Source organism: Callionymus lyra, chromosome 19 (assembly GCF_982586985.1).
Source record: "Callionymus lyra chromosome 19, fCalLyr1.hap1.1, whole genome shotgun sequence".
NCBI lineage: Eukaryota > Metazoa > Chordata > Actinopteri > Syngnathiformes > Callionymidae > Callionymus > Callionymus lyra.
The window spans coordinates 6,467,005-6,525,197 of record NC_141836.1 but is presented as its reverse complement, the minus strand read 5'-3'; the positions used below and the strand labels follow the sequence as shown (position 1 = coordinate 6,525,197).

At 40.4% G+C, this 58,193-nt stretch overlaps 9 protein-coding genes across 10 annotated transcripts; 7 read left to right on the top strand and 2 right to left on the bottom strand.

Moving 5' to 3' along the window:
* The first annotated feature begins 2,620 nt into the window (after positions 1-2,620).
* On the top strand, positions 2,621-10,043 carry fignl2 (fidgetin like 2). Its single transcript, XM_087781498.1, has 2 exons — positions 2,621-2,705; positions 8,391-10,043. The coding sequence occupies exon 2, from the start codon at positions 8,402-8,404 to the stop codon at positions 9,899-9,901; it is 1,500 nt and encodes a 499-aa protein (XP_087637624.1). The 5' UTR covers positions 2,621-2,705; positions 8,391-8,401; the 3' UTR covers positions 9,902-10,043.
* A 2,334-nt stretch (positions 10,044-12,377) lies between these two features.
* LOC148059178 (differentially expressed in FDCP 6 homolog) lies at positions 12,378-18,675 on the top strand. The gene is made up of 11 exons (XM_087782144.1): positions 12,378-12,507; positions 14,289-14,429; positions 14,510-14,695; positions 14,927-15,154; positions 15,223-15,369; positions 16,451-16,559; positions 16,632-16,930; positions 16,992-17,158; positions 17,977-18,175; positions 18,238-18,328; positions 18,440-18,675. Exons 1-11 carry the CDS (start codon positions 12,412-12,414, stop codon positions 18,634-18,636), a joined length of 1,860 nt encoding a protein of 619 aa, XP_087638270.1. The 5' UTR covers positions 12,378-12,411; the 3' UTR covers positions 18,637-18,675.
* A 5,553-nt stretch (positions 18,676-24,228) lies between these two features.
* Positions 24,229-30,396, top strand: ppardb (peroxisome proliferator-activated receptor delta b). Its single transcript, XM_087782145.1, has 8 exons — positions 24,229-24,585; positions 25,702-26,081; positions 26,141-26,292; positions 26,367-26,505; positions 27,295-27,497; positions 27,655-27,861; positions 28,624-28,867; positions 28,935-30,396. Exons 2-8 carry the CDS (start codon positions 25,757-25,759, stop codon positions 29,180-29,182), a joined length of 1,518 nt encoding a protein of 505 aa, XP_087638271.1. The 5' UTR covers positions 24,229-24,585; positions 25,702-25,756; the 3' UTR covers positions 29,183-30,396.
* A 92-nt stretch (positions 30,397-30,488) lies between these two features.
* mkrn4 (makorin, ring finger protein, 4) lies at positions 30,489-33,761 on the top strand. Of its 2 annotated transcripts, none has more exons than XM_087781560.1 (8): positions 30,489-30,567; positions 31,743-31,871; positions 31,934-32,145; positions 32,229-32,272; positions 32,696-32,928; positions 33,000-33,107; positions 33,233-33,332; positions 33,394-33,761. In XM_087781560.1, the coding sequence occupies exons 1-8, from the start codon at positions 30,536-30,538 to the stop codon at positions 33,517-33,519; spliced, it is 984 nt and encodes a 327-aa protein (XP_087637686.1). In that variant the 5' UTR covers positions 30,489-30,535; the 3' UTR covers positions 33,520-33,761. The 2 variants fall into 2 exon arrangements, with proteins under 2 accessions (XP_087637686.1, XP_087637685.1); XM_087781559.1 differs by having other exon boundaries at positions 32,223-32,272.
* Positions 33,762-33,904: 143 nt separating this feature from the next.
* On the top strand, positions 33,905-37,309 carry fance (FA complementation group E). The gene is made up of 10 exons (XM_087781476.1): positions 33,905-34,142; positions 34,350-34,884; positions 34,947-34,991; positions 35,170-35,226; positions 35,329-35,466; positions 35,888-36,011; positions 36,485-36,560; positions 36,628-36,694; positions 36,761-36,886; positions 36,992-37,309. Exons 1-10 carry the CDS (start codon positions 33,955-33,957, stop codon positions 37,085-37,087), a joined length of 1,452 nt encoding a protein of 483 aa, XP_087637602.1. The 5' UTR covers positions 33,905-33,954; the 3' UTR covers positions 37,088-37,309.
* Positions 37,310-37,868: 559 nt separating this feature from the next.
* Positions 37,869-40,483, top strand: rpl10a (ribosomal protein L10a). The gene is made up of 6 exons (XM_087781757.1): positions 37,869-37,933; positions 39,262-39,333; positions 39,408-39,488; positions 39,820-39,968; positions 40,030-40,202; positions 40,275-40,483. Exons 1-6 carry the CDS (start codon positions 37,929-37,931, stop codon positions 40,443-40,445), a joined length of 651 nt encoding a protein of 216 aa, XP_087637883.1. The 5' UTR covers positions 37,869-37,928; the 3' UTR covers positions 40,446-40,483.
* Positions 40,484-40,792: 309 nt separating this feature from the next.
* irag3a (inositol 1,4,5-triphosphate receptor associated 3a) lies at positions 40,793-44,644 on the top strand. The gene is given in 13 exon segments (XM_087781497.1): positions 40,793-40,804; positions 40,857-40,917; positions 40,977-41,049; positions 41,415-41,446; positions 41,449-41,645; positions 41,706-41,837; positions 41,902-42,058; positions 43,153-43,178; positions 43,250-43,300; positions 43,358-43,404; positions 43,452-43,574; positions 44,381-44,470; positions 44,536-44,644. Coding segments are annotated over 13 exon segments (1,110 nt in total).
* A 523-nt stretch (positions 44,645-45,167) lies between these two features.
* Positions 45,168-55,012, bottom strand: inavaa (innate immunity activator a). The gene is made up of 10 exons (XM_087781485.1): positions 54,965-55,012; positions 51,786-51,862; positions 50,411-50,544; positions 50,222-50,344; positions 49,938-50,154; positions 49,789-49,842; positions 48,969-49,146; positions 48,756-48,899; positions 47,255-47,798; positions 45,168-45,607 (listed from the first exon to the last, which is right to left on the bottom strand). The coding sequence occupies exons 2-10, from the start codon at positions 51,847-51,849 to the stop codon at positions 45,515-45,517; spliced, it is 1,551 nt and encodes a 516-aa protein (XP_087637611.1). The 5' UTR covers positions 51,850-51,862; positions 54,965-55,012; the 3' UTR covers positions 45,168-45,514.
* A 1,207-nt stretch (positions 55,013-56,219) lies between these two features.
* LOC148059171 (protein FAM107B) lies at positions 56,220-57,412 on the bottom strand. Its single transcript, XM_087781496.1, has 5 exons — positions 57,389-57,412; positions 56,808-56,835; positions 56,616-56,736; positions 56,402-56,546; positions 56,220-56,336 (listed from the first exon to the last, which is right to left on the bottom strand). The coding sequence occupies exons 1-5, from the start codon at positions 57,410-57,412 to the stop codon at positions 56,235-56,237; spliced, it is 420 nt and encodes a 139-aa protein (XP_087637622.1). The 3' UTR covers positions 56,220-56,234.
* Between the last annotated feature and the right edge of the window lie 781 nt (positions 57,413-58,193).

Below are 58,193 nucleotides of genomic sequence, written 5' to 3'. Positions count from 1 at the left end.
ATTTTATAAAATATTTAATTTTGAATATGTTTTTCAATTAGAATATCTAACTATATGTGTGAAATATATCTATTTTTAAAAACAAAATTCAACCTTTTCCATTTAGACTTTTTCCACTCATGGTTTCTAAATGGGTCGGAGGTCGGTCGGGCTCCTTCGGTCGCGGTCACTCCCCCCGCGATCTAGTTGGACCTCTGCGGTTCTGAAATGGGGTGTCGAGCGGATCACAAACATCGAGACAAATGGACCGGAAGTGCTGTCGCGGTGAGTTTAATGACGTTATTGAGTTTGTAAAAAAAAAAAAAAAAAAGGTGAGATGCACTTTCACTTCCTGACGGGTTCGTTTCGCTGGTCTAATGACGGATGAGGATCAGGGACTCCTAAATGTTCTGCACGTTTATTGATCATCGATCCGAGGATGTGGGTTCTGTGAGGGCGGGGTGAGGGGGTGGGGGGTCTGCAGTGCAGATCCATGAATGCAGCACCAGAGACCGCTGAGTCAGCGGGACACGCCCTCCGCCGGCTGCTCTCAGCACTGCGTCCATCTCGGCGATGATCGGTACCGGGCTCCCGGGGGGGACGTGACGCGGGGGTCATGATGAAGGGAAATCCGACTTTTCTGCTCGTGCAAGACGGAGATGTTCGACCAGCTGTCACACCGTCGCCCTCCTTCCCAACCCCCGTCCTGACAGACCTCCTCACGGCACCAAGACGTGGGCGGAACCGGGCGAGTCCATTGAAGCCAACATCCGTTTGTGTTTCCCTAAAATAAAAGCAGTTCCAAATGTTGGACCGATGTTCAAACGTTATCATGTCTTAACGTCATCTTAGCATTATCATCATCCTCATCTTCATCACCATAATCTTCATCATCATGTTCCTCATCTACACCTTCATCACCATCTTCATCAAGTTCCTCATCTTCACCTTCAACACCATCATCTTCATCATGATGTTCCTCATCGTCACCTTCATCATCATCACCTACCTTCTCATTATTATCATCATCATCATCATTACCATAACCTTCATAATCATGTTCCTCATCGTCACCTTCATCATCATCACCTACCTTCTCATTATTATCATCATCATCATCATCACCATAACCTTCATAATCATGTTCCTCATCGTCACCTTCATCACCATCATCTTCATCAAGTTCCTCATCGTCACCTTCATCACCATCATCTTCATCATCATGTTCCTCATTGTCATCATCATCTCCATCATCTTCATCATCGTGTTCATCATCGTGTTCCTCATCGTCACCTTCATCACCATCATCTTCATCATCATGTTCCTCATCGTCACCTTCATCACCATCATCTTCATCATCATGTTCCTCATCGTCACCTTCATCACCATCATCTTCATCATCATGTTCATCATTGTCATCTGTTTCCATCTGTAATTTATTTTTGTATGGATGGATATTCCATCTTCCATCATCCTCTTCATCTCAATCATCACAATCATCACCATTCATCATCAACTTTATCATCTCCATCATTGCCATCATCTTCTTCATCTCAATCATCTCAATCATCACCATCATCTTCATCAACTTTATCATCTCCATCATCACCATCATCTTCTTCATCTCAATCATCACCATCATCTTCATCAACTTTATTATCTCCATCAAAGCCATCATTTATAATTTTCCCATCATCATCTCCCACATATTTTTTATAATCATCATCACCATCATCTTCTTTGGCATCGTCTTTATCATCATCTTATTTATCTTCATCATGATCTTTATCACCTTCATCATCATTCTCGTCATCATCGCCATCATCAACTTTGTCATCTCCATCATTCATAAATTCCACCATCCTCATGTTTATTTATCATCATCATGTCCACCATCTTCTTCATCATCATCATCATCATCATCATCTCCACCATCTTCTTCATCATCATCATCATCATCATCATCTCCACCATCTTCTTCATCATCATCATCATCATCATCATCTCCACCATCTTCTTCATCATCTTCATCTTCATCATCTTCATCGTCATCATCATCTCCACCATCTTCATCATCATCTTCATCTTCAACACCATCATCTTCTTTGGCATCGTCTTTATCATCATCATATTTATCTTCATCATGATCTTTATCACCTTCATCATCATTCTCGTCATCATCACCATCATCAACTTTGTCATCTCCATCATTCATAAATTCCACCATCCTCATGTTTATTTATCATCATCATGTCCACCATCTTCTTCATCATCATCATCATCATCTCCACCATCTTCTTCATCATCATCATCATCATCTCCACCATCTTCTTCATCATCTTCATCTTCATCTTCATCTTCATCATCGTCATAGTCATCGTCATCATCATCATCATCATCATCATCATCATCATCATCATTTCCACTATCTTCATCATCATCTTCATCTTCATCTTCATCTTCATCTTCATCTTCATCTTCAACACCATCATTTTCAGACTGAACGGAAACGTGTGCATTAGAAAACGTAAAGTAAAAATCGTAAAGAGACGCAATAGCGCCACCTGCTGGTTTGTAAACACGAGCGCGAAGAGACCAAAGAGGAAGTAGATTTGTTTTAGGTCCGACGTGACGTCACGCGCAAATGTTTATTTTTGCTCCGTGATTTATGAAGACCGAGGAGTCTCTGGTGGTCCTGACTCTGTGCTGGTGTTAAGAGAAGAAAGGTCAGTAAACTTCTCACTCTTTTGTTTCTGGAACAGTTTTATTGTGAAACATCCACGAGGACGTCCGCGGCCACGTGCAGACTCCGAATAAACATGAACCCACGACATGAGGTTTTCAATTAACCCTCTCGAACACCATCACTTCATCTTCATCTTCATCTTCATCACCTCACGTCATATCTCTGCTGCCATGTGGAACACATCCTCGTGACACCTGAGGACACACACGCGCACACACACACCCCCACACACACACACACATCGTGAGATGTGTTTTAAGTTTACAATTTTTAATCATTTTTTTTTACATTTACTGAGATTGTCAAATAAACAGGAAGTGTTCAGATCCAACTCCTCTGTGACCCATCAAGAGGTTCTGGTCCACTCACCCGCCCTGCTTGGTTCTGGCCAGCCACTCCACAAAGTTCTTGGCTTTGATCTTGTCCAGGTACCGAGTGAAGTCACTGCTGAAGGTTCCGTCCGTGTGTCGCTTGAGATTCTGCATCTTGTTCTGCAACGTCTGTCGAGGACGCCACCTGGTAAGATGGGCGGGGGTCAACCCTCACGAGCCGGTTCTGATCCACACACGGGTTCACATACCTGGTCTTGATGAGAAGCAGCTCCTCGCTTTCCGGGCTAAGGAGCAGAACCAACACGCAGAGCAGGAGGATTCTCATCCTCAAGTCACTCAGTCCAAACCAATTGAGGCTATGGGTCCGACGGTGTTGGAGGTTCTGGTTCAGATTCTTTTTCAGAAGGGAAAATGCAGCTGATGAGGTGGAAGTGAAGCGAGGGATTGTTTTTATTGGGACCTCAAGTCCTGGTCTGACTCCTGGGTAAGCTCCACCAGCTGATGTCCTCCTCATTAGGCTCCTGCTCCTCTCGTGGGTCAGGGGTCCGGACCAGGTCTGTTTCTGATTGAGCGAGCAGCAGGTGTGACGGGACTTGGTTCCGGTGAAGGATGACTCCCACATACACCCTCAGAACCGCTTGTCGCCGGGTCAGAGTGAATCATCTTGGGCTTGGAAGTTTAGTCTTCAGTAAACACTCATCAGGTTCTGAGCTGCTTGTCACACCTGCAGCCGTGTTACTGGCCCAGGCCTGGTTCTGGTTTCTGGACATTGGATCAAAAACAAACCTGTGAAAACACGTTTTAGAAATAAATAAATGATAAGTTTTTTAGCAAGTTGCTTCTGACTTGAACTATTCTTTACTCAATTCCTGAGAGCGGTTGTCGTTATGGCCACTAGAGGCGCTGCAGCACAGCGAAACACCCGAGTCAAAAACGCAAACTTTGTGTTAGTGTTTAGTGTTGGAGCTAAGTTGTGTTTTTAATATAAAACTGCAAGTAACTATGGAGGTATCATCAGAATATTGCCTGTTTGAATTGTACATGTTGAATTTTTGTCATTGAAATCTGGTTTTATTATTTTTTCAATAGTTAAATTCAATAACTTGTGTATTGAACTTCCATACAAAACAAAGAGCTTTTTAATGCACAAAAGTACCTATAGTCTTGTCCACAAGGTGGCGATGTGTCATAACAATTATCTGTGACGTCATCACAACATCCTGAATAGAACATGTACATAATTAAGTTTGGTTTGTTCAAAGTTGAAGGTAAAAATGTGCAGAAAAGAAGAAAACCTAACACCACATGAGGCTGATAAAAATCTGTCCATCAGATCACGGCTGATCCAGGGGCCCGAGCGAGTGATACTGGGGCCACACTTACTGAGAGACAGACCGAGAGACTTTGGCGACATCTGTCTGCTGGAATTTGAGGAGAAAGGCGGGCAACAATGAGTCCAGACATCTGTTATGCGTGGTTGTGCTCTGACAATGGGATGGAGGGTGAGGAGGCTCGGGGGGTGCAGGGAGAGTTGGGGGTCCATGCTGGCGTTCTTTTATCCTCCTCCTATCAGGGACACTGCTGGTTTTATAAATGACTTTCCTTGCCCTTTTCATTTGCAACACATTTACTCCCCCCAAGACCCTTCAGTGTGTGTCTGTGTGAAGAAAAGTGTGTGTTACTAATCTGCAAAGTGGTCAATGTTGTGGTCAGTTAGTTTAAGGAAACAACATTAACATTAAAGCACTGTTGTGTCTTTTAGTTTTTGTTTTAGCAGCGTTAGTTGTTGTGCTAGTAGCTTTTAGTTTTTGTTTTAGCAGCGTTAGTTGTTGTGCTAGTAGCTTTTAGTTTTTGTTTATGCAGCGTTAGTTGTTGTGCTAGTAGCTTTTAGTTTTTGTTTATGCAGCGTTAGTTGTTGTGCTAGTAGCTTTTAGTTTTTGTTTATGCAGCGTTAGTTGTTGTGCTAATAGCTTTTAATTTTTGTTTTAGCAGTGTTAGTTGTTGTGCTAGTAGCTTTTAGTTTTTGTTTTAACAGCGTTAGTTGTTGTTCTAGTACTTTTAGTTTTTGTTTTAGCAGCGTTAGTTGTTGTGCTAGTAGCTTTTAGTTTTTGTTTATGCAGCGTTAGTTGTTGTGCTAATAGCTTTTAGTTTTTGTTTTAGCAGCGTTAGTTGTTGTGCTAGTAGCTTTTAGTTTTTGTTTATGCAGCGTTAGTTGTTGTGCTAATAGCTTTTAGTTTTTGTTTTAGCAGTGTTAGTTGTTGTGCTAGTAGCTTTTAGTTTTTGTTTAAACAGCGTTAGTTGTTGTTCTAGTACTTTTAGTTTTTGTTTTAGCAGCGTTAGTAGTTGTGCTAGTAGCTTTAGTTTTTGTTTTAGCAGCGTTAGTTGTTGTGCTAATAGCTTTTAGTTTTTTTTTTAGCAGCGTTAGTTGTTGTGCTAGTAGCGTTTAGTTTTTGTTTTCGCAGCGTTAGTTGTTGTGCTAGTAGCTTTGGCTTTTGTGCTAGCAGCGTTTTGGGTTTTTTATTAGTTGTAGTCCTAGCAGCATTAATTGTTGTCCTTGTAGTTTTAGCTGTTAGCTGTTACGCTAGTAGATTTAGCTGTTGTGCTAGCAGCATTGCTTCTTGTTCTAGTAGTTTAACTGCTATGATAGCAGCTAGTTGTTGCGCTAGTGGTTTCAGCTGTTGTGCTAGCTGCATTAGTTTTTGCACTAGTTGTTTTATCTGTTTTGCTATCAGCGATAGATGCTGTGCTACTACATTTAGCAGCTGTGCTAGCAGGGCTAGTTGTTGTTCTAGCAACACTAGATGTTTGCTAGCAGGGTTAGTTGTTGCGCTAGCAGCATTAGCCGTTGTGCTAGCAGCATTAGCTTTTGTGCTAGCAATTTTAGCTATTGAGCTAGCAGGGCTAGATTTTATTTTCCTAGCAGCGCTGGATGTTGTGCGAGCAGTGTTATCTGTTGTGCTAGCAGGTTTAGCTATTTTAGCAGTGTTAGCGTTTGTGCTAGTAGCCTCAGTTGTTGTGTTAGCATAGTTTGCGCTCACCTCGGGTAAAATATTTCTGGCAACACAATCACAACAGGCAGCAGGAATTTTACCCTAAACTTCATTTCTACATCATTTTGATTAAATGTAAAAATAAATCACAGTTTCGTATTTTAATGCTGAAGAACAAACAAAACTTTGTTGGAGAATGAAGGACACTTTGTCTTGTGGTCAGGTGAGTGTGGGAAAAGAGCGCCACCTTCTAAGACTACGATCGATATTGTTGCACGAGCCACGGCGTCAGCGGACCCTTGACGGGCCACATCAGCAGCACCACCTGAGTCCAGCATCAATTATTCTGCCTCTGCTGAGATGAGGCCAGTGGACTTGTTAGACTCCTGCTGGGGTGTTTTGATGGGTGTAAAGGGTCAGACCTGGACCGGGTCACATGTCCAGACTGCTGCTGCCGAGGTAGAGAATCAAACGGCTGATTATGATGAAGATGATGCTGACGGTGACGAAGAACGACTGTGGTGACGAACAAAGTGATAACAAAGTCGCACAAGGTTGTGTTTCAAAACTTGCTCAAAGGCGCAGGATACGTCCCTAACACCCAAATAGAGAGCAAGGGGGAGGGTCCGGGAGGTTGACGGGGGAGGGGAGGTCCTGCGCTCCTCACCGGGCAGTGAGGGAGTCAGTGTTTTAGTGGAAGCAGTGACACACACACACTCACACACACTCACACAAGGATCATCTCTCTATTCTGATGGAGGACGAGCAGACTTGAGCAGGTGAGTCTTGATGGATTCAGTGTCGTTTTCTTGTTGTGAGTCGCGTGAGTCACATCTGCACTCCTGGAGTCCACACATGTTTTGACCAGAGAAGAGAGAACCGTGGTGATGATGATAGTGCTGATGATGATGATTTTGATAGTGATGATGATGTGGATGATTGTGGTGACTGTGATGATTGTAATTTTGATGATGAAGATAATTGTGGTGATGATGTTGATGATTGGGTTGGTCATTGTAATGATGAAGATGATTGTAATGTTGATGATGATTGTGATGATGATGAAGATAATTCTGGTGATGATTGTGATGACGAAGATGATTGTGATGATGATGATGAAGATAATTGTGGTGATGATGTTGATGAAGATGATGAAGATGATTTTGGTGATGATTGCGATGAAGATGATGATGAAGATAATTGTGATGAAGATGATTGTGGTGATGATTCTGATGACGATGAAGATTATTCTGGTGATGATTCTGATGATGATGATGATGAAGATAATTCTGGTGATGATTGTGATGAAGATGATGAAGATGATTTTGGTGATGATTGTGATGAAGATAATTCTAGTGATGATTGCGATGAAGATGATGATGAAGATAATTGTGATGATGATGTTGATGAAGATGATTTTGGTGATGATTGTGATGAAGATGATGATGAAGATAATTGTGATGAAGATGATTGTGGTGATGATTCTGATGACGATGAAGATAATTCTGGTGATGATTCTGATGATGATGATGATGAAGATAATTCTGGTGATGATTGTGATGAAGATGATGAAGATGATTTTGGTGATGATTGTGATGAAGATAATTCTAGTGATGATTGCGATGAAGATGATGATGAAGATAATTGTGATGATACATATGATGAAACTTATTTTGAAGTAATAGTTATGATGAAAGGTAGATGATTATGAAAATAATGATGAGTGGTAATGATGATGATGGTCTGGTGTCCGAGTGGTCTCTGAGACAACAGAGTTAGAGACCTTCTTCCTGTGAGCCGTTCTGTCTTAGAGACCTTCTTCCTGTGAGCCATTCTGTCTCCCATCATCAGCTCATTGAGGCTCAGGAGGAGGTGATCCCAGAATCATACAAGATCTTTTGTGTCACAGAGATATGAGATGTCAAGGCTGACAGACCAGTACGACTCAGGGTGATCTACGTTGGTCCAAATAACGGGAATTTTGATGGGACAGATGGGGGCGGGAGGATGAACGCTGTCCTCCCTCCTCTGGACAGCTGCTCTCCATTGCCTGCAGCCACTAAATTGGGAGTTTTCCCAGGAGGGTAAAGGGGGGATACTGGAGACTTCAAGACTTGCTCTTTTTCTGGTTATGGTTCCCGCCATATACAGGAGGTTCATGTCTCTGTTCTCGGTTACGTAAACAGATCTTGTAGTGCTCTTTCATTTGGAGAAATGGAGATTACCATAGAATTGGTTAATAGAAACACCTTTCTGTCCGAGAAGATGCAGGGGTTCTCTCTGTAGGAAGAAGATCTTATCCTACAGGAACTGAATGTGTACCTCTGTGTTTGTGCCCGGCAGGTCTGTCAAAGATGCACTGGCACCCGGAACATGCCCCCAGCCTCGGGCAGCGGACCCTGGAGCAACACCTGGACGTCTCCTCCACCACCATTTCTCCAGTCCACAAGTCGGACATCTACCTGAGCGGCAGCCAGAGCTGTTACAACTACCCTTGGGCAAACGACGACATCTCCGCCCTGACGGCCTCCAACCTTCTGAGATGCTATGCTGACAAGTATTCGGGAATGTTGGACCCTCCCCACCAGGAACATGGGTCTTTAGGTGTCCTGGATGTCCAGAAGACGGAAGTTCATTCTTGGTCTATGTTGCCTAGCACGGATGCCGCATACGCCCTGATGCCACCTGAAGGCTACCATACCAAAGCGGGTGCAGCTGCAGGCAGTAGCTTGTCAGTAGTTAGCAACCACTCCGACTCAGGCTTTAGCAGCAGCAGCTCCAATGAATACCAGAGTTCCTACAACAGCACATATCTGGCCTCGGAGTACTCGGAACTCTCACAACCCCTTGTCCCTCGCTTCAGCCCAACCAAACTCATTTACAACTACCCTGGCAGGACATGCCCTCAAATCAGCTTAAGCCATACCTCCAGTGAATACCCACCTGGAGGCCAAGTTCCTCCCATCAGCTACAACGCTGAATCGCAGTCATCTCTGAAAAGGATGGCTTTAGATGGGGGTTTGGAAGACGAGGTGGGGGGCTACAAGAAATGCATTAGTAATGCCTCGAACAAGTATCCAAACTACGTGGAAAGTATTGATGCTACAAATGAGTGTGGGAGGAACAGATTTGGCAAGTCCCTGATGTCACCCCAGAGGGAGGGAGCAGGGAAAGTCACTCCTTTCTCTGATATGATGGTCCTCAAGAGTGACCCTGAACATACCTCCGCTCAACAGCATCAGTCATTGTCTGGGTCCACTGTTGAATTGCAAAGGAACCCAGGTTCGTCAATCCTGGATGCCAACATCCGGGATTTGCTGGACCTGAAACCAGCAGTGCCCTGGAGTGATTTAGTTGGACTCGCTAAAATAAAAGCTGTCCTGGAGGAAGAAGTGTTGTGGCCGACCTTGAAACCTGGTGTAATGCTGCTGCCTCCAAAAACCATCCTGCTGTTTGGACCAAGAGGGGGAGGCAAGACTACACTAACCCGGTCTCTTGCTGCACAGCTTGGAGCTTCTTTCTACCTTGTGAACGCTGCTCTGCTGGTCTCTAAGGGAAAGGCTCAAGTAAAGCAGGTTCTTGATTCACTACTACAGGTTTCAATGGGGTGGCAGCCGTCGGTCGTTCTGCTAAACCAGGTGGAGGTTTTCCAGGAGGGCCTGGGACTCTCCCTACTGAGTTCCCTGGAGAAGGCTAAGCTCAGCACAGGGATGCTAGTCTTTGTGTGTGCTACATCCAGACCAGATCTGCTCCAAGACTTCATCCATCGTAGCTTTGCCAAGCGCTACCACATTGACCTCCCTAATGGAGTGCACCAGAGGGCCGTCGACCAGAGGACCTCTGTGTCTCAGTGAGACACATCTTTGGCTAACCTCAGCATCTGGACCGGTGGCTTTTACAGAATTCTCTCACGCACTGCTACCAGATAACTGGATAGGAAACGGGGTGTACGGCAACTGAGGCGAACATCAGACGTCGCTAAGGAGACCTCACAATCCAAAGGAAGATTTGATCCAAATAACGACCCGGGACTTCAGATGATAAGAGTTTAAAATCCAGAAACTTTCTAACCAAAAAACATTGAGTCAAATCTACAATCAGCCAAAAGCAGGGGTGTCAAACTCAAACACACAAGGGGCCAAAATAAAGTAGTCCAAGTCATAGGCCAAAAAAAAATGTCTATGTACCTAACTGGACTTCGGAGTCTGGTTTTGATATTGACTTTGAGGCTCGATTCATCTCATCTCTGTGTTTGTTCTTTTTCCAAACAGATTCCAGTTTTACTATTGTTGACATTAAGTAATTCTGTCCCTTATCTTATCTTGACACTGAGCGTAACAGATTTGGAGACAACCAACCGGCGGGAAACAGAAAATGACTTTGCCATGAGTTTGACACATACTAGGGCATAAAACCTGGATCGTATCTGACTCGAAACCCCCCAAAAAAGGAAGCCCAACCATTACCATAAGAGTTCACTCGAGGCCTTCTGTCCCAGTTGTCTTACTCTGTGTGTCCTTGAACGCTCAGGAAATGTTTAAACGTGACACTTTGGTCTCCGCCATGAGACTTTGTTCTGTCTGGAAAACTTGAAACTCGTCCATGAATGTAATTCGGGTACTTCTGGGACATGTTTTTGTCGACGTGTTTCTCTTGCTTTACTGTGATGTCGGTGGACTCTTGTGAAGGCGCATTATTGGACAGACCTTTGGTGGTTAGAGAGGTGATGAAGAAGCTACCACTCTGGCGTGGGAACATACCCACATCCAGCACTGGCGACAGATCGGTTGTTGTTGGTGTGACTGGATGGAGCTAAAACAAACCCAGGGCATCTGGTCTCTAACTATTGTTCCAGAGGAGCTGGGTGATGTAACATCTGCTGCTCAGTCTCTATGGTTCCCTGGTGCGTCTCCTGAGACCAGGCCGGACCACCGGCCATGTGGCAACCCCTCCCCTCCTCCTACATTGTTTGATTGATGTTCGGCGCTCTGACATCTCAGCTGCAGCTGGTTAATCCCCCCCCCCACCTCGAACAAACTCCCACCAGCTTTCCACATCCAGGTCCAGAACTCTGACTTGGGTTTGTCCAACAAGGTTCCTCTCACAGATCTGCCTGAAACACTTCTACCTCATTTTTTTTGTCACGTGTTGTACATGAAAGTATTTATGGATTATTGGATGTAAGTTCAACCTTAGAGCTACCTCAGAAGTATTTTAACAAAGTATTATTCAAGTGAATTTGATCTTCTGTCGCCGGTGTTTGACTTGACATTAAAAGACATGGAGTGATCACATGAACCCGTTTCATTCCTCAAAAGGTCCCAGTGAAGCTGACCGTGAGCAGCGTAAATGAAGACCAGAGACCGCCTGCTCCCCCCAATTAATGTGATGACTGCAAACAATGATGGACGCTCCCTCAACGAGTCGCTGCAGGTTATGAAGTAGTTTCCTCCTTGATTAATAAACCAAAATAATTGCTTTTAGCAAAAAAAAATTTTTTTTAATAAAAAATGCTTTAATAAAAGTTAGTAAAAGAAAAAGTTGCTTCTAAAAAAAATGAATCGATTTGAGAATACATTTAAATTTTTTATTTTTTATTTATTTAAACCGTTTCCTTAATCCATTTTGTGTTTGGCCCCCATTGTTATAAGTCGGAAATTTGTGTCTAAATTATAAAATCCAAAAAATAATTAATAAAGAAAAAGTTGCTACAGTCCAAAACTATTTCTTCTGATAAAAAAAAGAGTGGCTTGTTAAAAAAAATAAATAGATAAAATCCCTCAAATTGCTTCAATTAAAAAAATATATATATATATATATATATGTATATATATATATACCATATTACAAAAAGAAAACGTTTTTTTTTCTTCTCTTAACTGACCTTTTTCGTGTTTGGGTAAAATAATCGGTGGGACATTTGTGTCTTAATTATTAAATCCCCAAAACTTTTAATTGAAGTTACTTTATAACCGAACAATAAGGAAAACAAACTACCTTGTATAGCAGGTGAGTCTACAAACATGTGTCAAACACTAAATAAAATGTCGCCTCTTGTCAAAACTTTCTGCCCACACTTTGGCGACATCTAGTGGACACATGTGTGATGTGCACGGAGGCTTCGGCATCACGAGGCAGTCAAGCGGAATGATTTGACTTTTATTATAGTTTCGTTTGTCAGGAATTTAATGCAATCCATAGAAAAAAATCGCAGTTTTTATAATATTGTGGACACTCACTTGACCGTCCGACAGAGGGCGCTGCCACACTGACGGCTGACGTCAGTGAGTGAGTGACAGAGTCAGCAGCAGAGAGGAGGAAGAAGTTGCGCAGAGCAGGAAACTCTGCGCACGCAAGTGCAAACATGGACCTGCGTTCCGAGCTTCTCAAGTCCATATGGTACGGATTCACCGCCCTGGACCTGGAGAAGAGCGGGAAGGTGTCCAAGTCTCAGCTGAAGGTGGGAGGAGAAGGATGGATGGATGGATGGATGGATGATGGATGATGGTGGTGGCCGTTAGTTCAAACTTCACTTCCTTCACTTTTTAATCCGCTCTCACTAGTTGTTTAGTAACTTTTTATTTATCTCTTTTTCACCAACTTCTTCCTCACTTTTCCTCCTCATACATGTTTACGTCACACACACACTTTTAAACTCAAAGGCGTGGAAACAGGAAACACCTTATAGGGTCGCTGTGTGCGCGCGCGCGTGCGCGAGAGTTTGATGAACTTGTGAAGATGGACGCGGCGTCTCCGGCTGACACTGCCTCGTCACGAAAATTGTGTCAACCGTGTAGCTGGTGTCAATGAAGCGCCTGTGTAGAGTTGTGTGTGTGTGTGTGTGTGTGTGTGTGTTACGTCACCGGGTCAGGAGCCCGTCCGTGGTACCAGACTGCCCCGCATGACCGGGATTATCCTCAGAGGCGAGGTTTTGTAGAAGGTGCTGGTTCCCGGTCCCATGCAGAGAAGACGAACACAGTAGAGCCCCGAGCAGCCGTTACATTATGACCACCATCCTCGGGGTCCCCGGAGCGTGAAAGCGTTCCTCCAGGATCCAATTAAAAAAGTTGTAATATATATTAAAACACTTCATATTTATTAACACGGGGTTTAATGTCAACCAGCATTAAAAATAAATCATATAGAGTTTAGAGTTTGTGTTTCACTCATTGTCACTAGTTTACAGGTTTATTTTATTTGTAAACTTGACTGAAACAAGAGTCACCAGCTAGTGTTATTACTGAGAAACTACCATCTTTGTCAAAAACACATCTCACGCAGTAATAATCAATAGAATACGAATAATATTCGGTCATAAGAAGCATCACGGGACCGGTACCGGTCCCCGGACTGGGGGTGCGGGACCACTGCTATAGAAGGTAAATGGGGTTGATGTCCTGTTAAAACTGTTAATAAGAACACAATTGAAATTAAAACTGCAATATAATGAGGATGTCGGTACAGACCACCTGAGGGGCCCACGAGGGACAACATGGTGAAAACATTAGATAAATAATGACAAAAAAAACTGTATAATAACTTTGTTAAGTTGTCACTCAGTTTGATCATTTTTTGTGTTGAAATTAAACTTCCAGTCTAAAGAAACAATGGAGATCCCGGTGATGACTGAGGATGAGAGGATACAATTATGTGTATAAAATAAAACAATTTAATATCTTATCTACAATTAACATTCAAATGTATCATTTTTGTGCTTAAATATAACTTCCAGTCTAAAGAAGCAATGGAATCCGACGAGATCCCGGCGATGACTGAGAACGAGAGGATACAATAATGTGTACAAAATAAAACAATGTTATATCTTATCTACAATTACTATTTAAATATTAACGCAGTTTGATCATTTTTGTGTTGAAATTAAACTTTCCGCCTAAAGAAACAGACCACCTGAGGCCCAACATGGTGAAAAACATTAGATAAATAATCACAAAAAAACTGTAAAATAACTCAGATTTGTTATGTTTTCAAACAAAGCTAGAGAAAGTTTTCTCTTATTTCCTCGGACGATGTGTTTGTAAAGTTTGGTTAAGCGTAAAATCAAAGATGTTTAAAGTGGTTTCTATACCCGGGGACTTTGTAGTCCGTTTAGAAAGTACTCTTCATATGGAGTCCAGGATTGATCGTGTCGAAACAATGTGTCCAGAACCGTCATCTGGGAGCATGTTTGACGAATAAAGTTTTAAAAAACATTCTATTTGTGTGTGTGTGGTGTCCCCTCAGGTGCTGTCCCACAACCTGTGCACGGTCCTGAACATCCCCCACGACCCCGTGGCCCTGGAGGAACATTTCAGGGACGACGATGACGGTCCGGTGTCCAGCCAGGGCTACATGCCGTATCTCAACAAATACATTCTAGACAAGGTCACATGAAGGTTTCTCCTGCTCCTCCCTTATCTCCCTGAGGTTCAGGGGCCCCCTTCAGTCTCTGGTGTCCCCCGCAGGTGGTGGACGGTTCCTTCGACAAGGAAAGCGTGGACGAGCTGTGCTGGACGCTGACGGCGAAGAAGAACTACCACCCGGACAGAAGCAGCAGCACCGTCCTGCCGGACAAGGACTCCTTCCGGCTCTGGTGCATATTCAACTTTCTGTCCGAGGACAAGTACCCTCTGGTCATGGTCCCGGATGAGGTAAGGTTTTTGGGAATCTACCCTCAAAATGTTCGACAAATATTTGCACACACTTTTTGTGAGCTCAAAGTTTGTCTACTCCGAGAGTTGAGAGGGTGCAGGCGCTCGTGTGGGTTTCCTGTTTTCTCCACCGCTGCTTGTGAGATCTTTATCTGAAGCCTCTACTGACACATGACTCTTATGAGATTTTAAAATGAGCCAACCAAACCCACCTCCCCCCCCCACCACTAGGTGGTCTACCTGCTGAAGAAGATCTGCACGGCCATGAGCATCGAGTTCCACTGCGCAGAGGTGGAGGACCTTCTGACGCAGGACTCGGCGCAGCAGAGCGGCACCACCGTCTGGGTGTTCCTGGACATGATGAACTCTGGGAAGACCTTGAGAGGCGTGGACAAGAGCGTCGTCAGCATGGCGGTGGAGGAAGTCTACAGAGAGATCGTGGGAGATGTTCTGAAAGAGGTGAAGTCGGGCTGGATCCGGTTCTCGTGTCTTGACCTTGACGCGAGTGTGATGTGTGTGTGTTGCAGGGATACATGTGGAAGAAAGGTCAGCTGAGGAGGAACTGGAAAGAACGCTGGTTCACGCTCAGGCCCAGTATCTTCTCGTACTACACCAGCGAGGACCGGCGCGACTGTCAGGGCAGCATCGATCTGGACGAGAACTGTTGCGTGGAGGTGAGATCCGGCTGCTGAGTGAGGTGAAAGTGGCACAAAAACACGAAGTTCCTCTTTGAAACCTTTTACTGTCACGACTTCCTGCTCAAGCACCCGCCTGAGAGCGAGGTCGCTCCCCCATCCCCCCTTTTCACCACATGCTGGAGACAACGACACGTCGTGATACTGTAGTAACAAGTATTTATTTGTGGTATTGTCGAGAACTTGGCACTGCTGCAGAATTTACACATGGCTCTTGAAGAAGTCCTTACTTCTCATATCTGTTTCAAAACAGACTGTATCCTCTCGTGCTCAGTCATCAAGATATAAAATTGTTTTATGTGGGAATCTCGTTGGATTCCATTGCTTTTTTTAGACGGAAAGTTTAATTGCAACAGAAAAATGATCACAATGCGTGAATATTTGAATGTTAATTGTAGATAAGATCTAAAACTGTTTTATTTTATACACATTATCGCATCCTCTCGTCCTCAGTCATCACCGGGATCTCGTCGCATTCCGTTGTTTCTTTAGGTGGGAAGTTTAGTTTCAACACAAAAATGATTAAACTGTGTGAATATTTAAATAGTAATTGTAGATAATATATAAAAGAAAGAAATTTTCTACACATTATCGTATCCTCTCGTCCTCAGTCGTGACCGGAATCTCCAAGGATTCCATTGCTTCTTTAGGCAGGAAGTTTTATTTAAACACAAAAATGATATATTTGAATGTTAATTGTAGATAAGATATAAAATTAGTTTATTTTATACACGTTATTGTATCCTCTCACCCTCAGTCATTGCTAGGATTTTAAAGGACTTCTATGTTTCTTTAGCTGCAAAGTTTAATTTCAACACAAAAATTACCAAACTGCATGAAAATTTGAATGGTAATTATAAATAAGATGTAAAATCGTTTTATTTTATACACATAATTGTATCCTCTCGTCCTCAGTCATCTCAAGGGATTTTAATGTTTCTTTAGCTGTGACTTTTTTCATTTGAATGGTGATAAATATTTATATTAGTTTATACACACTTTTCAAATATATCCAAAATGTTTTAATGAATAAAATGGACTAATTTTCGGTGTCGTGAAGGTCCTTCCAGACCGAGATGGGAAGAGATGCATGTTCTGTCTGAAGACCTTGTCCAAGACTTATGAGATGAGCGCCTCGGACACCAAGCAGAGACAAGAATGGACGACAGGTCAGAACCATCAGCGGACATTAGAACCCACGATGGTCTTCCTTTCATTCTCCTCCATGTTCCTCTCCTCAGCCATCCAAACCGCCATCAGACTCCACGTGGAAGGGAAGTCCTCCCTCCACAAAGACCTGAAGCTGAAGCGCCGGGAGCAGAGGGAGCAGCGCGAGAAGAGGAGGCAGGTCAAGGAGGAGGAGCTGCTGAGGCTCAGGGCTCTGCAGGAGGAGCGCGAGCACAAGCTGGCGGAGCTGGAGCTCCTGAAGGAGGCGCAGAAACAGGCCCAGGCGCTGCTGCAGCAGGACGAGCAGAGGAGGCGCGAGCAGCACGAGCATCTCCAGCGAGCTCTGGAGGTGCAGCTGCGCGAGGCCGAGGAGGTGGGTTTTCGAAAAGAATCGGGGGTCTGGAGCCTTCGTGACTTTTCTTCCCCGGTGCCAGGCCCGGGTCAGCATGCAGGCGGAGATGGCCCTGAAGGAGGAGGAGGCGGAGAAGCAGAGGACGAGGATCCGTGAGTTGGAGGAGATGCAGAAGCGTTTGGAGGAGGCGCTGCAGCAGGAGATCAAGGCCCGGCTGGATGAGGAGGCCTTCCGCTACGCTCAGGCAGGGTAAGACTCACCGCAGAAGGTCAGGAGGTCATGCAGGACATCAGGTCTTGGACCAATATTACGGTATATCAGAATATTGTTCAATTGAACAATGCTATAACCTTTTATTTCATATAGTTGTGTTTGCATTTAATTCTCTTTTAAATAATTGTATTTTATTTATTTATTATTAATCATTTCGTTTTAAAAATTGAATATTTTCCAAATCAATTATTCTCTTCAGTTTATGCCAATAATTTCAAAAGAAAATTCAAAATTTAGTATTGTGTAATTATTCCTCTTTTTTTTAAATATTCTAATTCCAATAATTAAAAAATAGATTTTCTAATTTCAATATTTATTTTAATACTAGGCTTTTTAATTTCAATATAAAATTGTTGGTATAATAGCATAATGTATAATGAAATTTTGACTTTAAAAGGCCTTTTAAAATGAGAAAATCGACTTTTTTTCTAATAATTGGAATCAGAAAATCAAACTGTATGAATATTTTAAACTATTTAATCTGAAAATATTGGAAATGTATCAATTCAAACATTTAAAAAATAATAATAATAACCTTTAAATTTATAAAATGTTGATTTTTAGAATATAAAAATCCTACATTTAGACCATTATTATGGTAAATTCAATCATTAAATATGCTGATGGAACTGATATTCTTCCATTAAATGTCACCAACAACATCAACATTTTCCTCGGTCAGTCTGTCCAGATATTGAACTCAAAAACTCTTCGTCAGTGACTTGTCTTTTCTGAAGAATCCCTCAAAGACGACCTGAAGACTCTCACTGAGGTGTTGTCCGTGTGTTCCTCAGGTTGCTGGCGGAGGAGGAGGAGAAGATGAAGGCGCTCATGGGCCTGCAGGAGGAGCAGGAGGAGTACATCCTCAAGACCCAGCGGGAGAAGCAGGAGCTGAGGCAAGAAATGGAGGCCAAGTCTCAGTCTCTGGAGGAGGCCCAGAGGGAGCTGGAGGAGGTCCGCGCCAACCGTCACAAGGTGGACCAGGACGTGGTGGTACGAGACACAAAGACACACTTTGAGACGTGACTTCTGTGACTGAGTGACTCTGTCTGCAGACGGCCCAGAGGAAGCTCCGTCAGGCCAGCACCAACGTCCGACACTGGAACGTCCAGATGAACCGACTGATGCGACCCATTGGACCCGGAGGTGAGTTCTGCCTGACCTTGAGTGAAACCTTTTCTCTCATTTCTGATGAGCTGAGAGGATTTTTCGACTCAAACTTTGCGACTGAGATCATAAGCTCGTCTCTGGTTCCAGAAAAACGTCCGTCCGGTAGTGGTTTCCAGGCGTTCCAGATGCCGACCCAGAGAGACCCGGGTCTGCGTCTCAGACAGAGGTCCGGCTCCCAGGACCCGGACGACGAGAGCAAAGAAAACATTGAGTCCAGAGAAGAGGACCGAAGTTTAGGGAAACAACTCTCTCATTCAGCCAACGGGGACATGGATATCCCATAATGCCATGCTGTGATTTACCAACGTGATGTAATTAAAAGTGTTTGAATCTAACGTGTTCCATCTTTACTTGAGTGCGATGTAATGGAAGATTATTGCTAGATGTTCAAGGATTACGACAGAAGCAGTCGAGGCTGGACAACATGGAAGAGATTCACAGCGGAGATGCAGGACTTGACCCTCGACTGAAGTGTTCAATATACACACATTTTCTTGCACAATTATTGTGGTTGTTGTAGAATCATGGTTTAATGATTGTAGTTGTATTGTTGTATTATTGTTGTTTATTGTCGTCTTAGAAACATAGTTTACCAATTGTAGTTGTGGAGTCATTGTTGTTGTGGAATCATAGTTTAGTGATTCTAGTTGTTGAATCATTGTTGTATTATTGTTGTTTATAATCATTGTTTAATAACTGTAGTTGTAGAATCATTGTTGTATTATTGTTTAATAACTGTAGTTGTAGAATCATTGTTGTATTATTGTTTATAATCATAGTTTAATAACTGTAGTTGTAGAATCATTGTTGTATTATTGTTTATAATCATTGTTTAATAACTGTAGTTGTAGAATCATTGTTGTATTATTGTTTACAATCATAGTTTAATAACTGTAGTTGTAGAATCATTGTTGTATTATTGTTTACAATCATAGTTTAATAACCGTAGTTGTAGAATCATTGTTGTATTATTGTTTATAATCATAGTTTAATAACTGTAGTTGTAGAAACATTGTTGTATTATTGTTTATAATCATTGTTTAATAACTGTAGTTGTAGAATCATTGTTGTATTATTGTTTACAATCATAGTTTAATAACTGTAGTTGTAGAATCATTGTTGTATTATTGTTTACAATCATAGTTTAATAACCGTAGTTGTAGAATCATTGTTGTATTATTGTTTATAATCATAGTTTAATAACTGTAGTTGTAGAATCATTGTTGTATTATTGTTTATAATCATTGTTTAATAACTGTAGTTGTAGAATCATTGTTGTATTATTGTTTACAATCATAGTTTAATAACTGTAGTTGTAGAATCATTGTTGTATTATTGTTTACAATCATAGTTTAATAACCGTAGTTGTAGAATCATTGTTGTATTATTGTTGTTTATAATCATTGTTTAATAACTGTAGTTGTAGAATCATTGTTGTATTATTGTTTATAATCATAGTTTAATAACTGTAGTTGTAGAATCATTGTTGTATTATTGTTTACAATCATAGTTTAATAACCGTAGTTGTAGAATCATTGTTGTATTATTGTTGTTTATAATCATTGTTTAATAACTGTAGTTGTAGAATCATTGTTGTATTATTGTTGTTTATAATCATTGTTTAATAACTGTAGTTGTAGAATCATTGTTGTATTATTGTTTAATAACTGTAGTTGTAGAATCATTGTTGTATTATTGTTGTTTATAATCATTGTTTAATAACTGTAGTTGTAGAATCATTGTTGTATTATTGTTGTTTATAATCATTGTTTAATAACTGTAGTTGTAGAATCATTGTTGTATTATTGTTTAATAACTGTAGTTGTAGAATCATTGTTGTATTATTGTTTACAATCATAGTTTAATAACCGTAGTTGTAGAATCATTGTTGTATTATTGTTTATAATCATAGTTTAATAACTGTAGTTGTAGAATCATTGTTGTATTATTGTTTATAATCATTGTTTAATAACTGTAGTTGTAGAATCATTGTTGTATTATTGTTTACAATCATAGTTTAATAACTGTAGTTGTAGAATCATTGTTGTATTATTGTTTACAATCATAGTTTAATAACCGTAGTTGTAGAATCATTGTTGTATTATTGTTTATAATCATAGTTTAATAACTGTAGTTGTAGAATCATTGTTGTATTATTGTTTATAATCATTGTTTAATAACTGTAGTTGTAGAATCATTGTTGTATTATTGTTTACAATCATAGTTTAATAACTGTAGTTGTAGAATCATTGTTGTATTATTGTTTACAATCATAGTTTAATAACCGTAGTTGTAGAATCATTGTTGTATTATTGTTTATAATCATAGTTTAATAACTGTAGTTGTAGAATCATTGTTGTATTATTGTTTATAATCATAGTTTAATAACTGTAGTTGTAGAATCATTGTTGTATTATTGTTTACAATCATAGTTTAATAACCGTAGTTGTAGAATCATTGTTGTATTATTGTTGTTTATAATCATTGTTTAATAACTGTAGTTGTAGAATCATTGTTGTATTATTGTTTATAATCATAGTTTAATAACTGTAGTTGTAGAATCATTGTTGTATTATTGTTTACAATCATAGTTTAATAACCGTAGTTGTAGAATCATTGTTGTATTATTGTTGTTTATAATCATTGTTTAATAACTGTAGTTGTAGAATCATTGTTGTATTATTGTTGTTTATAATCATTGTTTAATAACTGTAGTTGTAGAATCATTGTTGTATTATTGTTTAATAACTGTAGTTGTAGAATCATTGTTGTATTATTGTTTATAATCATAGTTTAATAACCGTAGTTGTAGAATCATTGTTGTATTATTGTTGTTTATAATCATTGTTTAATAACTGTAGTTGTAGAATCATTGTTGTATTATTGTTATTTATAATCATTATTTAATAACTGTAGTTGTAGAATCATTGTTGTATTATTGTTGTTTATAGTCATTGTTTAATAACTGTAGTTGTAGAATCATTGTTGTATTATTGTTGTTTATAGTCATTGTTTAATAACTGTAGTTGTAGAATCATTGTTGTATTATTGTTGTTTATAGTCATTGTTTAATAACTGTAGTTGTAGAATCATTGTTGTATTATTGTTGTTTATAATCATTGTTTAATAACTGTATTTGTAGAATCATTGTTGTATTATTGTTTATAATCATAGTTTAATAACCGTAGCTGTAGAATCATTGTTGTATTATTGTTATTTATAATCATTATTTAATAACTGTAGTTGTAGAATCATTGTTGTATTATTGTTGTTTATAGTCATTGTTTAATAACTGTAGTTGTAGAATCATTGTTGTATTATTGTTGTTTATAGTCATTGTTTAATAACTGTAGTTGTAGAATCATTGTTGTATTATTGTTGTTTATAGTCATTGTTTAATAACTGTAGTTGTAGAATCATTGTTGTATTATTGTTGTATATAATCATTGTTTAATAACTGTAGTTGTAGAATCATTGATGTATTATTGTTGTTTTAGAAAGCCTAGTTTATTGATGGTACTCCTGGAATCATTGTTGTATTATTGTTGATGTGGAATAATTGTTTTTGTGGAATCATAGTTTAATAGTTGTAGTTGTGCAATCATTGTCGTAGTTGTGGAATGATAGTTTAATTGTTGTCATTGTTGAATCATAGATTTATTATTGTTGTTGTGGAATTATAGTTAAGCGATTGTAGTTGTGGAATCATTAATGTCTTACTGTTGTCATGAAATCATTAATGTATTATTGTAGTTGTGGAATAATAGATTTATAATTGTAGTTTTGGAATTATAGTTTAGCGATTGTAGTTGTGGAATCATTGTTGTATTGTTGTTGTGGAATTGCAGTTTAGTGATTGTAGTTGTTCAATCATTGTTGTATTATTGTAGTTGTTCAATCATTGCTGTATTATTTTAGTTGTGGAATCATTGTTGTATTATTGTAGTTGTTCAATCATTGTTGTATTATTGTAGTTGCGCAATTATTATTGTATTATTGTTGTTGCACAATCATTGTTGTATCATTGTAGTTGTGGAATCATTGTTGTATTTTTGTTGTTGTTCAATCATTGCTGTATTATTTTAGTTGTGGAATCATTGTTGTATTATTGTAGTTGTTCAATCATTGCTGTATTATTTTAGTTGTGGAATCATTGTTGTATTATTGTAGTTGTTCAATCATTGTTGTATTATTGTAGTTGCGCAATTATTATTGTTGCACAATCATTGTTGTATCATTGTAGTTGTGGAATCATTGTTGTATTTTTGTTGTTGTTCAATCATTGCTGTATTATTTTAGTTGTGGAATCATTGTTGTATTTTTGTTGTTGTTCAATCATTGCTGTATTATTTTAGTTGTGGAATCATTGTTGTATTATTGTAGTTGTTCAATCATTGTTGTATCATTGTAGTTGTGGAATCATTGTTGTATTATTGTAGTTGTTCAATCATTGCTGTATTATTTTAGTTGTGGAATCATTGTTGTATTATTGTAGTTGTTCAATCATTGCTGTATTATTTTAGTTGTGGAATCATTGTTGTATTATTGTAGTTGTGCAATCATTGTTGTATTTTTGTTGTTGTTCAATCATTGCTGTATTATTTTAGTTGTGGAATCATTGTTGTATTATTGTAGTTGTGGGATCATTGTTTAATAATTGTTGTTGTTGAATGCTTGTTGTATTGCTGTTGTTGTGGAATCATTGGTTTATTGTATTATTGTTGTTGTGCAATCATTGTTGTATTATTGAAGTTGTTAAACTATTGTTGTATTATTTTAGTTGTGCAATCATTGTTGTATTATTGTAGTTGCGCAATTATTATTGTTGCACAATCATTGTTGTATCATTGTAGTTGTGGAATCATTGTTGTATTTTTGTTGTTGTTCAATCATTGCTGTATTATTTTAGTTGTGGAATCATTGTTGTATTTTTGTTGTTGTTCAATCATTGCTGTATTATTTTAGTTGTGGAATCATTGTTGTATTATTGTAGTAGTTCAATCATTGTTGTATCATTGTAGTTGTGGAATCATTGTTGTATTATTGTAGTTGTTCAATCATTGCTGTATTATTTTAGTTGTGGAATCATTGTTGTATTATTGTAGTTGTTCAATCATTGCTGTATTATTTTAGTTGTGGAATCATTGCTGTATTATTGTAGTTGTGCAATCATTGTTGTATTTTTGTTGTTGTTCAATCATTGCTGTATTATTTTAGTTGTGGAATCATTGTTGTATTATTGTAGTTGTGGGATCATTGTTTAATAATTGTTGTTGAATGCTTGTTGTATTGCTGTTGTTGTGGAATCATTGGTTTATTGTATTATTGTTGTTGTTCAATCATTGTTGTATTATTGAAGTTGTTAAACTATTGTTGTATTATTTTAGTTGTGCAATCATTGTTGTTGTGCAATCATTGTTGTATTAATGTAGTTGTTGAATCATTGTTTAATGATTGTTGCTTTTGAATACTTGTTCTATTTTTGTAGTTGTGGAATCATTATTTAATGATTGTTGTTGTTGAATGCTTGTTGTATTATAGTTGCCCAATCATTGTTGTATTAATGTTGTTGTGCAATAATTGTTTAATGATTGTTTTTGTTGAATCCTTGTTGTATTATAGTTGTGCAATCATTGTTGTATTATTTTAGTTGCGCAATCATTGTTGTATTATTGTAGTTGTGGGATCATTGTTTAATGATTGTTGTTGTTGAATGCTTGTTTTATTATTGTAGTTGTGGAATCATTGTTGTTTTGGAATCATTGTTGTATTATTTTAGTTGTGGTATTGTTTCATGATTGTTACTCAATGCTTGTATTATTGTTGTTGTGGGAGCGCTATGTTCTGGCACGTGACTCGTGTCGTAGGCAGGGGGGGGTCCATGCGAAGCTACCAGCAGCGATGTTGTTGTCAGACGTAGATTAAGAGTAAACGCGCTTATCTGACTCAGATACGAGCGAAGACAAAACTCTCCAACTGCTCTGCTCGTCCTCGACCAGCTCCCTGAGGCGAGTCCGTCCCGCGGGTTCCTGGCTCCACCCGGAACTTTAGCGTTAGCAGCCCCTGCTAACACCAACTCCTGCTGTGGACTTCAAACCAACTTGTACCAAAAAAACGGATCGATCCTGGAGCAGGACCGCGTCCGAGACTCTGGTCTCCGGTTCAACCTCAGGCTGTCGCGGCCAGCGAGCTAGAAGAAGAAGAAGAAGAAGCAGGGTTTTATCTGCGAGGAGGTAAGTCTGTCAGTCCGTCATGTAGACTCGGGAATGTGGGTCAGTCAACATTCAAGGTTAGTAGCTAACTAGCTAAGCTAGCTCCAGCGAGCCACACTTCTCTGCTCGTGCGAGGCGTTTATGTGGGAAAATCCAAGTTGTTGTTTGGTTTACCCGAGAGTTCTGGCTCGGTTCGCTTTCGGTCCACGATTTTTAAATCGAAATGTGTCCCAGAACCAGAGTGACAGCTCGACCTGGAGACACTTTAGTTCATGTTAAACCGTGAAAATCATCGCTAGTGTGGATTCTAACACAATGGAAGTGTTGTTTCTACACATTCTAACAAGAAAACAAACAGTTTAACGAGGTTGTTCAGCTCTGAGGTTCTTCCACGGAAGGGTTAATCCACCCGGGGGCTCAGTTCCACGAAGCCCATCGCCTCCTGCCGGTGGACACCGGTCAGTGTGTACACAGTACACATGCACCAAATACACGTAACCTTGAGATAAATAGTGGGACAAAAACAGCAGTCAGGGACATGTTGCTCGGGCCTGGTGCGAAGTTTCCACCAAAAGGATCTTCAAATCTCTGCCTTTATGAGCTTTATTTGAACCTGTCACCGAGTGAGCTTTGATTTAGATCCTGACATCTTGATCTATTGATGCAAAGTGTCGCATAGTAAGTAAGTCATTTTTATTTGTATAGCGCTTTTCCAGACCAGGGTCACAAAGCGCTTAAACAATCAAAACAATATTCAATAAAGTATACATTTTAAAGATCAAGATAAAACTGATAACACAACAGGAGTTCCAGAAAATCAAGGAAAAGCCTGAACAAATAGAAATGTCTTAAGATGTTTCTTAAAGGACCAGTGAATATATTGGCATATAAAGATATATTTCACCCAAAATATCAACTCACCTTCTTCTCACCCGCGTGTCGACTCAGTTTTGCGATTGTTTTCAGTGAAATCCGTGTCTTTTACTGAAATAAATGCATGTCCACATGAAGGTCACGAACGGGTCTCACCTTTCTTTGTCCAAACCACACCGAACAAACATCCTTACACGTCCATAAGTCTATAATGTCCCTCTTGTAATGAATCCTCAGTGTTGAAGTTGTAATGTTTTGACACAGCGGAGACATGAAGACCACGTGACAGCCAGTGAGGCGCTCACTCGGGCCTGGAACCATGGAAGGCCTTCAGCAGGTTGCCTCGGAGCAGCGCGGCGGCGGAGTGAACGGCTGCTGCGAGCCCGGTTCCCCTCTGACCTCCGCCGACGTCCGGTGGACGCCCAGCGATGTGGAGTCGCAGGGCTCGGACAGCGGCGGCGGCACCAGCGTGTCGGAGCTGACGGACCTGCAGGACCTGAAGTCCAGAGAAAGCGAAGATGGAGAGGAGAAGGAGACCCCCCCCTCGAGAATCCTCAGAGGTCCAAAGAAGAGAAAGGAGCAGGACGGCCGCGTTCCGGACAACGGGAAAGGTCGTCAGGACAGTACGAGCACCAGCTACACAGGTGAGTTTTTACCTTTTTAAAGAAAAAGAGGAATAGGATTAATGTAGCGGTTTCTTCAGACTTGTCCAACACATCATCCCCCTCCTTGTCGGAGCAACTCCGTCTGGGTCGGGAAGAGAACAGCGGGTCCGGGATCAGCGTGGAGTGTAAGATCTGCGGAGACAACGCCTCGGGTTTCCACTACGGCGTCCACGCCTGCGAGGGCTGCAAGGTAAAGCGGCGCCGCTTCCCCCCCCCCCTCGTCCGTGGCAGTGTTTTGTGACTTTGTTTCTCGTGTGTCTCCAGGGCTTCTTCCGACGCACCGTGCGCATGAAGCTGGAGTACGACCGCTGCGAACGCTCGTGCAAGATCCAGAAGAAGAATCGCAACAAGTGCCAATATTGTCGCTTCCAAAAGTGCCTGTCTCTGGGAATGTCGCACGATGGTGAGTGCAGCAGGGTTTTGGGTTGTTTGGCTAACAGACTGCTGGGTTTAGAAGAACCAACGGATCATTCACTATTATTAAAAAAACGAATAATTAGATGTTAAATGGGAAGAAGTCACTGAAGTATCTATAGTAAGAGTAGTAATGTTTTTTTGTCTCAACAGGCTGACACTCATTTTATTTCATTTGTTTCTCCCAGCAAATTAAAGTCCATTTTTTTTATTGATCACATAAACTACGGCAGTAAAATTGTGCAACGTTGGATAAGAAACACAACAACCTTTAAAGTAAAAATAGATAAACACTCAGTTTTAAATATAATAAAGATAAGTTGAAAGTGCAGACAACCGTGAACTAATCAAACCCACCATGTAAACGTCACTTATCACTTTAATAACAGCATGATTTTCTTCATAAATCTAGCAAATTTATATTATTAATCAAGCCATTGAACGCATCACAGCAATCATCATTATTATTATTATATTATTATTAATCCTGACGTCATTGAATGCATCATTCACATGTGACAACCGGTGAGTTAACAGACTTCATGTTTCTTCCTCATCCACGCAGTCATGGTTGATTTATTTTAAAGGAATAATATCATAAAGTTTATCATTTTTTTGTATTAAAAAGTAAATTGGTGCATATTTTTGCCGTTTGATAAAAATGCTCATATCGGCGCCGACAAATCTAATTATGGTTTCCTGGCTCTTCTGAGCAAACTGTAGACACTGTGTTACTTAGAACCTCTGCCTGATTCACTCCATCTCTGTGTTGGTCAAGCGATCCGATACGGGCGGATGCCGGAGGCTGAGAGGAAGAAGCTGGTGGCAGGACTGCTGGCAGAGGAACGGACCCAAGGGAAACCCGGAGGTTCTGACCTCAAGACTTTGGCCAAACAGGTCAACACGGCGTACCTGAAGAACGTCAGCATGACGAAGAGGAGAGCTCGCGGCATTCTCTCGGGCAAAACCAACAGCACTTCGGTAGGTTTTTATCTCGTTGAACGTGGCAGGAAACATCTAGTCTCGGATGAGGAGTCCATATGTGAACGTCCTTCAAGATCACCTGATGAAGATGTGTTATTGTGAATAATCGATATTAAAAGGCGGTTGATGGAGCGATTGAATCTTCTACGTGCAGCCGTTCGTCATCTACGACGTGGACACGCTGTGGAAGGCGGAGAGCGGTCTGGTCTGGAGCCAGCTCGTACCCGGGGCGCCCCTCACCAAAGAGATCGGGGTCCACGTGTTCTACCGCTGCCAGTGCACGACGGTCGAGACGGTGCGAGAGCTCACGGAGTTTGCAAAGAGCATTCCAGGGTTTGTGGACCTTTACCTGAACGACCAGGTACGATGCTGCCCTGCATGACGACGTTTTACGAAAGTATATCATTACTGGTTGAATTTCCCTTTTTCAAATGTTGAAATTAATTAAAATGTGTTTGTTTTTTTAAAAGAATTAAGTTATTTTTTGAATAATTAAATTCAATCATATCTTTGCTGAAAGGTTGAATTGGTTTTATTTAATAATTAATAGATAATAATAAGAAATAAAAAAGTTTTCAAAATGAATTGTTTTTTTTACAAAAAAATTAAAAAATACATTTTCTAAATTCAATATTTTTTAATTTATAGCCTTTTAAATTCGATATAAAATATCTTGTTAACCTTTCTGGAACTCCTGTTGTGTTATCAGTTTTATCTTGATCTTTAAAGTATATACTTTATTGAATATTGTTTTGATTGTTTAAGCGCTTTGTGACCCTGGTCTGGAAAAGCGCTATATAAATAAAAATTACTTACTTATATGGAGTTTAAATGAACTCTAAAATTAAATAATTAAAAAAAATAAAATACAAACTCAACCTTTTTTTAAATACACAATTTATGTAATGAAATTATTTAATAAAAAATTTAATATAAAAAAAAAACATTTAAAAGTGTTATCTCAGGGTCAAGGTGACCTGAAGACCTGAAAACAAATGTTTGTGGTATCCCTTATGTTGCTTTGTATCGCCTTGACTCTGAGATAACACAAGGGTTAAAAAACATCACCGCAACCCTTCCCTCAAGGTCAGATCCAGAGGTCAGTCTTCTCTCGTTTCCGTAGGTGACCTTGCTGAAGTACGGCGTCCACGAGGCCATCTTCGCCATGCTGCCGTCGCTGATGAACAAGGACGGTCTTCTGGTGGCCAACGGCAAAGGATTCGTGACCAGAGAGTTCCTGCGCAGCTTAAGAAAGCCCTTCAGCGAGATCATGGAGCCCAAGTTCGAGCTGGCCGTCAAGTTCAACGCGCTGGAGCTGGACGACAGCGACCTGGCCCTGTTCGTGGCCGCCATCATCTTGTGTGGAGGTATGATGTTATAAGAGGTCCTCTCGCAGCTGGACGACCCGCTGACCTGTCGCTGCTCTCCCTCCAGATCGTCCCGGGTTGATGAATGTGAAGCAGGTGGAGCAGAGTCAGGACAACATCCTTCAGGCCCTGGACCTCCATCTCCAAGCCAACCACTCGGACTCCGTCTACCTCTTCCCCAAGCTGCTGCAGAAGATGGCCGACCTCCGCCAGCTGGTGACGGAGAACGCTCAGCTCGTCCAGAAGATCAAGAAGACGGAATCGGAGACGTCGCTCCACCCGCTCCTGCAGGAGATCTACAAGGACATGTACTAGACTGTTACAAAATGTTAACGATGACAATTCCAGTTCTGTGCAACACAACAGCACCTATCTCGGGTTTGTGTGTGTGCGTGTGTGTGTGTGTGCGCGCGTGTGCGTGTGTGTGAGTCTGTGGGTGATCCAGACGTGCAAGTGAGACAATCATGCGGAGTGTTGCGGCCACTTTCTCACGGAGGTGTGTTACCAGTGTGTTTGTTTATTCAGAACTGACCTCAGATCAGCATTCAGCACCACTGCGCTTTGACTGTGAAGAGAACACTCTGTTCCGCAGGACGAACGGAAACAGTTTTTGGCTTTGTTCACACGGACAGCAATAATTTAGATTATTATCCATGGTTTACACAAGCTTGTTTTTAAATCGTCCGACTCGGGTCACTATTGAGTTACTCCAGAAGTCTGAGAACCTTTATGAGGAACTTTTAGATCTCCTGGTTCTCTGCAGTCACATGACTCCACACACCCTTCGTTGGGTCACAGGTCTTCCAATCATTTACCCCTTTTTTTTGCTTCTCCCAAAATACTGAGGATATAATAAGTCCTGGCTCTTCCCCGTGGATGACGAATCTTACTTTTGATGGTTAGATATGCTCAGTATCATGTGACTTAAGGAAGAGGAGTCTCCCCGACTTTAAAAAAAAATAGTTTTTAAAAATGTACAATTTAGTACATGCTAGATGATTTCTAGTATTTTTAGAAAATTGAATTTAAATGAGCATCTTGGCTTAGGAAATATCTAGTTTATATTACTGTATGATCAGGGCAGTTTATCTTTTAATCGACTGCATCGTCCGTGTGAACAGAGAACTCGGTCCTGCCTGGAGTCGTGTGGAGATTTATAACTTTTTTTTGTCACGAGTTCATTCACACCATTGAGTGCCATCTTTTGTATTTGGTTGATGGAAGATAAGCTCCAGCGGAACTCAAAGAGGTCGTTATCGAAATAGAAAAAAAAAAGTATTATAAACTCGCCATATTTCATGTTTACCACGGAAAATGTCTTCAATGATCTGTAATTGTTGATTTCTGCCATTTTTACCGATCTGGGTTTTTTTTTGTTTTGTTTTGTTCCTGCTCTTATTCAAACTGAAGCTTTGCAGTGACCCAACATTTCATGGCGAGGATGAGGATGTTACAGACTTTCAGATTCTATTACTGTAAACTTTAATGACTGTATTTGTATCAAAATGCAAACTTGTACCAAAATGGTTCTCACTCTCCGATTCTTTTTTCTTTATCTGTATGTGCGAAAGTCTGGTCACGTGACGACGCGCGTTAATTGACGCCGGAAGCGGCTGACAGTATTTAGAGGATGTTGATGTTGTCGCAGGAGAAGAACTCTGAGGACACATGATGGACGCGGAGCAAGTTCCTGTTTGTAGGTGAGACTCTAAGGACCGTCCGTATTCTAACGCGTTTGTATTTTGGCACATTCGGTCAAATTTGATCCCATTTTCTATGGTAAACCTGAGTCGTTCATGAACATCCGAGTAGGAAAATATTTTTACTTTCGTTTCTAACGTGCGTCAGTGTCTCTGAAAACTTCCCTTATCTTTCGGTTTCTTAGTAATTTTAAAACGGAAGCGACACGTCAATGTCTGACTTTGTGCTGGAACTTTTAAAAGCACATTACAGCGACAATAGACCGCCGTTTGTTCGTAACATGTCTTGGCTGTCGCGTGTTGGTGACGTCAAACTATGATTTTTCAGGTTTGTTTACTCTCTATTAAGACTATTTTTTTAATGTTTTTAACTTAAATTAAACCAAATCATCTTAGTACAAATGGAGAGTGTATGTTATCGCAAAGACAAACGTCGTAATAAAATATTTCCTGTTTCTGAGTTGTCGCGTGTGGATGACATCAAGACATTGTATCTTTCAAATGTGTCTTTGTTTTGACTTTTAAAAAAAAATGAGTTAAGCTTCAAAGGAACTCTTTGGAAGCAAATTTTACTCTATATGCACGTTCTTGTATATTTAGACTTGTATGTCAACAAAAAGATGTATTATTGTCACGTGGCTCCGTGTTTTTTAATTGTTTACTTTTCTCACACGTTTTCGTTGTATGAAAAGAAACTTTATAAAACTAATATTTAATATGAGCAGGAGTGGAGCGAAAATATGATATTCCACGTTAATCTTTGTGTCCTTTGTCTTGTTTTTTCTTTGATCTATGTACTTTATTTTTAGACTTAGATTGTGTAATATAGTACTTTCCTTTATAGAAACTGTTCTAGTTTTTTATCAATCTATCGGCTGTGTGCTGGAAAAACATTTCCCGACGGAGACCTCCAGAGGGAATTAATAAGGTTTTATCTATCTAAAGATTTGTCTGAAATGGTGAATAGAAATTACAATATTGGAGTTGGTTCCATTATAAAAGTTTAATATTTACTTTGAAACATGGTAGACTTAAGTTTGCAATTTAAAAACATTTTTTAAACTGAACTCTGACATGTTTCTCAATTGTTTTTTAATGCCTACCGTCTCAAACGAAAATGAAATTAAACAGCATTCTCTTATATTGTCTTTGAGACCACTCTGCTTGTCTTCCAGGCATTTTGTGACCGGCTCCTGCAGATTTGGGGTCAACTGTATTTATCGACATGAATTGCAAAGTTATTCGTCCGCCCAGGTCTGTCGGTACTTTCAGAAAGGTGGCTGCTGGTTCGGGGAAAGATGCAGGTGAGTTTCTACATGACCTCGAACACGTGTAAAGGGAAAACGAGTTCCTATCTCCCTCGAAGGTATCGCCACGTGATCACGACCCGAGGGGCGACGGCTAGTTCGGGGAGAAGTTCGGCTCCAACAGTCTCGTCATCTGCAGCCTCCCCTTCAGGACAGATGGTCCTGCTGGCCGAGGTTTTGAGGGGGAGCCAAGTTTCAGCCACACAGTCCAACGCAGAAACGAATCACAGCAGAGTACAAGGAAGTCTTGCCCAGGAACAATCACAAGCTGGTCAGTGGTTCTTAAGCATAATGAAGGCATCGATAAGTCGTCATCTAATTGAGCTAATCTGGGCTCCTTTGCTTCAGCTCCAGCTCCAGCTCCAGCCTCTTCACGTCCGTTACTGGAATCAGAAAGGGTGTGGACATTTTTTGTATTCTATTGAGAAGACCTGGTTTAGGTGTAGGCCTCACGAGGGCAAAGATCATGTAGCAGCTAACAATTTTATTCTTTAATCTTTGTTAATTAATGGTCTCTAAATGCGACTTTTGTTTGACTTCTCTTTTATCCTTTTTCAAGTATTTATTCACACTCAAGCTTGAAGTAGATGTAAAAGATATTTGGAAAAATGTTTTTGTCGGATATTTAAAAGAAAAAGTTTTAGGGATTGACTGTATGACTTAATTTTATACTGTAATTTCATTCAATTTTTGCTTGCTGGCACCAAAAATAAATGTAAAATGGAATTTAATAACCCACCACCACTAAAATGGTCTTCATGCTGTCTCTTTCTGCTGTATTTTATAGACGTTGTTTGTAAAAGATCATTGTCTTCTTTCAGGATTCAAAGACTTTGTCCACAGAGGAAGGTGCAGCAGCATCTAGCACACACAGCGTCACAGAAGTCTCTCAGAGCCAAGACCTGACATGTGGAGTCTGCATGGACAAAGTTAATGAAAAGTTGGACCCGCGACACCAGATGTTTGGAATCCTGCCCAACTGCACTCACGTCTTTTGTCTTCAATGTATAATGACCTGGAGGAAAACCAAAGACCTCGGCTCGGACCTTGTCAAGTAGGAAGTCTTTTTTTAATGTCTATTTCTGCCCTGATTTAACTTGACTTTTGTTGCTGTGGCTCTTGTAGAACTTGCCCTCAGTGCCGGGTCAGGTCTCCCTTTTATGTGCCAAACAAGCACTGGGTCGAAGGAGCAGCTAAAGAAAGATTAATCACCAGCTTTAAAGCGAAATTTAGGTATGTTTGTTTCCCTCCGGTAATGATGACCTTCTGTGGTTCTATCTGACTGTTTTCTTTTGGCTCCTAATCTTTATCTACTCCCTTTTTTGCTAACTGTGTTTATTGCACTGTTGTGTTTCCAGTAAAAAAAGCTGCTGCTACTATTCACGATACGGATGCTGCCCGTTCAAGACGGACTGTCTTTACCTACATGACAAGCGGGGGAACCACCGGACGCTGCAGGTATATTCCACGATCACACGGGAAGCTGACCAAACCGCTGACTCTGCGTCTCCCTCAACAGTTCATTTCCGACGACGAGGACGAAGAGTTTTTCGACGGCTTCGATCTGATCAATTTTGTAATGATGTCTCTATTCGGCGGCGACGACGACCTGGACGTCTTTGAATCCGACGACTTCGACATTTGACGCGCGGCAGATCATGGCGGATCCTAGACTTCCAACCTCCTAGTGATCTGCCATTTTGAACATTTTTAATCATTTTTTTTTAAACTGGCACGAAAAAGAAAAAAATGTATTTTGGGTCCATGTTTATGGAGAAATCTGTCCTGATGGTGTAGGATTTTTTTCAGAACAAAAAATGAGGTTTTTATTCCTTTTAAAACATACTGTACTCATCAAAGAAAATAAAAATCCTTCACATGCTGTCATTCTGACTAATGTCATTTTAATTTAACGTTTCATAAAAGTCTTTGAGTCGCTATCCGGTCCTACTCCACACCACTGGGTGGCGCTACTTCGCAGTTCTAGTCGTGACAGTCGAAGAATAAATGAACCAGTGATGGCGGGTGTTTTGGTTTCCTATCTATGGCGTCTTAACGCAGTATCTTTTCGCTAAACGTCATGTTTTTGAATCACTTCGAGGGGCCATCGAGGCTCCTCGCCCGGGAACTACTTTTTGACTCAAACGCAGCTCTTGTCCTGTTTAAAAGACTGCAGCGGATTGATCCAGACAGATGTCCGCTCCTGGATCTTCTTGACACTCTGTGTGGAGCACAGATCGACTCTCTGGACTCAAAAGCTCTGACTGTGTGAGTGGAAAGAAAAATAAATAAATGGATTTAAAATGTACTTTTGTCATCGAGGATCGAACATGCCATTGAAACTTAACATAAATAAAAAAAAAAAGTATTTTCAGCGATTGTTTAGTCAGTTGCTGGTACAATGTTGACATCATTCTCCACATCTTTCATTTATATCAAGTTATTTTTATTCAAGTCCAGTTTCTTCTCTCCCAGCGGACCTCTGGTGTGGTGGTTTCCTGCTATCTTCAAGCGGAACCTGCTGTCTTTCCTCCATCTGGTCCCATCTTTGCCCCCCGCTGTTCTCAAAATACTCCAGTGCCTCCGCCAGGACCCGAGTCCGGACCCCTGGGTGACCACCCTGAGCGCCAGGCTCGAGAGGAACGTCGACCCGGAATGCGTGCGACCTCTGCTCTCAGCCACGTGCAGCTCCAAGGTCACTCGTCTGTTGGAACGTTTGGAGGGTTCTTCTCGGTCAGGACCCTGGACCAAGCTCTTCAACAATGAACCCGTGGAACCAGAACCAGGAAGTCTGTCGGGTTCTACTCGAAGGAAAAGAAAGGAGAGTTGTCAGGAGGAGGAGGATTCAGATGGAGGGCAGCAGAGTAAACGCAGGAGGACAGATGTGATCCAGGTGGATGGACCTGAAGCGAGTACGAGCCAGGACGGAGTTGGAAAGTCAAACCTGGATTCTGCTCCAGATCCATGTCATCCGGACAGTTGTCACGACGATCTACCAGAACACATGACGGTAACCAGTACAAAGTGAGATGTTTCTAAGTCAAAAAATGTTGACTTGTCTTTTGTCTTCAGGCCTTGTATCTTCACCTGCGGGAGCTGCTGGACACTGAGATGGAGGTGAGAACTGAAGCCCAGACTCTCCTGACTGAGAATGAAAGTCAAACTGATGGACCTGATCCTTGATAGTAAAACGATGTGATTAGCTAATCTGGATTATTTGATTCAGATAACACTAGTGTTTCCTTTTAACCCCAGAAGTTGTTTGGACTGACCTAAACATGTGTTTTGTTTGCAGTGGGACCAGAACTCAGTGGAGGTTTTCAAGGTTCTGAATGACTGTGTCCCGATGCAGGTTGGACTTTAGCTGTGTCTCCTTTACTTGTTCTTGACTCGTCCGTCTCCTGTCACTCCTCTGAACACCAGTCACGTGAACTCTTTGTTTATATCCCCTTAGATCGAGGCTCTGTGCCACAAGTTGAACTTGTCTGAGGTAACGGACCGGACTCTGCTCAAACTGTGTGATGGTTTACCGAGTCTGGACCTCAGCTACAGCTCTGCTGTGACCCTGGTCAGGAGTCTCTTGCTCCAGCGGGTAGGACCCCAGTTTTCCACCTCGATTCTTCTAATGATCTTTCAAGTTAAGGGTGTTTAATGACAAGAATCTGACGATACAACAAGTATATGACGATACAGGGGCCAAGATTCGATATATTGTGATATGGGTAGTATGTAGGATATGATATATTTGTAGTATTGTCGAGTACTTGACTCTGGTGTTGCAGAATTTACAGACCACATGACTTTTGACGAAGTTGTAACTGCTTTCATCATCCTTTATCATTCATCCTCCGGGATTTTATTGTTTCTTCAGCTGTGACGCAATGACTTCTGCTATCTAGTGACAGGAAGTTGATTTGCAACACAAAACTGTACAAATCATATAACATCAAAGAAGAAAAATATTTAAGTGTATCCATATTTTCTTACGCATGTATCTCTCGCTGTGTCTGCAGATACTGACTCTTTCAGAACCGGCTTCCAGAACCTTGCTGACCTCAATGTTGTCCCTGTGTCTCCGCTTCACCAGACCAATGTGTCACGCTGTGATCGGCCCAGTTCTGGAGGACACAGATATGGGTCGGTTCTCTCATCGAGAAGTTTGTGTTGGCAACAGAAAAATGAACTTCCTGTGACATTTCTTGTTATGATTATCTATAACACTGAAGAAGACCCATTATAACCTCTGTATCATGTCAGAACACTAGAGGTTCTAAAGACTTTCAGGACACGTTCACGTTTATAAATAGAAGTATGAATCCTGTGCTAGTCAAAGTCAATGAGTGCGGATTTAACGACCTCTGCTGGCCAGTGTTGAAAGTTTAGGTCCGTCAACGATTTGAACATTTAACGGATTATTTTTTAATGAAAAAAAATGTGATATTGAAAAATGGATAGAATCAGACTCGTGTTGGTTAAACAATTATTTGAATTAGGATATTTTGTCGTAATTGAGTGAATTCAGATTTTTTGTCAAAAACCATGGCAGGTTTCTTCCAGCAGGAGGCGCCGTTCCACATGGACGACGCTCTGTTAAGTCTGTTTGTTTCCAGGGACCCATCAGGCTGAGCTGTTAAATCAACTCGTGGGAAACTGTTTGGACTCCCAGTACAAGCTGCTGCTGCTCCAGTAAGACTAGAACCTGCTTCCTTCACTGACTCACTGTTGTTGCTCAAGAATCTGCTTCTTTTCTCAGGATGATGCTGAAAGTAACGTGGTCGGAGTCGAGTCTCTCCGTCCTCCACGGCCTGCTCAACTCTAAAGTAAGTCGCCGATGAACGGACCTGAAGTATAAGGTCTGACTCTTTGTTTATTCGTCGGTCTGCCAGGTGGACGTGAGCGCCGAGGTCTTCGGTCGACTAGTGGAGCAACTGAAAGCACAAAGTCCTCCATTTATAAAGTCTCACACGTTTGCCAAGATGATGTTGACGGTGTTGACTCAGTACAGCAGCCATGTGAGTTCAGTGGCGGTTGTTTGCTTCATTTTATTCGTGCGTCTCTCGTGAACAAACCACCTGGTTTTATGAATCAATGACGAATCGATGTTTTGTTTGTCTCAGGTAACGGCAGCACACAAGAACTCACTGTCCAGTGTCCTGACGCTGAACAAGACATTCCTGAAGAAGTCTCTGGAAGCAGCTTTGAAAAGGATATGAAGAGTCTCGGAATGATCAAGAAACATTTACTGTAAAGCCCAAAGAGTTGAAAAAACGCCTGTATTTATGTTGTTTAATAAGTTTATTTGTTGTTCCCATTTCATTTCATTTCTGCTAAGACTCCAGAGTTTGTAAATACTTACAGTTTCCTGCTGTATAAATATTTTTGTACATTTATATGATGCATAAACTTGACGAGTCATATTTTATTTATTTTTTGAACATGTCAATAAAAAGAATACAAGTGAGTATGAAGATGATTTTGTTTTCATTTACTATTTAAAGTAGAAAGAGCAGTTAATCTTTGTGATCTTACTGCAGTTTAACATTTTGAATAAAAAAACAATATATATAACACAATAAAAAAAATCATTATTAATTGGAAAAAAATGTTATATACTGATATATATATAATACAGTGACTCATTGTGCGATAGCAATATTCCCCTACTTTTACAGGTGCAATAAATAATCTTCCCATTATTGCTTTATTCTTTTGTCTAAATAATAAGAAAATAAAAATACATCTATTCGAATACACATTAAACATTATTGTGAAATGTTTGATTTGATTAAGGAAAGCTAACATTTGAACAAAATATCGAGTCATTAAAAATTACTTTTGCGTAAGGTTTTAAGCCAAAACAATAACTGTTTGTAACCTCAGTTTATTTGGCAAACATTGAGGGTGAAACCATTATTCATTAGACCCAGTAGGTGGCGCTGATGTAACTCTCCAGCTAAAATATAGTAGAAGAAGAACTACGGACCTTTATTTTGACGTCACGTCCTCCGGAATTTCCTTTTTCTACGTAGCGAGGCGAGAGGTCGGCAGGAGAAAATGAGGTTCGTCTAAAACACAGTTTCTTCTTCCAAACAGAAACATTTTTCTCTGTTTTGCGGTGTTTCTAAAGCGCACTCGTTGATTATCGGTGATACCGCGGCGCTGTGACGCTTCACGGGCCGAACGTTCAGGAGCCTGTTTGTTGCGTCCATGTCGAGATCCGGCAGTGAAACGTGAAGCTAATCTGAAGCCATCCGACCCAATATAACTAGTTAAAGTCTTTAATCTGCAAGTTAACATCAGTATCATTAATAATCTATTTTATGGGGATGTTATTTGAACACTTTATTACACTTGGGATTATTAGTTCATCGATGTGCAGCCGTGCTCCATGTATGGTCAGTTTCCGTCTTAGACTCAATGAAACTGAATAAACTATTATAAAATGATTAACTTAAACTGATTTAATATCACAACAATACTGTACAACACAGATTCATTCATAACCATCGATTATTTAGGATAAGTGCCAATTTGATTGCTTGCTTGAGGATTTAATGTATCACTAGAAAATGTTATTTATGATATTGTTTGTTTTTGCAATTGTAACTTTGTCTTTGTTAGCCTTAAATTATTTATTTTTTTAATTTGCATTACTAATGATTGAAACTGACAGTCAGAAGTTTACGTTTTGTAGTATCCAAAGAAACTTGCACTGAAGTGTACATAAGAACTACATATTTAATGTTAAAACTAGTGAAATATTTCTCCATTTTACATTGACATTAAATGTACATATTTAATTAATTATATTGTCTATAGGATTTTACATACTAGGGGTGTGTATTGGCAAGAATCTGTAAGTTCAATATTTATCACTATAGAGGTAAAGATGTATTTAAAGTATTGTCCAAGTACTTGACTCTAGTGTTGTTTACAGACCAGAAGTCGTAACTGCTTTCATTTGTTATGCAACCAAATTATGTCCAAACAACTTTAAAGGCTGCTGGAGTCCACTGTATCCTCTCGTCCTCAGTCATCGCCGGGATTTGAACATTCTTTTAGTTGCTGAGGAAGTTGAATTGCAACAGAAATTAGCAACTTCAGTAGTTTAACGTTTATGTTGCATGTAATAATGATACAGTGCTGTCAATTATTGATGCAGTATCATGAAAAATATCATGATGTATATTTCTTCATCAATATTTTCGAACGCACCTAGTACATACTGTACATTTAAGATTAAGTTTTTGATAGACTGATACTTTATTTGTCACGTAGAGAAAGTTACAGGTATTTTCTTTCTGTTAACAATAGTAACTGCAACTTATGAGCAATAAGTATTTGTTTCCTGTGACTCAATGTATAACTTGATGTATTTTGTTTCCAGTAAAGTCTCCAGGGAAACTCTGTCCGAGGCAGTGAGGGAGGTGCTGCAGGGCTCCATCACAAAGCGTCGCAAGTATGTCCTCCTGACCTTCGACCTGTGAAGATGCCGTCGCCGTCTTCTCACTTCTGGACCCTTGTGTGTCGTAGGTTTGTTGAGACTGTGGAGCTGCAGATCAGCCTGAAGAATTATGACCCCCAGAAGGACAAGCGTTTCTCCGGCACCGTCAGGTTCGACCTTTTACTGTCTCACCCGACCTTCTCCCGTCTGCCCCGGCCCGTTTGAGACCCACTTGATCGTCCGACCGGGCCGAGCGGACGCAGAGAAGTTCTCTCAGGGTAGTCTGACCGAGCACATCCGGCGCAAGCTGGGGACTGCCAGGCAGGCGGACTCCCACCCTGGGTCTTAAAACATGAGGGTAGGCACTGAGTGGCTTCGAGTCCTCTGCCGACATTTGCTCATAGTGTTGGTCAGCAGGACTGGGACCACAGCAGTGGTGGGTAAGAATGACTTCCCCTCGGGTCTAGACTGGAATGATTTCACGCTGGTTTCCGCCTGCAGGCTGAAGCATCTCCCCAGACCCAAGTTCTCCGTCTGTCTCCTGGGGGACCAGCAGCACTGCGACGAAGCTAAAGCCGCAGACCTGCCTCACATGGACATCGAGGCCCTCAAGAAGCTGAACAAGAACAAGAAGCTGGTCAAGAAGCTCGGTATGGAACCCTCAGGAATCTTCAGGAAGGCTGGATATTAACATCTTTATTTTCCCTTCAGCCAAAAAGTACGACGCTTTCCTGGCTTCAGAGTCGCTGATCAAGCAGATCCCTCGTATCCTCGGACCCGGTCTCAACAAGGCTGGAAAGTTCCCCTCCCTCCTGACCCACAACGAGAACCTGAATACAAAGGTGGATGAGGTCAAGTCCACAATCAAGTTCCAGATGAAGAAGGCGAGTTTTAAATGAAACCTCTGACTGTCTTGATAAGTCCAAGGTTTTAACGAACCCTCTGCTTGGTTGTAGGTCTTGTGTCTGGCGGTGGCTGTGGGTCACGTCAAGATGACCGAGGATGAGCTGGTCTACAACATCCATTTGGCGGTGAACTTCCTGGTGTCCCTCCTGAAGAAGAACTGGCAGAACGTGCGTGCGCTGTACATCAAGAGCACCATGGGTAAACCCCAGCGGCTCTACTAGGTTGAGATGTTTCAATAAAAGTGGCTTTTTTAGCTTCATCTGTTCGTCGTGTCGTTTCTAAACATCAATGTCTTGCACTCGCTGGTCTTGCTTCTGTGAAAGTGATTAAAAACACAGTTCAATGAAGGTATTTACCAGATGACACACTAAAATGGTCCCAGTTAGCCAGGGCAAGAGTCCATTGTGTTGACAGTACGACTCGTATTGCTGTCAATCAAAAGCCACTCGCGGTCTAGATCAGTACAGTCCGTGACTACCCATAATGCACTGGGCTAGCTGCGGATCTCTTAATGGGATTACCTCTAAGATGCAGACCGCCTCCAGAGCTCGGCAGTTGTAGACCCAACATGGACCCACAGGTGAGTCCCACGGTTCTTCCTTCGATCTCGCAGTAACGCTCCGACCCTGCAGCCGGAGAGCAACGGGTCGACGATGGGCCCGGTCTGGGTGGACAGTGACTACAGCGACGAAGGTAACGACGAGCGGCTCGTCCTCTTGTCGCCGCAGCTCACCTGTTTTCTCGTCGGTCAGAACCGAACGAGCCGGACCAGACGCTGACCAACTGGAGCGAGCTGTCAATCATCGAGCGAGTCGGGCTGAACAGGTGACGAGTGTCATGCGTTTGGAAGTATATCAGTGCCATGATGTTGAATTAACATTTTAATGTTTAATCTTTTTTTTTCCTGGCTAATTTAATTCAGTAGTTTTTAAAATTAATGCTTAAAGTTGGGTTTTTTTTTATTAAATGGTTTAAATATTTTCTATTTACATAGTTTGATATTCAAATTATAATGATTAAAAAATATTAAGTTTTGTAATTTGTAGCCTTTTAAATTCAAACCAACATTTGTATATTGAATTAAAAAAGCTTAAATGTTCATTATATATTAATATAATTCATTTCATTTAAACCAATATTCTGGCGTGATTTATTTACTCTGAACCTTCTAACCTCCGTCCGTCTCCCAGCGTTGAGATGTCCGAGGCGGATCTGGAGGTACTTGACCAAACGTAAAACTCTTGATCCCACGGACGCTCCTTCACGTTCTGTTCTTCTAGACCACCTTCTCTCAGATCGCCATGGCGTTCCGCTGCGACCAGTACACCCTGAGGCAGCGCCTGCAGGCCGAGGAACACGCCCGGAACCTGGCCGAGGAGAACATCCAGCTGGAGCTGTCCAGAGGCCGAGAGACCCTGGAGGTACCGAGGGGGAGGAGAACCTGTGAGAGTCCCCTGTCTGATGAGTACCTGTCCCCGCAGACCCTCAAAGCTCTGTGTCTGGACAGCAAGCGCAGTAAGGTCCTGCAGAGGCTACAGCTCTCTCTGGACATCCTGGCCGGCACCGTGGAGCGGATCTCCAACACGGCCGAGGTGCTCGGCGCTGTTCACCAGGTACGCTCGAGAGAACCGGGTTATGGTCGCGGCGCGTGACGTCACTTCCTCCTGGGCGTGTCAGGAGGCGCGGGTCAGCCGGGCGGTGGAGCTGATGGTGGCCCACGTGGAGAACCTGAGGCGGAGTCACCAGCAACACAAGGCGGATCTCCAGGAGGCCCAGAAGAGTCTCCAGCGCCAGAACTCCTGTAAAAGTGTCACCAGAAACTCTGACTCTCCAGGTCTCTCCCTCTTGTTCTGTAGAACTGATCAGTATGTACTTGCAACACGATACAGTGATACTGTAGTAACAAGGATATATGTGTAGTATTGTCGAGTACTTGACTCTGGTGTTGTAGTATTTACAGAACACATGACTCTTGATGAAGTCGTAACTGCTTTTATTTGTTTTTAAACTAAAATATGTCCAAACATCAGCTTTAAAAACTGCTGATACACTCGACTGTATCCTCTCGTCCTCAGTCATTGCCAGGATTTCTAATTATTTACATTCGACTTTATTGAAATATAAACTTTTAAACAACTATGATAAAAATAAAATATGATTTGAAATTTGTTGACTATTGACACGGTATAGTTGAAAAAAAGAGTAAGAAAATATCAATACAGCGAAATACAATTTTTCTTTTTTACTTCATCGATGTTCTACAGTACTGTATCGTTTATTAAATGTACTGTAGATATTTTTAATTTTTCAAATAGCAATCAAATTGGCATTTAAATATTTTTTGTAATTATCAACTCTTTTATGGGTTATATTAAAATATATATATATATATAATATAAAATAAATAATTTAAAAAAAGTCTTTATTTACAAATATTATGCAAATATATACGTTTACTCATATTTGTGTTGGAATTAAACTTCCGGTCGCTAGATGGCAGCCGTCATTACGTCCTCCGTAGCTAAAATAAAATATCCTGCTATAACCTGGTGATGACTGAGGACCAGAGGATACAGTGACTCCAGCAGCTTTTAAAGCTGATGTTTGAACATATTTTTGTTTAAAAACAAATGAAAGCAGTTACGACTTCGTCAAGAGTCATGTGGTCTTTAAATACTGCAACACCAGAGTCAAGTACTCAACAATACTACACATATATACTTGTTACTACAGTATCCGATGTATCGTTTCGTCATATTCCCAACAATACAAACCCTTTAGTATAAATAATGATTTTATTTTAATTTTTCATCTGGACTTGTGTCAGTAAAGTTGATGAATTATTAACTAATGAGTGTCTCTTATGAAGGATTATTAAATATTCTTTTTAAACGACGCTTCTCTCTCTCTTTCCTCGTCTCCCTGCAGAGCTGGACGGTGAGAACTTCAAGCAGGTGAGCGAGAACCTTCTTGACCTTTCCATCCTTGAACCTTCACAACAACTGTTTTTATGGTCCTGGATCAGAACTCCGGCCGTCGGCGCGTCAGTGTGTCGGTGCTGCCCACTCAGACCCAGGTGAGAGGTCCAACCTCCCGACGAACCCACGACCTTCAACCCTACTCTGATCCGCAGGACAAGACGAAGCAGGACCACAAAAGATCTCCCACCACAGAGAGCAGGTCGGTCTCTCCTGACTTCGATGTTTAAAACCCTCAAATGATTTAAGTCTCTGTCGAAGACTCAGTGATCCGGACCAAGCCGCCGCTCGACCTCGAGAACCAGCAGAACCTTGTCCAGACCCGGAGAAGCTGTCCGTCAAACTGACGTCCAGAAGAATCCACAACAAAAAGTGAGTTTGAATCAGATATAGTAGTTGAATTTAACATTTAAAAAACATTTTTTTTAATTAAAATGTTTCTCAGCATTTGTTGTAATTAATAATGTACATGTTAAATGAATTAGTTCTTTATTACATTTAAAAATAATAATAATTATATATATTATCGTACTGTTATATTCGTTTTTATTAATGATTGAATAGAAATATTAAATATTATTTTAATTTATGAATTGGTTTTACTCATTGAGTCTAATATTCTTATGTCACTAATTCTATAATCAATATATATTTTTTAATTCTTTTCATTCCTTTGTATTTCAATATAAAAATGTTGGTATAAAAGTGTCACCAACATTTTTATTGAATTTAAAAGGCTAAAAATTGAATACAAATATTGAATTTAGGAAATCAATTTTGGATTTATTAGAATAAGAATATCAAAATGTGTAAATGAAATAATTGGTATTACAATCATTAAAAAAGAGCTTTTTAAATTACAAAAAAAAGGAGTTAAATTATTTGAAAAATAACTCAAAGTTCCAACATATTACAGGTTAAATTCTACTAGTGATGTGCTGATGAAGCTTCTGAAGCAGTGTCATGTTGTTTAGAGGTCACTAGATGGCGCCATCAGCTTAAAAATGATGTTTCATTAGAACAGTTAATAGTGCAGAGACGCCATCTAGTGGCTTCATGAAGCTTCACCAAACTTAAACTGCAGCCGTGATGACAGGGTGGCGGTGGGGGGGGCGTGTGTTGGGGTCAAAGGTCACCCCTTCTATACAAACAACCCAACAACACCTTTCTCTGCCCAGCGCCGACACGCTGAGGCACCGCCACAGGAACAAACCCGCGCTCTCCAAGAGACGAGGCGACAGAGACAAAGCCGGCGCCGGCGTCTCCACGTGAGTCAGAACCGCTCCGACTCTGGGTCGTGAATCCTATGAAAACCCAACCGGTCTCTCTTCAGAGCCGCGTGGACGAGACTCCCTCCGTCTCGCTGGCGTCATCGCTGCACGATCGTCGTCTTCTCGCTGCTCGCCGTCCTCGCTGTGGTCGGTCTTCTGTGGAGGTTCTAACATGAACTTCACACCTGAAGAAGAAATATAAACACCTCGGACCGTCATCCATGGCTATTGTTTATGGGCTTAGAATAGAAGAAATATATATTATTATTGGCTAAAAGTACATTATATTGTATATTGTCATTTAATATACACATAAAATAGATATATAGAAGCTTCTTCTTTTTTTTGCCAATATTCTTTTTTATTCAATTTCAAATTTCCATTTCTCTTGTATGTTACACTGTTTTTATGTTTGTGTGTTTGTATGTTTGTGTGTGTGTGTGTGTGTGTGTCGGATCTGTATGTTATTTCCATATTGAGAAACAACCCCCCAAAAAAAGGCAAAAAATAAATTGATGTAACTTTTTATTCCTAAAGAAGGAAAACCAGATGTTAATGGAAAAAATAAAAGTCTCTTTTTGAATGTGTTTTCGCTGCATAATTTTTTAATCAACTTTAATTCTCAGACATTTTACTTTAATGCTGATTTGAAGCCTGTAAGTGTTAAAAAGAGTAAAAAAAAAACACATCAAAGTAGTTTGTGAAAAGTTTTTTTTTAATCTCAGTTCAAGCTAAGTTAAAACAAAAGATCCATTAAGTTAATCTATAGAGTAAAGTGTCCTCAACACAAGCGTTGACATTGTGCCCTGAAGCAATACACAAGCGTTGAACCATCGTCGTGTTACAGCCTCTTGTTTGCATCCGTTTTGTTTTCTATAATCTCAAAGGAAAATATGTTCTCGACAGGATTTAAATAAAGTTAAATAAAAATGTGCTGAGTCGACTAAAACAAATAAATAACGTGGCAGTGCCAGACGAGAGATATAAATATGATGGTTGTGGGTTCTTGTGGCGTCGTCATGACGATCTCGGGACCCGACGCTACACTTGACTGATGATCTCGGCGTCGTCCGCGACAAACCACTGGAGGGGGGTCCCGTCCAGGGACCTCTGGAGAACGACGGTCCCGGAACTCTGGAAGAAGAAAATCTCAGGTTACGATCACTTAAAAATCCTGGCGCTGACTGGGGACGAGAGGATACAGTGACTCCAGCGGCTTTTAAAGCTATATTTCGGTTTGAAAACGAATGAAAGTAGTTATGTCTTTGTCAAGAGTCATGTGGTCTGTGAATACTGCAACACCAGAGTCAAGTACTCGACAATACTACACATATATACTTGTTACTACAGTATCACAACACCAGAGTCAAGTACTCAACAGTACTACACATATATCCTTGTTACTACACTATCACAACAACAGAGTCAAGTACTCAACAATACTACACATATATCCTTGTTACTACACTATCACAAAGAGTCAAGTACTCAACAATACTACACATATCCTTGTTACTACACTATCACAACACCAGAGTCAAGTACTCGACAATACTACACATATATCCTTGTTACTACAGTATCACAACACCAGAGTCAAGTACTCAACAATACTACACATATATCCTTGTTACTACACTATCACAAAGAGTCAAGTACTCAACAATACTACACATATATCCTTGTTACTACACTATCACAACACCAGAGTCAAGTACTCGACAATACTACACATATATCCATGTTACTACAGTATCACAACACCAGAGTCAAGTACTCGACAATACTACACATATATCCTTGTTACTACACTATCACAACAACAGAGTCAAGTACTCGACAATACTACACATATATCCTTGTTACTACACTATCACAACAACAGAGTCAAGTACTCGACAATACTACACATATATACTTGTTACTACACTATCACAACACCAGAGTCAAGTACTCGACAATACTACACATATATCCTTGTTACTACAGTATCACAACACCAGAGTCAAGTACTCGACAATACTACACATATATCCTTGTTACTACAGTATCACAACACCAGAGTCAAGTACTCGACAATACTACACATATATCCTTGTTACTACACTATCACAACAACAGAGTCAAGTACTCGACAATACTACACATATATCCTTGTTACTACACTATCACAACAACAGAGTCAAGTACTCAACAATACTACACATATATCCTTGTTACTACACTATCAAAACACCATAGTCAAGTACTCGACAATACTACACATATATACTTGTTACTACACTATCACAACACCGGAGTCAAGTACTGGACAATACTACAAATATATACTTGTTACTACAGTATCACAACACCAGAGTCAAGTACTGGACAATACTACAAATATATACTTGTTACTACACTATCACAACACCGGAGTCAAGTACTCGACAATACTACACATATATACTTGTTACTACACTATCACAACACCGGAGTCAAGTACTGGACAATACTACAAATATATACTTGTTACTACAGTATCACAACACCAGAGTCAAGTACTGGACAATACTACAAATATATACTTGTTACTACACTATCACAACACCGGAGTCAAGTACTCGACAATACTACACATATATACTTGTTACTACACTATCACAACACCGGAGTCAAGTACTGGACAATACTACAAATATATACTTGTTACTACAGTATCACAACACCAGATTTAAGTACTGGACAATACTACAAATCAAGTCAAGTCTACTTCGACATGAACCTAAGGTTCAGTTGTACCTGTTTGAACGGGGACTGGAGGGGCGAGGTCGTCGCCTCGACACTCCGGACGCTCCCGCGCCCCGTCTTGTGGATCTGGTGGTTCCTCTGATGCCAGGACTTGAGCTCCTCGCTCACCATCTCTCGGGGCATCATTCGAACGGCGTGGTTGGGGTACTCGTTGAGCGACGGCGTGCGGACCAGCCTGGTGTAGGGCGGGGGGAGCCTCATCAGTCGCCGCGGAGACGACGCCCCTGGGACCGCCTGCGGGGACGAAGGGAAGCAGGTCTCCATGTTCTGGATCAGATCTCCGAGGTTCTTCCGGAGACTTCCCGGAGACCAGATGTTGTTGGAAGACTGGCTCTTCTTGGTCAGGTGCAGCCCGTACGGCGGAGGCGAGGGTTTCGGGGTCTCGCCGGGTCGGTTACGGACCAGTACACTCGGGGAGGAAGGAGGCGGGAGTTTGGAGCAGCTGCCGCCAGACTTGGACTGAGGTGCGACTCGAGGAGGAGATTCCAGGGAGTTTGGAAGTGAAGGTTTGACGGAGGATCTGCTCTTGTGGAGTCTGACGAGAAGATGCATCCGTCAAACATCTGAATGACCTTTAATTTACAATTTAAAATGTTGAAACTTTATTGAGAAATGTTGTTTTAAGCATTTCATTATTTTATCTGAACAATTATTTTATTTAATTTGTTTTATATTGAAAGGTTGATTTTTTTTAAAATTAATAATAATTCAATTTGAATAATTTCAAACTGTATGATTTTATTTCAAATATTCCAAAAGTTACAAAAAGGAAAAAATAAATTGTATGAATTCAATATACTTTTTAAATTTGTTCCTTTTAAATTAAATATAAATATGTTTATATGTAAATATGTTTGGATGTGCCACCATTTTAATATTACATTTTTAATTAAAAAAAGCTACGATTATTTTCAAAAGAACACTTTTCGTTTGTTTAATTACAATAATTCTTAATTATAAATAAAATATTATTTTCTAAATTTAACAGTTTCAATTCATGGAATTTTAAATTCAATATAAAAACGTTGGTGTATTTTTTTTATGATTATTTATTATGGAATTATTGGATTAGGAATATTATATTAAATGTAAAAAGTACATATTTTTAAATATTCGTTTTAAATTCAATAAAAAATGTTGCCACTATTATAAAAACATTTTTATATTGAATTTAAAAGTCTAGAAATTATAAAATATTTAATTGTTTTTTAGATATTATAGATAGATAATTAAAAAAGTATTTTCTCGCATGTGTAAAACCAACTCATTAATTTCGAAAATATTAGTATTGAATGTAATTATGTAAACCTTGAGTTATATCTGGGTCAAGGTGACCCGGTGGCCAAAAACAAATGTCTTTGAGGTATCCCTCGACCGAGAGACGAAACAAGGGTTAAAAAAAACCCCGTAAATGCTTTATAACAACTCAAAGTTTCAACATTTCAAATGCTTATTCACTAACGTTGTGAAGACACTGGTTCATAGTTCTCACCTGAAGGACTGCGAGTACTGTCGGCGCACACGCAGCTCCGGCGTGCACGGCGTGCTGGTGGAGTGACTCTGACGCAGGGCTGCGTTCCTGATGAACTGGGAGAGCGGGAGTCTGGCGGTCTCTGCAGGAGTGGAGACGGGACTACTGCAAGAGGAGAACTCGTGTTGGAACAGAAGCCTTGATGTTTAATCATGAGTCCGTGTCGAGACCGACCTGGACCTGCTGCTGCCGTTAGACAGAGGTTTGGAAAACTTCTGGTACGGCGTGTCCAGACTGGACTCCTTCCAGGGGGAGTTCTGGACCGGAGAACCTTCGTAGTCCAGCACAGCCACGACTGCTTTTTGGAGACCATCGGTCCCTAGAGGAGACGGAGGCCTGTCCAGGTCCACGTCTATGGATCACACCAGAGTCAGTGTCACCAGAATATTAACGATTTAATTTAACGTTTCTATTGTAGAAACATTTTTTTAACACTTGTGTTGTCTCTGGGTCAAGGTGACCCGGAGACTGAGAACAAGTGTTTGTGGGGTCACCTTGACCCAGAGACAACACAAGTGTTAAGCATTGAATTGTTTTTTAAATAAATCAATAAAATAATTGTTAATTACATTTATAATAATTCAAAATTAATGATTTCTCTAAACATTAATATTCCAATAAATCAAAAATACATTTTCTTAATTCTATATATTTAATTTTGTAGTATTTTAAATTCATTATAAAAATCTTGGTATAATAGTGTCAACATTTCTTTAAAAAATGTCAACATTTAGAAAGTTTTTAAATTAAAGTATTAAACCCTTGTGTTTCCTCTGGGTCAAGGTGACCCGGAGGTCGGAAAACAAATGTATTTGAGATATTCCTTGTGACGCCACCTTGACCCAGAGACAACACAAGTGTTAGAAAATACTTCACAAATTCAACATTTGAATTGTTGAATTAAATTATTAAATCGAATCAAATTCAACCTTTAAAAGATAACAATTATTTAAAAAACAATTCAATAAATTAAAATAAAGTTTCTTTCTCTCACCGTCGTCCAGAGCAACTACGTCAGACAAGGAACTGTCGTCCGACGTGTTCAGATCTGCAAGAAATAAACATTAAACGTTAACTACACCTGGATCTGGACCCACACCAGCTCCTGTGGGACTCAAACCTTCACAACAAGTCTTCACTGACCTGTGTTGGTCTGGAGGGACCGGCTGCACAGATGGTTCCGGTGCTGGAGGAGCGAGTCCTGCAGCTGCTGGACCTTCTTCTCCTCCCTGGTGCACTGCTGCAGTCGACTCCTCCTCTGAGACTTGCTCAAGTTCTCCTCCTGGTACAGTTTCCTGGCGGCTTCGTGGATCTGTCGCTGGACGGCCAAGTCCCTCTCCAGCTCCTGCACCTCCGAGTCCTGGGAACCAAAACCTGTCAACCTCGACGTTCCACTCGTGACGGTTCTAAATTAAAAGGTCCGGTACCTGCTGACCCAGATGGATCACACCTTCGTCCAGCTTGAAGGAGGCTCCGATCCTCCTCCTGACTCGCGGGGGCTTCTCGTCCAGCCGGAGAGGGAAGTCCGAGGGGAGTTTCCCGGTCAGTTCCTGCAGGAGCGGTCACGGTGAGACACGCGAGACCACCTCGGACAATCCTCTGTGGGAGAAACTCACGGCCTCGCGGATGCAGATCTTCCTGAGCTCCAGCAGACAGTCCTCCAGGCGCTCCTCCAGAGACTGGTGCTTCAGCTTCAGAGCTCTGGTGTTGGTGCTCACGTCCTTCAGGGGCGACGTCGGACTCTCCCAGCCTGCAGGGCAAACCCAGATGAAACCAGAGACCAGCATCAAGGGTTCTCCTTTGTCGGGACTCTGGGTGGAGCTCCGTCATCCAGCAGGTGTTCATGGGTAATTAATCTTATAGAGATTTGTTTTTTACTTTTATATGTCAACTCTGTGTGTTACCTTATTTCTTTATTTTATTCTGTACTGACACCAAATACATTTTTTGTGTTTACAACACTTGCAATACAAGTTTCTGATACTATATAATGATTCAGTCAAAACATTTTTTAATATCAAGTCAATAATTGTAAATATCAAACAAATTTCAGTGCAAAAATAATTCTATGACTCAAATATATAGATGGATCTCCACTCATTATTAACAAGTGAAAGAAAATATAGATAGAATACTTAAGCTACTATGCAATAATTGTTTTAACTATACTAACAACTATAAACGTTCACTATATTAGTACTTAGAACTTTTACTATATAACTTTGGAACGATCTTCCTCTTTGCGCTTTTCCTTGATTTTCAGGAACTGTTGTGTTATCAGTTTTATCTTGATCTTTAAAGTATATACTTTATTGAATATTGTTTTGATTGTTTAAGCGCTTTGTGACCCTGGTCTGGAAAAGCGCTGTATAAATACAAATTACTTACTTACTATACAGTTTTTTACTATAAAATAAACAATTTTGTATTTACAATTAACATGCCAATATTCGCAGCGTTTGTTTATTTTGGTGTTGCAATTAAACATCGGCAGCAGTCGAGTAAAATAAAGAGAGTCTGGCGATGACTGAGGACGAGAGGATACAGTCGCCTCAGGCAGCTGATGTTACGAGTCATGTGGTCTGTAAATTCTGCGACACCAGAGTCAAGTACTCGACAATACTACGAATATATCCTTGTTACTACGGTACCACGATATAGCGTATCGTTGACCCTGTATCATGATACTTATAATATCACCAGATTCTTGCCTTTAAACTAATTCGTAGTGAACATATTCTTTGCTCTTTTTAATACAATCAAAAAACAAAACTTTGGTTCGTCTTTTTGCACTTTTGTTTCTGCTGCCACCTAGTGTAGAGTCAGCGAAAGTATTTTTAAAAATGTCCAACAACCCTGGTGTCCATGAGCGAGTGACACTTCTCACTCTCTACCATGGATTTGCAACTTTCACTTTTTAACCCTTGAGTTTGTCTTGTCAGCAGAACCGTTATTGATTTATTATCGGTCAACGTTGTGTTGGTTTCTTACCCGAGTGCAGGATAATCCCGCTGTCCGTGTCACTGATCTCCTCTCGACTCTCGTGGGCCGTCATCTTTGCATGTGATCTGCAGAAACGACAGTTCAGGTCATTGACTCGATGGAAACTTCTGTACCACGTGGCTTGAAACTGCTGCCACTCACACACTTCTCCCCCCAACAACCCCCACACACTCCCTTTGTCACCCCAGCATCTGCATGACAATGGATGCTGAGGGCCACATGTGCACGGGTTAATCCGGCACCGTGGCGTCATGGTAACCGGCGAGTGTGTGGAAGTGAGCCGTGTCAGAGGGAGTTCTAAAGAACCCGAATAGAGAAGCAGATGGCAGACCCACCTCCCCTAACCCTAACCCCCCCACAGGCTCTGCACCTGTTCCTCTGTAGACCTCTTTTTCCTCCTCCTTGATTCAACCAGTGTCCACGAGTCCCTCGGGGGCTTTGGACTGGAAGAATGTCTCGAAGCTGGTGTCGTCTGCGCAGCTGCTTCTCTTGTTTGTGTTTGCGGAGAAAGTTGTTGAAATTAAACTACGAGAACACGTTTTTTCCGCATGATAATAATATAATAATAATGTCTTTTTGTATAGCATGATGCGTCCATGCCGTCGCTTTATAGATGCGGTTGAATTTAATTGAAATGTTGAGGTTTTATCAAGCGTTGAATTCTTTTTGCAACTTAATTCAATAGTTTCTATATTGAAAGGTTGATTTTTTTTGTTTTTTAATTTTTTTATCAATTTTTTTTTCACATAGTTTGATAATCTGATTCCAATAATTCTAAAAAAAATCTAAATTGATCATTTTTTAATTTGTTCCATTTACAAATGTTGATTTAATGGTGCGACCTGACAGTACAGTTGCTTCTATGTTGTTTCTTTAAGTATCGTCTGTTGGTTCAATTATACGTTCATTTTTAGCTTGAATTTGAAAGGACTAAGAATAAAAAAAAAAAATTGGAACATTTATTTTTTGAATAGTTAGAATTAGAACTAATTATAACCCAAAATCATGAATTTAAAAATTATTCTATTTATTAAATTCAATTATTTAAAATAAAATAATATGGCAATTATGGAAATGAATAGTTTATAATTATATTAATAGTCAATAATTCAAAAAAATTTCCATAAAAATCATGAATTGATTCAATACTCTGTTGGCACTCACAAGTACTAGACACTCTCCTTTCAAACTCGCCTCGACGATGAACAATAAACTTTGCCGACATTCAACCATCAACCCAAACTCCGGCTCAAGTAAACAAAACCTGTGTTGACAAGAAGCTCGAGTTCCTGTGTTTGGAGATTCCTATCAGAACATTTCCTTTCGGGTCCAGGAAGACAACACGCCGGAGCTTCTCTGACAGGAAGCGTCTCTGGATCCTGTTGCCCTTTTTTCTTTTCACCGCGGCAACTCATGTGGACTGATGCTGAGCTGGAGGGTTTTGAGGCGGCACGGTGGCGAAACAACACGACCAGAATCACAGAGTCGGTGACATATGTGCTGAGGTCACCGTTCTCCTGTTAGCTTCACGATCATGATTCAGACTCTCAGATGGTGAGTCTCATCCCGCCCTTCCTCGCTGCCACCGCACCGTGACGTTAAGATAGTGAATTCCCCCGGTCCCTGACTTCTACCAACGCAACCCTTTTCCAGTTCCAGGCTGAGAGCATCAGCCTGGAACGCCGCCAGCGCCGGGTCTCATTAAAACTGTGGTCGACCCAGGAATTACCAACTGGGCCTGGTCTTCGTCCACAAAAGCCCAGAGAACCTGAAACCAGACCAAGATCTGCAGCAAACCCAGTAATTTAGTCCACCGCTGAATGCTGATACTGCGGAAGAAACCAAATGACTTTACAACGTGCTGCAGCGGACGGTCTGTCCGGGCCTCGCCGCGGAGGAGGAGACGCTGCTCCGTCGTCACTGATGTCGGTGTGAAAACTTCTCACGTCAACATGCTTTAGATGACTTTAGGACAAACCTGGGCGAAACGCGACCCCTCAACTGTATTAATGTGGCCCCTCGTGAGGTCAAAGGTCATGAAGAAACTAACAATGATGTTATTTAGCGGATTATTTATTCTTTTATTAGTCATTACCCGTCTTTAAATATGAATAAAAGGACTTTTTTTTTCATGAGTATCTATTCATCTTCCTCTTAAATGACGGAGGTTTTTGGATGATTTTATTGTCATTATGGAGGAAGATGAAGACAACACCGGTCGCTACATTAAAATGAACAAACCTTTTTGTCTAGAACTCTAAACAGATTACTCTGAAAAGAACACTAAAGTCAACGTGAGGGCGAGTAGGAAATGAGTGAAGTTTGAGTGAACTATTACTTCAGGAAGATTTAAGTGAATATAGAAACAAATCACTGGGAAATTAGCTTTTTATTTCAGATTCTTTAAAGAATAAGTTGAATATAAAATACAATGAATCGTATTTTTGGCTTGATTTTATACGTTTGGTTTCCTTATGTTTACTCGGTGGCCCCTAATATTTAAGTAAGTAAGTAAGTAATATTTATTTATATAGCGCTTTTCGAGACCAGGGTCACAAAGCGCTTAGACAATCAAAACAATACTCAAAAAAGTACATACTTTAAAGATCAAGATAATACTGAGAACAACACAGGAGTTCGAGAAATTCAAGGAAAAGCCTGAACAAATAGAAACGTCTTAAGTGTTGTGTGGCCCCTCACAACAAACACTATAAAACGTGGCCCCTGCGGAAATTGAATTGCTCAGTGTGTGTCAGACACAAAGGTGTCGTTTTTGACACCAGTACAGTGTTTTATTTCGCAGTCAACATGTGGATTGTGTGTTTGTTCTGTGACAATAGTGTCAACCTGCTGCTGGACGGAAGTGCGTCGCTGTGACGTGACCGAGCGAAAACTTGCGGTTAAAGAAAAAAAATAAACACATTTCTAAACATTAGAAATGAATTATTTTTTTAAACTAAAATAAGTGAAGGGCTGTGTAAAAACGTTTAACATCACTGCACTTTTACTATAAACGTTAATAATGAAGTCGATAAAGTGACCACTTTTGTTGTCATTTTCCTCCGCTGAAGATAAAGTTATTTTAGGTTTTTTATAAAGAAGTTAAGAGTTTCTTTCTGGATAAGAGTGTGACGCTGAGAATAATATTTAAAAAGTTAGGAACTTACCAGGCAGGAGTCAATTCCTCGCGCTTGTGTTGTCCGTCAAAGATCCTCTGGACTCTCGCTCAACATCTGCTGCGATCAGACGCAACCATCGAGGTAGGAAGAGGAGGGGGGGGTCATTACGATAACTTTCTCTGAAAATCATTCTCACAACAGTTATCTAAACATTTACTATTTTGGCATTTGTTATAACGTAACGTAAATTATTATGTAATATCAAAACGTATGAGTGATTTTCCCCGTTTGTATCGTGAACGAAAATGCTCTCGGACCGTGACACCCCCGGAACTTGCCTCTTTGGTTTAGTCGGACACCTCACGTCAACTGAGCAGCAGAAGTTTTCCATAAAATTTTCATCACGATCAGATGAGATGAGATCAGATGTTTCAAATGTTAAATGCTGACAAACATCCTGGCTTCTATTTAAGATGTATTGATCACCGAAATACATGGAATACTATGGCTCACGACGGGGTATTAAGGCCACATTATTATTGCATTTCACTTCGAGATTAAAGTCGTTCTAAATACTTTATAACATTTAAAAAACACTATGGATTGAGTTTCATACTTTAAAGGAAGATTAAAAGAGAGGAGAGAAAATATACGTTGTTACTATGGTATCTAGGTTCAAAATTGGAAAATAAGAATAGATACCCGAGTTAAATTTGAATGTTAAACCCTTTTAATCCAAAGCGATTTCAGTCTATTTTGACAAAAAGAAAACAACTTTTGAATCATAATGGAAGCAATAGCCAGAGATCCCCACCAAGTATCCTTTATGAACTTAAAAAAAACATTTATTATCTTGTTAAAGTAGTTATAAAACTGTAATACAAATATATATTAATAAAACAAGTCAGTTTTGTGATGGACAGTCAGTGTTTAGCATCAATTTTGTGATGAATAGTTACTAAACCCTTGTTACATCTTCTTTATGTAGCTTCCAAATGAATCCCTGTTTTTAAATGATGTGTATTTGTTTGTGGCTCACGATATGTAAACAAGAGTTGTTGTGACAGACGTTCTACCTGCAGATGAATCCACACTGTCGTGAATAAAGTCCAAACAAAGTCCTCTTCTCTCGCACCTCAGTTTATTCATTTAACCCTCACTTCAGTCAAAAGCTTCAACACAATAAAAAAAAGGTACAAAATATAGACATCACTGCCTCAATGTCATGAATAATAGATTCTAATTTTGAAATATGAGACAGAAAAGAATGAAAACATCTAGTTTGTGAGTTTAAAAAAAACATGCTGAGATGCTGGTCTCACTGCTCCCAGGTCTGGGTGCGTCTCAGGTTCTCCTTCACTCGTACAAATTCGGGAATCTTCTGCTGACTCTCCCGCTGCCTCCTCTCCTCCTGCTCGTACTGGCAGACAAGACACATTGAGCCTCGGTTAAGAAAGTGGCAACAGGTTGACTAGTGGTCCAGACCTCATGGAGCTTCTGCTGTCTCTTGCGTAGTTCTGTTTCCAGGTCAGAAGGTCGTCGCTGAGCCTGCTCTTCCTCTCTGTGCAACTCCAGTCGTCGCTGCTCCAGGACTCGCTTGAGTTCAGGTTTCTCCTCGAGCAGGAGACCACTGATCAGGAGAAGAAGAAGAAGGTCCATCAGGATCCTCAGGCCGACCAGAAGGTGAGGAACGTGTTACCGTTTGTGACTGAGGAGAAGCTCCCGGTGAAGGTTCTGGTAAGTTGGCGCCTCCGCCGTGCAGCCGTTGAGTTTCCTGGGCTGTGTGGAGTCCTCGGAACTGTTGTGGGTCTGATACGATTCTGGTGGAGCGGCAGCTGAATTCTCCGAGAGGTAAACGACATGAAGAACTAACACAAACACACACACTCACCTGGGCTGTTTCCACCTGCTGCTGCTTTCTGTTGGTTTAGAATACAATTTGAATCAGTTTTAATTCAAAATAACAATGGAATAATCAGATATTTACACCACAGAAGATCATGTACGTGAGGTCCAGATAATACTCTTTTTTAAACCAGTACAAATGATTCAGAACCAGTGAAATACTTAAGCAAAGAAGTGCAGACGTCTGGACCAACAGTGACCCCCCCCGCCTGCTGTTTACCTTCTCCTGATTGGACGGTATTTTCAGGTAAGAACTAAAAGTGAACAGATTCCGACGTCTGAGTCTCAGGTATGACGATAATAATCTGGATTACAAACACAATACATATTGTTTTTCCACATATGATCCAATAAATTGATTATTTCGTTCCAGATATAGTCAAAAACGTGACTTAAAACCTATCATATTTTTAAACTAAGCAGTTTTCTTCTTCTTCACAAGTCAGATTATTGTGAGGTTCAAAGGCTGAAAGCAACAAATCCATGTTTGATTTCCGGTAAATAAATTGCTCTTAAAATCCTTGGTCCTGACAACGACTCAAGTTGAACTGAGAAGAAACAACTTACTTTTTTGTTGTGAACCTTCTCCATGGCTGCTTTCATGAAAAACTCTTTAAACTTTCATTTCTTCACACGCCTCTGCTCTCGTGTTCCGCTGATTCCACTTCATGATGGTGACGCGGCGTCCTTTGCTTCCACCTGCAGTAGTAGACGGCAAAATCTTATTACGCCATTCTAGATTACCTCACAACCCCCACAGGACGCTAGATTAGTAGATTAACAGTGACACAAATACAGATTAAAACAAAGGCAGCACGGCAGCACTACGACCTCCCCTGAATATTAAACCCAACTAATCTTCATATGTTCAGTGCCATGAGGATATTTCATGGTTCACTGGAATTTCTTTAAATGGTGGAAAAAAATATTATTTTTTAAAATAATTTTTCAATCATTTGTATAATGAAAGGTTGTATTTTTATATTGGAATAAAAATAATTTCTATATTAAAGGTTTGGATTTGTTTTTATTAATAATTAAAGTAAATATTTGATTTTTTTTTATTTGATGCATTTTATACAAATATAATTTCATATTCAAATTGCAATAATTAAAAATTACATTTTAAAATCAATATCAACATGTTAGTATAATGGTGAACATTTTTCTGTAAATGTTTTCTTTTGGATTTTTCTATTTTTATTTAAAAAAATAAAAATGAATGATTGGAATTAGAATATCAAACTCTGCATGTAAAAAAATGAACGTGTAGAAGAATTTCGAAACAAAAACTAAATCAATTATTAGAAGAAAATAAATCGATGAATATCGAAATTATTGAATTTAATTATTAAAAAAGATATTAATTAAG

What these genes read in the sequence shown, in the direction of transcription:
- LOC148059178 (XM_087782144.1), top strand. Translation starts at nt 12,412, where the DNA reads ATGGACCTGCGTTCCGAGCTTCTCAAGTCCATATGGTACGGATTCACC. An exon ending in ACGAGAACTGTTGCGTGGAG is followed by an intron (nt 15,370 to 16,450) that starts GTGAGATCCGGC and finishes GGTGTCGTGAAG; the next exon opens with GTCCTTCCAGACCGAGATGG. An exon ending in AGGTGGACCAGGACGTGGTG is followed by an intron (nt 18,176 to 18,237) that starts GTACGAGACACA and finishes CTCTGTCTGCAG; the next exon opens with ACGGCCCAGAGGAAGCTCCG.
- rpl10a (XM_087781757.1), top strand. An exon ending in TCCATCACAAAGCGTCGCAA is followed by an intron (nt 39,334 to 39,407) that starts GTATGTCCTCCT and finishes TGTGTGTCGTAG; the next exon opens with GTTTGTTGAGACTGTGGAGC. An exon ending in GAAGCTGGTCAAGAAGCTCG is followed by an intron (nt 39,969 to 40,029) that starts GTATGGAACCCT and finishes TTTTCCCTTCAG; the next exon opens with CCAAAAAGTACGACGCTTTC.
- mkrn4 (XM_087781559.1), top strand. Translation starts at nt 30,536, where the DNA reads ATGATGGACGCGGAGCAAGTTCCTGTTTGTAG. An exon ending in GAGCAAGTTCCTGTTTGTAG is followed by an intron (nt 30,568 to 31,742) that starts GTGAGACTCTAA and finishes CTTGTCTTCCAG; the next exon opens with GCATTTTGTGACCGGCTCCT. An exon ending in GGAACCACCGGACGCTGCAG is followed by an intron (nt 33,333 to 33,393) that starts GTATATTCCACG and finishes CTCCCTCAACAG; the next exon opens with TTCATTTCCGACGACGAGGA.
- LOC148059171 (XM_087781496.1), bottom strand. Translation starts at nt 57,412, where the DNA reads ATGGAGAAGGTTCACAACAAAAAA. An exon ending in AGAAGGTTCACAACAAAAAA is followed by an intron (nt 56,836 to 57,388) that starts GTAAGTTGTTTC and finishes CTAAACCAACAG; the next exon opens with AAAGCAGCAGCAGGTGGAAA. An exon ending in GACAGCAGAAGCTCCATGAG is followed by an intron (nt 56,337 to 56,401) that starts GTCTGGACCACT and finishes CTTGTCTGCCAG; the next exon opens with TACGAGCAGGAGGAGAGGAG.
- fance (XM_087781476.1), top strand. Translation starts at nt 33,955, where the DNA reads ATGTTTTTGAATCACTTCGAGGGGCCATCGAGGCTCCTCGCCCGGGAA. An exon ending in TCTGGAGGACACAGATATGG is followed by an intron (nt 36,012 to 36,484) that starts GTCGGTTCTCTC and finishes GTTTGTTTCCAG; the next exon opens with GGACCCATCAGGCTGAGCTG. An exon ending in ACGGCCTGCTCAACTCTAAA is followed by an intron (nt 36,695 to 36,760) that starts GTAAGTCGCCGA and finishes TCGGTCTGCCAG; the next exon opens with GTGGACGTGAGCGCCGAGGT.
- inavaa (XM_087781485.1), bottom strand. Translation starts at nt 51,849, where the DNA reads ATGACGGCCCACGAGAGTCGAGAGGAGATCAGTGACACGGACAGCGGG. An exon ending in TGATCCATCTGGGTCAGCAG is followed by an intron (nt 50,155 to 50,221) that starts GTACCGGACCTT and finishes TTTGGTTCCCAG; the next exon opens with GACTCGGAGGTGCAGGAGCT. An exon ending in GTCCCTCCAGACCAACACAG is followed by an intron (nt 49,843 to 49,937) that starts GTCAGTGAAGAC and finishes TATTTCTTGCAG; the next exon opens with ATCTGAACACGTCGGACGAC.
- fignl2 (XM_087781498.1), top strand. Translation starts at nt 8,402, where the DNA reads ATGCACTGGCACCCGGAACATGCCCCCAGCCTCGGGCAGCGGACCCTG.
- ppardb (XM_087782145.1), top strand. Translation starts at nt 25,757, where the DNA reads ATGGAAGGCCTTCAGCAGGTTGCCTCGGAGCAGCGCGGCGGCGGAGTG. An exon ending in TCTGGGAATGTCGCACGATG is followed by an intron (nt 26,506 to 27,294) that starts GTGAGTGCAGCA and finishes GTGTTGGTCAAG; the next exon opens with CGATCCGATACGGGCGGATG. An exon ending in CGCCATCATCTTGTGTGGAG is followed by an intron (nt 28,868 to 28,934) that starts GTATGATGTTAT and finishes CTCTCCCTCCAG; the next exon opens with ATCGTCCCGGGTTGATGAAT.